We start from the raw sequence: 72,089 nt of genomic DNA on the forward strand, positions 1-72,089 counted from the left end.
ATGGGCTGCAGCTCTCTCTGATCACATTAGTACTAAGTAGCTGATTGATGTGATTCTTTACTGCTTCATAGTCTGACGGTGGTATACGCCAGTAACGCTACTTTACAGGAGTTTCATCAATAAGGGGTATGTCATGACTAATTATATTTGTACACCCCAAGTCACTGTCATTTTCTGCAAAAACAGATGCATAATCCCTAAGAAGGGATAGTTGGGAAAGGTCAATGGCCTCAATTTGGTCCTGCACAGTTGAGACTACAATCTGAGAGGACACCTTATATGAGGGCTCTTCTGTAACACCAGCAGGCAGACTGATAACATTAACAAGATGCAGAGTACCTACTACAGTACGTGGGTAAAGCAAGATGTCTGTAGAGCCTAAATTAAAAACTGGTATGTAGACTGTGCCTCGCACCACACGGACAAGAGTGGGAGAGGCAAGCAAACCCCCCGGCAGACCTGACTCAGGAGGTTCAAATAGTACAGCCTGTGACAGCTGATCAGTGCATGTAGCAGCCACCAGCTTCATAACTCCACCTGGAACCCTACATGCTGCCCGACCCCGCACCTTTACCTTCCCCACATAGTCTGATGCATCCTGCATGCTTGCTTGATGACACTTTTGCAATGCAGGCCAGATTTCATGTGGGGCCTGGGACATTGTCCCGATTAAACAACCCTGCACCGTGCTGCACAAAAAGCTCATTATAGCATTTTAGGATTACATTTATGCCTAAAATACCTGGTGTGGGAGGCACTTTGCCAGGAGAATCTTTTACAATTAAAACCCCGCAGTTTGGGATATCTTTGCCGCAAAGTTCAACACTAAGCTCTATGTAGCCAAGGTAGGGGATATTTAACCCATTTGCTGCCTTAAGCTGCAACCAATAACAAGAGCGTAAACCATCAGGGCCCCCAGACTTAAAATGATCCTTAAAGAAAATTTCTGTAAGGGTTGACACCATAGAACTAGTGTCAATTAGACAGGGCACCCAAACACCTCCCAAACACACATCTATATAAGGACACGATGCAACAAGCTCTGGGGTTTCCCTACCATTATGTGGTGCTGTGACTGAGCCAATAGTAGCCCCACCCAAACTGCGGCTCAACAATTCAGTGGGAACTAGTTTTCCAAGACCGCAGAGTTATGAGGCAAGGAACTAGAGGGCTGCTGGGAGCCTTGAGAGTGAAAACGTGAAGGGACACGTACACCGTCACATTCCCTAGCATAATGACCTGGCTGTTGGCACCATCTACAGACTATAGGGACAGTACGAGGGGGACGACTCTGTTGGTGGGTTTGACTAAGAAAGGCAACGCTCTGAGTAAGTTGATTTAATTGCTCTTGTTGTTGTGCCAACATATCACGCAGTGCCCTCAATTCTGACCCCTGATCCCTTGGACTAATCGGAGAGGTGCCTTGGACAGCATACTGGAATCCTAGTGATGGAACTGAAAGACTTCGAGCCCTACTGCCACCTGACGAGCCCTCCCATTCCCATCTAATAGCTTCAGCCCTGACATCAAGTAAAGTAGCTGCAGGTTTCTTCCATACAAACTGTTTTAATGCATGCCGCAGTGAACCATCTAGAACATGCTCTACAAACTGATCCCTCAACAATACATCAGCATTAACCATGTTAGTGGGTACAGAGGCTTTAGCCTTTTCCATTAAACCCATTAGTGCAAGTGAAAATTCTTGAAGGGTTTCATCCTCCTGCTGTTTTCTAGAAAAGAAAGCCTCTTGCAACAAGACATAGGAATCAGTACAACCACATACCTCTTTTCGCACTCTAATAATGCAAGCTGGATCGGTCCGTTCAGCACAAGAGTGGTATCTGAGCTCCTCTCCCGCCTCACCCTCCACATGATCACACAAATAAAAAGTCTGATCAACAGGTGATAAGTGACGTACCCTCATACAGACCTCAGCCTCCTCCAACCATTCATTTAACCCTATACCTGATCTTTCCCTGAACATCAGACCCTTCCTGTCACGAGGCACAAACACCAACCTCTCTGACACAAGGGTACCCGGTCGGGCAAAGCACTCTGAGATGTGCTTGAAGTAGAAGGGGCAGTAGAAGTACCTGGGGCAGAGGGTGGCTGTTCCTGACGCAATCGTTTGTTGTCTGCTTTCAATTGGGCAATCAAGTCCTGCATTTCTTGAATCTCCTTCTCCTCCATAATCTGGATCCTTTATTAGATGGGCTCGCTGCTGTTTTGCCTGTACACACACAACACAATTATTCTCCAAAGCAAACAAAACACAAGGCCACTACACAAACAGAAAAACAAAACCAAAAAAAAACAACAACAAAATCAAGTTTCCTTTTACACAGCAGTTATCCTGCCAACAACGCCAATTTGTGGCAACCTGGGGGTGGATTTTCTTTTTATTATGAACCCAAATATAAAATATCAAAGGTTACAATGACCAACAACATCACCTGGAATAACTCCAGGCAAATGTAATGTAATAAGGACACAGGTAAGTTCTGCTGGAAATGAGGAGACGAGATTCAGGATGTTCTGCAAAAATGTATTAAACTTCAATATATCTTTTAAATTTCCAATAATCTGAAATTGAATGGTTAAAACAGTGAATGCATTTGACAAGCTTTATTATAATAAAATGTTTCAACTTCAAAGGAAACTGAGGCTTACCAATGGGGGAAGTAGTAAGGGAAGGGGCAACATCCAGTGCAGAAAAAGGGACAACCCTGGACACTACAAAAACACAGCAAACAAAGAAAAATGCGCTCCAACAAAACACACAAGACAAGGCACCGCCATCAGGTGTCACCACCGCCACCACAGAAGCCTCAGTTCCTAAAAAAGACAAACAATGAAAAAATATGAGTAAAAACAGTGGTACAATAGCACTACAATGTTGCACTTTATCCCCTTAGTGCCATCAATGCTCCTGGCAGCAGGGAAGGTTCAGGTTGGTCTTTTAAAACAATTTGTGGGTTGGCAAAACAGCAGCTAGTGTCACTCCAGATGCAATGCAGATTAGAGTCAGAAGGCTAAAAAGAATAGAGCAAATTATTAATACAACTGCTAACAAAAACATAACTTGCAGCAGCTGCTTACCTGTGACCTGATAAATGACTGCACTGCCAAATAACCAGATCCCCAATTCCACCTAGATGCAGTGCAACTGTAAGAAAACGCTATGTGAAGGTTTTGTTTACATGGGGTAGATGTTACCTAGCCACGCTAAGCCCTTACCTTCCTGCCAGCAAACAAATGAACGGACAGATCGGTCCAGATATTGGAGGTGCAGTAGAGGAGACTAAGCAGATAGACCAGTTAGCATTAACTACTATTAAAGCAGACAAAAAAACGATAAAACAGCCACGCTTACCCAGCACGGTGCAAACAAAGGAAGCAGATTGAGTTCACGTCACGACGCAAGCAGCCTCATGACAGGTGAAGGCTTGCTTATATGCAGCAGCCGAAATTGACCTTAAGGTGGCAGCGTACCATTTATGCTGCTACACATTAAAATATATATTACATGTGTGTTAGGAGCACTGAAAAACTTGAAATGATTGAATTGATGATATAAAAGAATATGCATGAATACATACAATAGACTTTTGTGAAACGTGATCTTACTTTGACATTCCTCCCATCTGAAGATTTATCTTGTGATGGGAGGAATTGCACAACTTAATCAAAAATAATAATAAAAAAACATGTTCCAGCGTGGTTCATTGTACATAAAGCATTTTTGTGAATAATATTCAAACTAATGTTAATGTTCACTGATTGCTTTAAATACCCAGAGTCATGCTATATTGGACCCAGAGTCATGCTATATTGGAGTGGTAGTGACACCATTCCACATCACAATGCAGAACTTAAGAAACTACATATGATTTATCAGTATTCAGTTGCTTAACTCTCGAGTTTAAATTGAAGAACAAAATGGTTGAAAGTATGTCATACCTTTTGATAGAGTATAAACATTTGTATTCTTTTTTTAAAGTTTTGTTAGTTAAGCACTAAATATAACACGGATGATGAATCATTATATTCTGTATAAGCTAAAAAGGAGACAGCTCAAAGTAGAATTGAGTAAATAAACATCTACACATTTAAAAACATTATAGCAATTAATTATAATAAAAATAAAATATACTGTCACATAACTTTTGAAAAAATTACTTTTTAGAATGTATTTTTTTTTTCAACTTTCATTTAACACTTCAGTCCAGTTGATGGCAGTAATGCGCTTTCATAGTCGGTCAAGCAGCCGCCATTAAACTCCAGAGGAAGATTTGCACCGGCGCTAACGGGTGCTACTGCTAAACCCAACATGAACGAAAATGCCTGTGCGTTGTGTGAAATGGTGGAAAAAGTACTATTTCATAGTTACTTTTTCAGTATCGTTTTGATATTAAGCAATGTCCCGGCGGAAAACAACAGATGACACCACGGCGGTCCAACAAGACTCTAACTTAGCGGTTCTCAAAGTGGGCGGTACCGCCCCCCAGGGGGCGTTCAGAGGCCGGCAGGGGGCGCTGGCGGACATTTTTACAAAAGGGGGGCGCTGGGATGCCTTTGGGGGGCGTTTGGTCGAAGGTAAACTTTACACCTTAAATCCACAACAATACCAGTTTAGACTTTGAGCAACTTGGCAAAAATGTATTGTGTAACATTAAATCATGTTTGGCTGCAACGGTATCGATGGCAGCTCTTCTATTCAGTGTTTGTAGCTTCATGGCGCAGCTCCGCTCCGCATCAGTTCAGCGTTACACCGGCTGATGAAGCTGCTGTGATTCACTTTGGTATTTATGTAGGCTATGTTTTGGCAGTTCTGTGATCATGTCAAAGCAGCAATTTATATTAAAAAGTGTTTTATTTCCGTTTGAAAGCTGCCTGCTACCATGGAAGAACAACAGAAAATCGCTCTTAATTACTAAAATCACGATACCTTCACTTTGTATCCCTTTGAAAAATTAACCCATTTAAATAAAGAAATCCGTCCATGGGTGATACCACGATAGAGAGCGTTCATTTTATAGCGTTAACACGGTGCTGTAAGTGGTCCGACGTGAAACGGGTGTGATGGAACAACGGTACCACAGCACTTTAAAATTACAATAATCAGAATGCCGTAATTGTTTCCGTTGTTTTAAAAGTTTTATGTCGGTCTGCCTTTTCACCAAAGATATGTTTCCCGACCGCCCTGCATCTTAGGGAGTTAAAAAAAAAAAAAAAGCCACGTACATTGCGCAAAATTCTGAAACGTGAGAAGCGGGCAAAACGTAGCGACAAACTAGATGTGAATTATGGCATAAAAACAGAGAATCCGACGCTGAACCGTGAAAAATCAACACATGATGTGAAAAACATGACGATTAAGTGGTGCAGCAGGTGATGAATAAATATTACTGATGATCAATAAACAATAAAATAAATCTAGCAACAGGAAAGAAACTAAAGTGAACATAGCAATAAACCGAGAGAGGATAATACTAATCAAATGAAACTAAATGGAAATGAATGAAAAACAAAATGCAAGAATAAACTAAGAAACTAAAGTAAATACGGAGGAATAAACTGGTATGGCAAGACCTTTCGAGCAATAATTAATACAGAGACTGTATGGCAAAAATAAACAGACACTATTTCCAGATAAAAGGTAAAATAATATTGTTGAAGTGCCATGGGCAGGGGCGCAACTACACATTATTCAGGTAGATGCGAAAACATAAATCGGCACAACCCCACAAAGGAGCGTAGAAACATACGCTCGCCCCCACCCCAACCCCCCTCCTCCAGACGCCGATACGTTTAGGGCAAAACTCGCTACATTTACCTCGTTATGTGCGCGAGGTGAAGGAGCGTAAGGCGCTCTGAAGTGTACGGAAAAACATAATCGGTGCGCCGATTCAAAACATCTACAATAATGATAGTAACATTAAAAATAAAATAATAGTCAGTGCAAAGTAGCCTACAAATTTTTTGGTGGGGAGCGGTGAGGGACCTGGATAAGGGCTAAGGGGGCGCTGGGCCGAAAAAGGTTGAGAAACACTGCTCTAACTCATGGTAAGAAAGCTTTTATGAATAGCGAGGACGTGCAGCGAGGCAAGTTGCTTTGTTTGTTTCTTACAGAAAGCGGTCTGTCATTTTCATATGTCAAAACAAGTGTAGGGTGAGATTTCGTATTGTATTTTTTATTACATGTCATGTTCTGAACTCTTAAAAATACTCGCATCTTCTTTTATTTTTTTCAGACCTGAAAAATGTTGCCTCAACAGCCAGGCCTCAGACCACGGTGCTGAGGTGCTCTTACGGAGTCCACCAGGATGAAGAGAATTTCAGTAAGTTATGATTTCACATTTAGTGAATAGTGAACACTCGTATATTTGTAAGGAAAACTGATTGTAGTGGCGATTGTTTGTTAAACCAAACATCCAACAAAGTTCCATTAAGCCACTGAGGCACTGGATTCAGTTCTCTTTAACGCAGGCAAAAGAAAGTTCAATATCCAAACGTGTAAGTTGTTCTTCATTATTTATTTCTTGACATCTTTGCAAAAGAAAACAATTACAGAGATAACTTTTCCTTCTACCTCTCTTGCACTGGTAAAAACCATAGGCCCCAAACTCAAATGCCTGTTGGTCCTTTACCAGGCTCCTACACTTATAGAAAGTGGACCAACCCACCTCACTTCCTGTTTGCTTAGAAAAACAAAAAAAAATAATAATAAAACAAAAGATAAATAAAATCAACAATTATTAACCTACAAATAAGTTCTGTAAATAATACAAAAAATATAAATTTAAGGATAAGCTAACAAAATTCAAATGGATAAAGAAAATAAAGAATAAATAGCTCCAACACTGATCTTCCGGTGATTTTATTTATTTTGTTATAACGCAGTACAGCAAGGCAGAGCTGTTTATTTATTAAGACATAAGTGCTATCCAATGGGCACACATCAACCAACCAATCACATGTCAACAATGAACATGATGAACTGTGATGTCATTGTTTTTCATCCAATCACTGAGAATCCACGTGAGTCTGCTGAAGCGCCTTTGCATATGCTAGGTGTAACCCAGGATAAACAACTGCCCTTAGTCCCGCCTTTGCTGCTCTATTGGTTAGAGTGACAGTCAGTCACACAGTGCATTCAGCCTGAAGTAGTTATTCAGGGCTGCTCCAGCTTTCTCAGTCAGGTGTGAGGGGGAGAGTTGGAGACAAAGGAGCTACATGTTTGTGCTTCCAAAAAATCTGTTCCTCTCTTTGTTTATGCACTTCTTAAAACTTTATATAAAAATCATGTAAATCTGAACATCCGGTGGGCTTGGAGCCATGAAGTTGTCATGCACTGACCTATAGATGGAATTGGTGAGTGGTGAACACAATGTTGTTTTGTTTGTTTAGCATGTTGGTGGTGGTAGCCAATGCTAATTGTTGATCATCAACTGTCATATGATCTAACTTTTTAAACTCAACATGTGTTTAAGATGATGAGATAAATTCCGCAATCGACAGATTTCGACTCCCGTGAGTCGTGAGACACTGAAAATGCAGACTGTCGATTGCTGTCAGTATCTGTCGCTCACGAGCTGCATTCGTGTCAGAATGGCAGGAGCTCTTGAATGTTATTGTTAAGGAGCTTCAAGGGCAAACGCTCTCAACTTCTCCACCTAGTGCTGAGGAATATCAGGCTGCTGAACAGGTCATCCTTAGGCGAGCACAACAGCAGTCATTTCCAGAGTGTCGTTTGCTTGCTGAAGCAAAACCTGTTCCATCCAGTAGTCGCTTACTAACCTTGGCACCTGAACTGGATACCTCAGCCGGCCTTATCAGAGTAGGAGGTCGATTATGACATCTAGGAGGTCTTGATGGATCGACCCTGCATCCTATTGTCCTGGACCCTACACCCCTTCACACATCTTCTCATCCAGAAATATGACATTGATCTCCATCATCCAGATCCTGAATGGGTCTTTGCAGAGTTGCTGAGATCTTTCTGGTTACTGCGTGGAAGAGAAGCGACCCATAAATACCAGCGCACCTGTCCTGAGTGCCAGCATTGGAGGGCTCATCCCTCAATTTCAAAGATGGCTGACCATCCTGCCGTTCGGCCCACTGGTTTGAACCGTTTTGGGCCCATGATAGTTAAAATAGGAAGACGGCAGGAGGAACCCTGGGGAATCATTTTCAAGTGTCTGACAACGAGGGCAGTACACTTGGATCTCCTAAGTAGCCTGGATGCAGATTCTTTCCTTATGGCCCGAGGCGATTCATCACCAGGAGAGGAAAGCCTGCAGAGCTGGGGTCTGACTGTGGGACCAATTTTAAGGGAGGGGATCGAGAACTCAGAGAAGCCTTTGCCAATATGTCAGAGATGCTGTAGGGGCAGCTAGCCTCTCAGAAGATTAAGTTTCAGTTTAATCCCCCAGCAGCCGCACATTTTGGCTGAGTGTGGGTGCGAGAGTGTTGTTCAGTGAAGTCAGCTCTCCGAACTTGTGTGGGTTTCCAACCTCTTCAGGAGGAGTTTCTTTTGGAGGTGGAATCAATACTGAACTCTAAGCCTTTGGGCTATGTATCAACTGATGTGGCAGACGTGGACCCTGTGACTCCTAATAGTCTCCTCATGGGGTGACCTGTTGGATCTCTACCTCAAGTGGTCTACCCAGAGATAGAAATCCTTAGTTGAAGACGTTGGCGGCACTCACAGATTCTTGCCAATCACTTCTGGGCCAGGTTCATGAGAGAATATCTTCCCGGCTTACAGACAAGACACAAATGGCAATCAAACCCTCCTGAACTTCTGCAAAATGCAGTCGTTATGGTTGTGGATCCCCAGTTGCCCCAAAACTTATGGTTGATAAATCATGTGATCAAGATTCATCGAAGCGATGATGGACTTATCAGATCTGTGGATGTGAAAGTTAGTGGACATGTCTACACTAGGCCAGTTGCTCGGTTGGTTGTTTTACCAGCCATGCCAGCTGAAGGAAAGGACACTGAGAAGAGCAGCCAGTCGCTCCCCCAAGACTAATTAAGTCTTTTATGTTTAGCAAATGTTTATTCTAGATTCAGTTATATGTGCATTTCGGCTGTATCTGTTATTGCTTTCCATTGAGTTGTCGCGGCAGAGTAATTAAGGGCATGCGCTGCTGCCATTGTGTAGAGATTTTATCTGGCCACATGATGGTGCCAAAGTGCTTCTTATGTTACATAACACATTTATTTTTATACTAGGAACACTGGTCACAGGCAGGGCTTCAATCTGCTTGTCACGCTGGGAGAACTCCAATGACTTCTGAGACGTCCTGGTACACAGGCTAAAGCCAAGGATAAAAGAGAAATTATCCAAAAGTGTAATAGAAAATGCATATATGTTTCCTTCACATTCAGAAAGACATTTTCAGCATGTTGGGTTATAATTCGTAGCATCTTTATAGCTAAAGACATGGTGAAGCTGAGCTGGGAAACAGACTGAAGAACAACAGCTCCAGCTCTGATCCTGACTGATCTTTCCTCATAAAATCCCCTGGTTTTTAATGAACTTCTCTAACAGAGGTTTTTCATCAGCTCTCTCTCTCATTAGAAGACAGTATGAAAATGTTAGCTGCTACACTAACAATCAGCGGTTACTTCGGGCTAATTTAACTACATAGGAAATATTGTTCAGTTGTGTTTAGAAGTGAATTTCTGACAGCAAAGTAAAGTAATTCTGATCTTTCATCCTTACCTGTGAAAGGTAATGCCAACGAATCCAGTTTGTTTCATAAAACATTTGAAACAAGTCCGCACAGAACTTAAGGAGCTCCGATCGCCACGCTGCCACATAGAAGATGGCGGACACTGTTACGTACGACTCAGCGCTCCATGAGGCGTCTGTCTATGGCCCCGTTTACACGACAACGATTTCGGGTGAAAACGGAAGAGTTTTGTTGCGTTTGTAGTGTACATTTACACAAAACCATTGAATGTTTTCTCTGACAACGGCATAGATTGAAAACGGGTTCCAGAGTGTGATGTTTCTGAAATGTACCAATGTCCGTTGTGTAAACGGAGAAAATTTATATTTTCTTCCAGAGAATCCCCAGCTCATGCATAGTATGACGCAAAACATAGCTGCTTCCTACAATCCACAGAAGAAGAAACTAGTCACAATGCTGGTTTTATTACAATTGGTGTTTCCCCATCAGATACGGTTCCCTAAGCATCTCTTCACCGCTCCACACCGCCCAGGTGGCAAAATACACGGCTGCTTGTTCAGCGCTCTTATCTAGAGGACTACAGACCAGCCCCGGCTCCAGACGAGTTTAACAGGGGGGCATAGACTTATTTTGGGGGGGGTAAAATTAATCTACGTAGCTGAACATAGACAACAACATCAATAGCCTACAGGCTACTTGTTAACAAGCTTAAAGTGCTGTATTGATATTAGCTAGTCATTGTTTAGGTACCTGATGGGGAAATGCGAATCCACATGCCTTCAAGTAGAACGTTTTTTAAACACAAGCTCACTTAGTTTCAAAGAACCTAGCATCAGCTAGGTGCAGTAGCGGTACACATTTTCAATGTGTACCGCTACTGTGTAAACTAGCGGTTCTCAACGTTGGCGGTACCACCCCCCAGGGGGCGTTTAGAGGACGGCAGGGGGCGCTGGCGGACATTTTTACAAAAGGGGGGCGCTGGGATGCCTTTGGGGTGCATTTGATCGAAGGTAAACTTTACACCTTAAATGCACAACAATGCCAGTTTAGACTTTGAGCAACTTTGTAAAACTGTATTGTGTAACATTAAATCATGCTTGGCTGCAACTGTATTGATGGCAGCTCTTTTTCTATTCAGTGTTTGTAGCTTCTTGGCGCAGCTCCGCTCCTGCTAGTAGCTCCACCGGTGCATCAGTTCAGCGTTACACCAGTTGCCAGTTCTGTGATCATGTTAAGCAGCAACTTATATTAAAAAGTGTTTTATTTCCGTTTAAAGGCTGCACGCTTCCATGGAAAAACAACAGAAAATCTCTCTTGTAAACATGCAATTACTAAAATCACGATGCCCTGACTTTGTATCCCTCTGAAAAATAAACCCATTCAAACAAAGATATCTCTCAATGGGTGATACCACGATAGAGAGCGTTCATTTAATAGCGTTAACACCCGTGCTGTAAGTGGTCCGGTATGAAACGGGTGTGATAGAACAACGGTATCACAGCACTTTTAAATTTCAATAATCAGAAGACCAAAATTGTTTCTGTTGTTTTAAAAGGTTTATGTCAGTCTGCCTTTTCCTCATCGATAAGCCCTGCACCTTAGGGGCTTAAAAAAAAAGACGCACACATTGCACAAAACTCTGACACAGGAGAAGCGGGACATAAAACGGAACGACGAACTAGATGTGAATTATGGCATAAAAACAGAGAATCCGATGCTGAATAGTGAAAAATCAACACATGATGTGAAACACATGACGATTAGACGGCGCAGCAGGTGATGAGTGAAGAGATTACTGATGGTCAATAAACGATCAAATAAATCTAGCAACAGGAAAGAAACTAAAGTGGACATAGCAATAAACCAAGAGGATAATGCTAATCAAAGGAAACTAAATGGAAATAAATGAACAGAATGCAAGAATAAACTAAGAAACTAAAGTAACAGAGGAATAAACTGGTATGGCAAGACCCAAACAATAATTAATACAGTGGACTGCATGGCAAGAGTAAACAGACACTATTTCCAGATAAAAAGTAAAATAATATTGAAGTGCCATGGGTTTGTTGAGACCATATCTAGTACTGAGAATAAATATATCTTAGAGACCATAACGGTAAATAAATTATTACTTTTTTATGTTTTTAATTAGATTTGATATATTTATTTCTTCAATATTATTTTTCATATCAGTGTTATTGTCATGGATCTGGAACTTTTGTTTCTCCACTGAAAGCTCTGGTTTGCACAATAAATGCCATGTGGGTGAAATTTTATGGATGATACTCTGATGTCCCATTCTCCTGAAGGCAGCACAGAGCTGCACCACCAGAAACTGACAGAAACACTGAAGAGAAGAAGAGTTATGATTAACGTAGTTACAGTTCTATCCATGTTTTAATGTTGTAGAGCTCAGTCGTTTGCAAATAGATCAAAGTTTAAACTGGCATCTTTTATCTGGTCATTTTGTGGAATATTTAACAACTAGAAAATGGCAAAGAACAGAATATTTTTTCCACTCTGATTGGCTGCTGTTAGGCCTACCAATTTTAACTTGAATGTTCATTGCATTTTTCGTAGACGCCTGTGAAAATAATTTCTATTCCCATGGCTTTTTTGTTCTCTGGGAAATTATTTTTGATGATAAATACAGAAACAAGCATAAAAATCAAAACATCTACAATAGTGATAGTAATATTAATGATAAAATAATGGTCAGTGCAAAGTAGCCTGCAAATTCTTTGGTGGGGGGCGGTGAGGGACCTGAATAAAGGCTAGGGGGCCGCTGGCCCAAAAAAGGTTGAGAAACCCTGGTGTAAACAAAGATTGTAATTAAAACGTTTTCATGTAAATGATCCAACAAAAACGGAACAAAAATTCTGTTTTTATTGGATCTTTGTTATGTAAACGCCCCCTTTGTCTACGTATTCATGACTATGGTTCCACCCATGGCATTCTCCGGGGACGGGTGCATCCTCGAAATGCATTCCCATATTTTGTGTCAGGTTATGTCTTTGTGTCAGGTTATGTCTTGGTTTATGATGATTATGATGAGCTGTCTGAATTTATGCATTTGATTGTTTGAATAAATTCTGGATGATTGTTAAAGTTGAACAGTGATCGTTGTGTTGTCTTTGTGGTTCCGCTTATACACACAACATCATGAACTTGGGGAATGAGAGAAGACGACACAAGCACAAAGTTTTAACAATTATTCTCTCAACACATGCCAGCACAGACTGTCCAGCAAAGTCTTCCTCTGGTCTCGAAACAGATGACGCCACACCGACGCAATACTTCTGATTTAGGCCACTTCTTCACCACTGCCGTATAACAATTCTAATGCTGCACCGTCATATACATGCCATCACAAAGAAAAACAACAAGACCCCACTGAAGCCAGGATTAATACAACACACAGGGCTTCAAATAAAAGGGGTTCTTTATTTTCAAAAAAACACTTTTTCCTCTAAGTTACAAAAAATTAAAAGAATGAGGTTCAATATATGTAGAAATGAATGATCCGTATTTTGTCAGTAGAAAGCCTTAGCTTCAGTGAAATGGTGTGCTATCAACGCTGTTAGCACTCAAAAGAGTAGCAATGCAGCTTCACATAAAAGCTGAAATCTAACAACAAACGACCTATAAAAGAAGACAAACAGAAAAACATAACATTAGCATCATCTCTAGGGTTGCCACCTTTCAGAAATTAAAATAAGGGACCAGTCCCTATATATGTAAAACGGAGAGGGGGGGAGAAGGCTGCGGCGGCAGCGTGTCTGTTAGTTTGTATTACCCAGAAAGCAGTTGGCACAATATTGCAACACCAACACCATAAACAATGACTGGGGCAGCCTACTATATAAAGTACTCGGGGACCACCTTTTTTTTTGTTATTACACATACACATTTGTAGAATACGGAACAAATTGTGTCTTGTATCTGTTCAATACAGGACGCTACATTTAACAGCCAATTATGGGACGGTTCCGTATTTTACGGGGCGTGGCCGTAGAGTCGTCTTCTCCAACAGGTCTCGGTTCTAAAAATGTCCTTCTCTTTCATTTTACCAGTTAGAGTAAACATAAACAAGAGATTTGTTCTACTTCTGATCATTTTAGACCTCTCTGTAACAACAGCACCACATCCTGACAAAAACAACAAGTTTATTACAAACAGTTGGTGAAATAAAAGCAAAACATGGTCTACAAAATACATTTGACATGTACCCATTTTTCACCTGGTTACACATGTTTTATAACACTACTCCATTCTTCAGAAATGACCCGCATTCATTTCCTATGAAATTTAATGTGAATCTTTGTTTCTTAAAACTGTCAGGAAGTGTCACCACTGAGTAATAATATTTTACAAAGCAAGTACTCTTACATATAAATTTTATCTTTATTTTTTACCTCACAAATGTGTGTGTGCGTGCGTGTGTGTGTGTAGGCGTGCATGTGCGGGTGTATGCGCGTGTGTGTGTGTGTGTGTGTCAATCATTAGTACTGTGACAGTGTTATTGTCACGAATCAACATATTAGCCTTCTTCAAAGTTAGCTAACACTATACCAACTAGCTAACAATACTGTATATTGTGCATGTGTATTATTTGTGTGTGCGAGTCGGTGTGTCTGACACCTTGGATGAGAAAACCGAGAGAAAATGTGTTGAATTACATGCAAAACCTGTAGCACAATGTGTTCAAGGTTCTTTCTTTTATCATCTCAATAAATAAAATAAAAATTCATAGCTATAGAAATAAATGCATAAATAAATGAGCCAGAAAAGAATAAGCCTTCTCCAGGTCGGGGAGGAAGTCCTGCCCCAAGTAGAGGAGTTCAAGTATATTGAGATCTTCACCAATGAGGGAAAAATGGAGCGGGAGATTAAAAGGCGGATTGTTCCAGCGTCGGCAGTGAAGCCGCATACAAGAGTCAAATCAATGTAATTCACGTCCATCTCACTCACAGAGCAGCACAGGATACAAAAATATGTCGCTAAGCACTCTGGGAAATAGTTCCCACTCCTGTCTTTTTCGTTTCAGTTTTTTAAGTGTTAACCTAAAGACTCTACTTTATTCATTCAACTCTTGGAGGTTTGACAAAATTAATAAAAAGTTAACACAACTTACTCCTGTAAGTTTATCTTTCACAAACTCAGATTTATGTTCAAAATCTAAAAATCTCTAAATTTATTTGACTTAAAGAGTAGAAGCTAGTACATGCAAATAATTGCAGCTGAAATGTTTTACAGTATATATGTAACAGTTGTTAAATGGCTCAATAACTTCACACTGCACCAGTTTCGTCCAATGTATGACAAAGTGTGGGTCACACTCAACCAGCGGGCACGACATGCACGGTCAGATTCCTGCAGCCAGCAGCGCAGTTAGGCAGCTCACTCAGATCTCTGTGAAAGCAAAGAAAAACAAGAGTTGTTTTTTTATATTTTCTGTGGTAAATTTGTTATACTGTTCAACATAAAAAAAAACATTTAAAAACATATTTAATTGTGACTAAAATGTCATCTATAATCACTGAAAAGTATGTGGACTTTCTCCATTTCTTTCAAATATTGCTTTCCAAGTCTAGATGATTTCATCATAATGCTGCAGAATTAGACTGGGCCATGCAATGACAGTGCAATGACTAAAACATCACTTTGAGATCAGTAGTCCTGTATGCTATTTCATGTAAGAGGTGGGAGAGGCAAAATGTTTCTGTTTATGTTTAGCTGAGGAGTTTCCTCACATGTGCATTTGGCTCAGTAGGAAGGAAGAGTTGACTTCAACTGACGCTAAGGCAGGATTCAGTCAGCTTCACACTGACAGCTTCACACATCAGTCATCACGCTTATACAGAGCGTTTTTCTCCATATAAACATAATGTGATTCAATCCAGGCCAGAGTTCATATGTTGTCTCCAGGCACTCCCTCTTCCTCTCACAGTCCAAAAACATAAGTAGATGCGTTTCCATGATGCATTTTCTCAAATATTTATGTATATTCTGTTAATGTAAAAAAAAAAACCACACAATTTTGCAATTGTAGTGTTTCCATAAAATCAGAAATGAAACAAAAATCACACATGAATCAGCTTCTCACGATACGTCATTAAAATCATGGAGGCGATATGAAAACATTCACATGCGATATATTCATATTTCAGCCATGGCGATAGCGCTCATCATTTATTTGCAAATTAGAGAATACATCGGCATCTTATTCAGGCGTTGGAGAGACAAGCACTGCCTACATGTGAGTGGCTACGTATGGAAAACTTTGGGGAAATTGCAGTTAACCCATTTAATCCCAAATTTTTCCCAGACATGAAAATATTAAAATCAGATGTCATTGATAGCCCATTGCACTAATCAAGGGGAAATAATTTCAAAAATTGTGGAAAAATATATGAAAAAGTGTGTTTTATGATCGGCCACAATTGTGACCAGTGGGATAATATGGCGTTCTTATACTAAGATGAGCTAAAAGTGCTTTTTCCAAATAAACATGATCACAATATGTGAACATTGTTTCTTAATTGGAATATATCTTGTCACAGCATTACTTCTGTGCAACATTTGCACTATAAAGTACAAATTTGACTATCAATATATTCTAAACCAAGGTAAATTTGAGTACTTGAGTATACCACACTATAAGGAGCACCTAAAAACCTTCAATTTCCTCAAAAGCCGACAGTGCACCTTATAATCAGGTGCGCCTTATTTATGGACCAATATTGAGCCACAACAGGTCTAGCAACTACGGTAAGCAGCCGCCGATTTCATTTTGCCTGTAGAAGAAGAAGCGTGCGGTGCATGCTGGGATAGTTGTCAGAATTCTGGTTTGTTAATAAAGTTTGACTGACTTGATAATCAGGTCGTCTGCAGATCATTTAGCACCACGTTCTCCACGAACATGCTGTGCGCGAACAGAGGAGGGTGACCATCGTCTGGCCACGCCCCGGCCCAGTCGCGGAAGGCTCTCCTCGCCGACCCCGCACCCCCCGGGGAAAAGAGACAACCGGCACGCTGCGGCGGCAGCGTGCCGGTTGGTCTGTGTCACCCAGAAAACAGTTGGGCTCAAAAAGCAGTTAGGCACAATATCGCAACACCAACACTGTGAGTGAAACAATGACTGGGGCAGTCTACTATATAAAGTACTCGGGGACCATTTCTTTATTATTACACATCCACGTTTATACGGGACGGGTGGCAGCCCTAACTGTAGCATCTATTCTATCCGCCTTATAATCCGGTGCACCTTATAGTGTGAAAAATACGGTATATTGAACCGTATTTTCACAGTAACATAGATCATAAAGATAACATCTGCAATAGAGGCTTTCTGAAAATTATGAGTAAGTAAGACTCAATAGACTTAGTCCAGGAGTCTCCAACTCCAGGGATTGAGGGCTGGTGTCATGCATCTTTTCCATCCGCCTCTGCTTCAACACACCTGAATCAGGTGATTAGCAGGACTCTGGAGAACTGGACTGCCTTTTAAGGAGGTCACCCATTCACACACTAACAGCAGTAAGCTACTAGATTGTAGCTACAGCTTCCCTGGCTCAGTTTGACAGAAGTAAGGCAGGTGTGTTGGGCCAGGGACACACCTGAAAGTTGCAGGATACTGGACCCCAACACCTGGAATCAAAGGAAAGTTGTATGGCTCCTTCTCACCATTTGGTGACTTTGGGATTCTTCAATTTTGGGTCATTTCATTCCCTCCTTACTTTCCATGTTCTTTCTTGAAGCACTCAATGTGCAGTAAAGCCTTGAATTTCTCCAAGGCATGGGTGGTGCAAAAGCAACATCTCAGGAAACGATTCTTTCATTGACTGACCAGTAAGTGTCTTGGTCACATGTTGTCATAACTTGAAGAAAAGTGTCCATTTGAGATTTTTTTCCATGACCTACTGGCCTTGTAAATGGTAAATGGACTGAACTTATATAGTGCTTTATCCGATCATTTTTTTGACCACTCAAAGCGCTTTACACTAGAGCCACATTCACCCATTCGCACTCACAAACGCTCACACATTTATACACTAATATGCAGCTCAGTAGGCAACTTGGGGTTAAGTGCCTTGCCCAGGGGCACATCGACATGTGGCAGGAGGAAGCTGGAATCGAACCTGCAACCTTCCGATCGCAAGACGACTACTCTACCCACACAGCCACAGTTGCCAAACCTTTGCATAAGATAATAAGTCACAACCAATTTGACACATTTGTAAAATAATATCTGAAAGGTAAATGGCCTGTACTTGTATAGTTCTTTATCAAGTCCAAATGACCTGAAATACTTTTCACCACATTTAGTCATTCACCCATTCACACACACATTCACACACTGACAGCAGTAAGCTACTAGATTGTAGCTACAGCTTCCCTGGCTCAGTTTGACAGAAGTAAGGCAGTCATTAACTGGTACCACCAGGTCCTCTGACTACCACCGGCTGGCATGGTGGGTGAATTGTCCTCTTGATCAAGGTCACAATGACTGACAGACAAAGTGGGGGTTCCAGCAGGCAACCGACCAGTTACAAGATAAACTCCAACCTCCTAAACTACAGTCACCCTATTTACAAGTGTGCTTTTGAGATGGGCCACCACCACTTCTTGGACCTGACCATGACACTGTACCTTGAGGGATTTAGGTCTACACCTCTCATGTGCCCATTGATCTATTGACATCAGTATCTGTTTAGTTCTTTCTCATCTCTGTTTCTACTCTGAAAATATTGCTGTTTTTCTAGTGGATAAGCAGTTTCTCATCTTGTGCCAGAACCTCAATTAGGATCCTCTTTATTTTAAAGGGTACATCAGAGAGACAGTTGTCTCTTCATCATAAACTTTTGCAGGTGGTAACAGAGTGCTACATGACTGTTGAAGGGGGAGATCATCCTCTTTTCCCATGAACTGATCATATGCATTCAAAATCAGGCATTTTAAAATGGCCCATCTTCCCCATATAGTAAATGTCGAAGCCACCACTATCAAAATCAGTAAGGATTCCATTTTTCTCATAACTACATTGTTGTATGCTTTATCTGGCCATCACTAATTCCAACAGATCAAGAACCACACTCAAAATTAATCTTAAAAAGGAAGAAGTTAGGAATTGGAAGAATTTGGTATGTATTTAAATAAGTGGACACAGGTCAAACGTATTATCCCACCGGTCACTATTGTGACCGTCAACATGTTTACACATCCTGCTCACACACCAATTTTTTGTTAATGTAAAGGTGTAGATCATAACTAGACACTTTAAAGATGACGTGCACCAAACATCTTTGTTGTATGTTTATTTAAGCATAGATTTCTAGCCTCTTCTTTGGGAGGTTTGTGGCAGTCTTCTTCTCACCAAGGTGCAACCAAGATTTAAACAGCTCTATTCATGTGATAATTTACTCTAAACATGTGATACTGCATAAGTATTATCCAAACACTCTAAACTTTCAATGTTTGCTGAATATTTACTGAAAATTTAACCAGGAAGCTTTTTAGAGTCCTTGAAAGTGAAAAAGATTTCTTGGTCACTATTGTAACCGGTGGGGTGAAATGATTGTACAGAAGAACTATGGAGTCATCACGTTGGAATGACACAACTTTTTATTAGCTTTGTGATGCTGTGAGATCTCTGTTGGGGAAAAAAAAAAAATCATCATCCTCCTACTGCTTCCTGTCATCTTCTTTGTTGTTTTCGCCAGTAGTAACGTTATGTTGTGACTTGTGATGCGAAAAAAAAGTGTTTGCAGTTTTGCAAAATCTATTTTTATATGGCTGGAAAACCATCGTATTGTGAAAGCTTTTCTTTGAAAAATGTTTTTTTTAATTGGCTTGTCTCCATTAAGCAAATTGATTATTGTCATTTCTATTTGTGCAGTTTCATGGTTGACTTAAATGGAGCAAATGCTTCACAAAAGACTCTAATAGTTGTGCTTTCTTTCTTTCAGCTCATTTGTCTCGTCACGAGTCTGTAATAATTCTAAAACTGACCAATAGATGGCAGCATTAATCTTTCCATAAACAGCGTAGGTGGAGGATGTCTATCTTCCTGTGCTGCACCATTCATATTTAATTAGCAGTATAAGCAACCAAAAAATATTAGATTTCAGCAAAAAATTTGAACTGAGCATCAAGACCTGATGTGTGAACATAGTAAGCTAAAAAAGAAATGGTGAGCTATCTTTTGGCACAGTAAGTTGAGAGAAAAAAAATTATTTCCAAAATAAAGAGAATGTTGCACTTTATAGTTCATTTCATTTGTTGTTTCTGTTGTTTTATTTATTCATTTTGGGTCTTTCAAATGTTTTCTAGTTGCAGTGTTAAATATTCTTGAGAATTCTTTGAGAATCTACTCTTGTGTTATTATGCCATTACCATAACAATTCTTGACAATTGTCTCAAAATAACTATATTATTTATTGTCACAATAACTTCTCTGATCATTTATCTTTATCATGACAGGCCTAGCTGCACCTGTTGCTTAAACTGTTAGTAGTTGCTTAGAGAAAAATCATCCTTTGCAACAATTTCTGCCTCTTGCATTGATACACTGATTCTTCCTCAGCACCATTGTGTTCTGGGCAAATGGAAATCTAATTAAAACACCATAGTGTATGTTTACCACTTGTGTGAAAAACAGTCTGAGTGGTGGTTGCATTGTTCACATTGAGGACTCCAGTTTATGCAGCAAATTCTACTGCATCTAATCACACAGGTAAGAATAATGTTACAGAAAAATCTAGTATGTATTTAATTACATTTTGCTAAGGTTCAGGTTTTTGTTAAGGTTCGAGCAAAGAGAGGCTCTGCCTCTGTGTGGCTTTGGGAATCCTGAATGTTTTACTTTTGGCTAAACTCATCGCCATCAGTGTACGCAGCGAGTCTTGTTTTAGTCATCTTAAAGATGAGTAAATTTTATGTTTCTGTAATAAAAAATGTCATTGGCTCTTCTGAAATCAAACTGACCAAATAGCAAGGGTTTGGAAAGCATAATGGATGCATTTACAGCCATTTAGGTTACCATGTCTTTAATATCTTTAATATCACCAGAACTTCTGAGGACCCCATGACCACTTCCTTTCTCTTCCTTTGCTAAGAGGGCTAGTTAGCTCCGGTTAGCTTATGTTTTTCTTTAGTTTTTTCTTCTTTTTATTCCCAAGTTGTTTGTCAAAACCATGATGTGTCAACACCATAACTGACAATTTACAAAACTTTGATGAAATTTTGTGAAATAAAAGCTTAATTTTGGTAAAATGTAAATATTTCATGGACCTGATGAGCTACAATATGGCCTCCTTCAGAATAACATCATATAAATTGAGGTAGTTTGACATTCCGTCAACTCCGTCAGATGACAACTCCATCAGAGTTTTTGTGACTCCTTCAGTGAAATTGTCAAATCTCACTTAAATGTGCAATTAATTCATTTTAATGCATTTTACAAAAATTGCATTACTTCACATGTACCAAGTTTTTCATTTTACTCACTAGTTTGTCACCACCTTCAGTTCTGTGTCAACCCCGACAGATGTACTTTTTGTTGTTTTAAATAACATTTATTTTGTTTCTTGAGAAGCATTTGTCTGTAAAATGAGTGAAATATCACTAATAGGGTCATTAAAAATTATTTTATATTTATTTTTGTCAGATGGTGATGACAACGTTCTGTGTCAGGTCGATTAAAAATGTAATTTAAAAAAAAAATGTTGCAACTGGGAGCCTGCACCTTATCATCTTTACACTTCCAAAACATAATTTGTCATTTTTGCATAATTAAGGTTGAGAAATGAAAAAAAAGGGAAAATTAAAACCCATTTTGTCCCTATTCTCAAGAACCTCTGACATAAAACCTAAAGATAAAATGTATACTTGTTGTGACTTGTTGTGAAAGCAACAATTTTACTGCTTTTCTTTCTTGTTAAAAACTCTGACATGTTAAACAAAAGTTGGAGGATGGTTGTAGGGAGGATCGGTTCAGCATGAGGGGTTCTGATGTGTCTTAATGTGACATTTACTGCGAGACTTTATGGAACTCCAGTTGTGTCCAGTAATACAGACACAAAGAAAGAAGGCAGCAAATATTCCCCTGAAAATATAGATCAAATCAGACATTACAGGGTAAAAGTAATTTGAACAGGGGGAAGCATATAAACAAGTCAAGTCAATAACAAGTCAATGACATGATGCAATCTGCATTTTTAACTCAACTTTTTTTTAAACTGACTTAATACATTTAAATTGCACTGTTAAGTAGAATGGAAATGACTTTTTTGTAAATTGTCTCGAGATTACCTATTGTAAATTAGTGTTATATAAAAACCATTTATTAAATTCTTTTAAAAATGTCTTCTTAAAACCAGTTTCTTTTAAGAATGAAACAAAAGAAATCAAGAAAAATCAAAGAAAATAGAAGAAAGTGCAGTAGCTGAGGTTACCGGCCGGAGGGGTGCTATAGGGTTGGCATCCGCCAAAAACAGCAAACCAAAAAAAAACCTTTAACACACCAGACGCAGTGAGACAACCCAAACTCAAGAATCACAGCACGCAGAAGAGGAAGACACCATCACCACACCAACATCGCCACCGGACCTCAGCAACTGCAAAACAACAAAAGAGAAGCAGTTAACCAAGATAACAATCTTAAACCCAATAAGAAAAACAATATCAGCCCGACTAAATAAAGAACAAAAAGGGCCGTAAACAAAATGAGTAAAGAAATAGAAATCAATCAACAATAGACAATGCAAATTAAAAACATCAGGACCAGGCGTGGCCCGCTTGTCACACCACAACAGGAGGTGAAATGGGTCCGCCGATGCCACACCCCAAACACGCTTCGATGCCGCAGTCCAACTTTAAAACGATTGTGTAGAAGTCAGGGAGACGAACTCAGAGCAGAGCAGAGTAGATCGTAGCAGAACAGAGCAGCAATGGTTCAACTGTGGGGGGGTGGGGAACCTAGGAAAAATTAATTAGCCACCATTTTAAATAAAACTAACAAACTGGAGCTTAGATGAGCCACACAGTGGGAGAGCAAAGACGACACATCCCGAATGAACGCCGCAACTCCTTATATACCACGGCCACCTTAACAACCGAAACTTCTCACCTGACAATCACCTGTGTGGAATTAGGTGTATTTCTATACCACTACATAAGGATGTTGTGATGTTCCTGCTCCTTGTGTCCAGACATAGTTCCTAAAGGGTAATAAATTGTTGGAGCAGATGACTGGTTCTCTCCTTGGGATCATATGGACCCAACAGTTTTACGGGTCTCATTCTGTCCTGATAACTAGTCATAGTCTTTCTCCCAGTAAATACAACTATCATCCTTGTATTTTTATTTCTAAATCCTTGTTTAACCCTATTCCTTGTCTTCTTACTGTCTCACTCCAGTAGCAGAAATACTGACATTAAGAAACAACAATCCCTGAATTGCATTATCAAACTTCTATAACCGCTGGATCAAATAATGATGAAATTGTACGTATTTATTCAGTTTAAAGATATATACTTTTAGGACTGCCGTTTAGTAAAAAGCTGGATGAGTTGTCTACTAGTGTCTAGCCTAATGTCTGTGTATGTTAAAATGTTAAACATTTACCACCCAAAATTCTCACTACTTTCAAATAGTTCACTTTTTATTTTATTCTAGTTGTTGCAGACTCAACTTAAATAGATTCACTTGTAAAGCATCTTTTTTTTAAAATCCAAAAGTTCCTGCCACTTGTTTAAGATGAGTACAAGCAACAAGTTGTTGAGAATTAAGTGAAGTTCACTTGAACTCTTTTATTAAGCAGAATGTTTTATTTTACAATGAGGAAGGTCGGAGTCTAGCTTTAGCAGACGGCTGGAGGCATCTGACCAGTACCTGTTTGCTCTACGGCAAAAATTTGGTAAGATTAAATTTAGTTGGCTAAAGAAAGTCAGACGGTTCAATACGAGTGAAATCTCTTGAGGTAGTCAAGTTTCTTGTTTGTTCAGATCTTGCTAGTCATTTCCATAGTATGATTACTAATTAGCAGTTGATTCTTTTGTGTCTAATTGCAATCTAATTATTCAGTTCACAATTGAAGTTTTATTATCAGGATTCTGCAAATAGAATATTTTCATAGTATATTTCAATCATTATTGTCATACAGTCAAGGCTCCCTAAAAAGGATACATTACCTTTCAGTGAACTATAATTTTGATTCCTTGAGTTACGAAATCTGACTGATATGATATTCTTGAACGCATACTGATGCTTCACATTGATCATTTATAAGCTTATCAATAACAAGAGGTGTACTGTCTGTTAGTGAACATTATTGAACAGATAGCATCATTAGGACCAAGGAAAAAAGTTGTAGATAATTTTAAAGGTAACAAAACAATTTACCATGTTTTGACCAACTCTTGGAGTCTGGTTATGTAGCGAGCAATTTGTATTCTTCAGGTAAGTGTACCAACAGCTTCACTTAGTTAATGTTATTAAAAGCGGGGCGCGGTGTCAGAAGATGTAAGTCTTCGTGAGAGGGGCTAGTTGAGAAAAAAAGCAAAGATTTACTGATTGAATTGTTGGTCGATAGCCAGCATATATTTGAATTTCAGCAACAAGCATTGAATGAAGAGAAAAAAAAACTATATAAAACCTGAATGACCATTCAGTTTGATAAATATTTACACAGACCATCATTCAATAAATCGATAGAAATCCAAATGCTCACATGAAAACATCAAATCTAAATAAAAAATACAAATTGTACTAAATATTTTAATACAGACTGATGGTTCAAATTGATCATTTATAAGTTCTTAGTATTGGAACCTTAACAACTACAGGCGTACTATATTTTGTTAGTGAACACACTTAAGCATGTAAGATAACAGATAGAAGGAAAGAATCATTAGTGTCAAAAAAACAAACAGCGTATAAGTCAGAGACAAAAGCTGTAGATAATTTTAAAGGTAACAAAACTATTTACCATGTTGGAGCAACTCTTGGAGTGTGGTTGTGCACTGTAAAAACTTTAGGGAAAACTGAAAGATAAATATTAGTAACCTAACATGGGCCTGTTTAGTCCCTTTCACATATTCTTAAGAAATAAATTTTACAGATGAGGAACTTTTACTGAAATGTATCACATTAGCAAGTGTTACAGAAAAAAAATCTATAAGTTTCAAATGTATTTAAACCAACCTTTACTATTTTGGAGAAAGCATGAAGCACTGAGAAGATCAGTGTTGATTCAACAGACAACAACAGACTGAAGCAAAGTTGCAATCACATTGATGCGAGGACAAATTCTGGAAAGGGAGTGATGTTAGAGTTTGTCTTTCACTTTAACTGCAGAAAGCTAAAAGTTACATTTGAGTAGCCTCACCTAGATCTGTTTACTTGCTGTCACATATTCTTAAGAAATACATTTACAGATGAGGAACTTTTGCTGAAATGTATCACACTAGCAGGTGTTGAATAAAAAAATCTATGTAGTTCAAAATATTGCAGTAAAACAGTTAAACTGTTGTTTTCATTCAGACGTTTCTACCTGCTCTTATGCAGGGACACACACACACACACACGCACACGCACACACACACACACACAAAGGGTATGGTGTGCTGAGGAGGGCAAAGGTCAGTCCTCTTCCCTTGTGAGATGGTCAAAAGCAGAGAGGTTTTTTTGTTCAACTTTTAAAAAATCACCGGCAGCATTTATTATTATTATTATTTAATCATCCCTCATATGACCATCCCGAGTTGGTCGTGTCAGCTCACACAAATGGTGTGGTGAGTCTATAGGCTGCTTTATGCTCTGGGGACACACGCACACACAAATGCCTTGGTGTGCAGGGCCGGGGTCACTCTGCTTTGAATGTATTCACCATCTCCACCCAACCGGCACACACGCACTTTCACTTCTCAAGCTCAGCAGCCAATATTGTTTGGAATATAATATATTTATTTATTTGCTTTGTTTGGGATATACTATATTTATTTATTCACTGCTAACTTTCAAGTAAATTATTCAGTTTCTATTGGATAATTCAAAGTGTAAATAAAGTCTTTGTTCGGGGAGGGGATTCAATCACAAGATGGTCACGAGGTGGGACATCCGGTCACGAGGGGTGGGGGGACATTCGGTCACGAGGTGGGTGAGGGGTTTGATATCAATTAATATCAATTAATTAAGGCCATCAATCAATCATCCGATTAAAATTTGACTGAAGGGTGCCTATATAGTCTTCTCATGGGGTTCACACTCGTCTCAATTGTTGGAAAGCATTCCTGAGAATGTCCTTCCGGTGACATATATATATATATAATATATATATATATATAAGCAGATCAATATATGCACCACCTGGCATGTAGGATGATTCAGAAGTTTCTTAACGAGTTTTACTTAACATTTCTTTAAAAAAAGTGATCGCTTTTTTTCAGCTCATCAGCTGAATAAATTCCTCACATTTAAGAAGAAGGATATGAAGCAAAAAAAAACAACCCACTGTTATTAACATTAGGTCAATACATTTTGCTCAAGTGGAACTAAAAAGTTGTAATTCAACGAATTACTGTAGTAGCCAGGTTTCCCCCAGAAAACTTGCCAAGTCTGGTGGTCGGGGCATGGGGGCAGTGAACCGGCAGCCCCCTTTCTTTTTGAATAAAAAAATGTTGAAAGTTGTCAGGAAAATAAAATATATAACTAGGTAATTGTGTTATTGGAAGACATTGTTGACAATACAGCTTAGGGCACCCTAGATCTTCAGGGCCCCCCAAAATGCTTAGAGAGTAAAGAAACCACTTTATTGGAATGCACTCATCATTTGTGAGCTTGTGTTTAAATGTAATCTGGTGAAGAGAAGTTGCTGTTTTTTTATTCCATGAATTTGATAAGAATCTATATCATGACTGCTTTCAATCCATGCAGACTGATGACTGCCTGATGTAGTGACTAATTTTCTATATTTTCAATGGAGATAGATTTGGGATTTATCCTAATTTATTCCTCACTAGAAATTTGATGTTAATTGAATTTCATTAATATTTTCAAATCTTAGTTTTGTTTCCTCACAGTGTTTCAATTTCACAAAATTGTTCAAAATTCTATCAAATATTCCTTTGCTCAAATATGTTAGAAGAACCTGAAGGCTGCATTCACACCTGGCACATGTTGGTGTTCCCCATTGGTCCAGACCTTTTCTGCAGGTGTGAAACATTGCAGTGAAAGTGTGGACGAAACATCTGGGGCCTCATGCATAAAGTGTGCGTGCGTACAAAAAATGTGCGGCGCAGTATTTTACACACAAGTCGGCATGTATAAAAATGAACTCTGCGTCAAAGTGTGTGTAAATATACACACACTCTTTCGCTGGCAGTCACGCAAACTTTTTCTGTGAACAATATCAAACTACAATGCGTCAAAACTCACCTAAGCACACTGAACCCTGACTACATTCAGTGTTTTTAGACCAGGAAGCATCAAACCCGATATTTTTTTTCATGATTTTATTTTTTTATTGCTTAAAAGTAAACGAAACTGAATCGCGTTTATCTCGACAATGAATTAACACGAACACAAAATAAAGAAAATAAAAATAAAAGTATGTGAAAACCTCACTCGAATGTAAATAGTACTTTTCCTCCGTTTTTGTATCATAAAGATGTAACGCATTGGTCTGTGCGCCGAAGCGCATGAAATGCATCTATGGGGTAATTACCCTCCTTGTCTATTTAAGTCCACTTGTTGTCTTAGTCTCTTGTCAGATCCTCGTTGTATGTCTTCGCTGTCTGTCAGTAATTGTTCATCTTAGTCGTCACAGATGAACTGTATAGTCCTGTGATGGCGTTGACTCTCGTGTGTCTGTCTTAGTCTCAGTTGCTACTAGTATTGAGCTTTTGCTTAGTTCTCAGCTGTGCCGCCTGTACTGGACTGTCTGAGCTCCTCGTTATTAAATCATTCATCATCTTCATCTTCATCTGGGTCCCAGCGTTCATTCTCACCACCACAAACTCACCACTTCATGACAATTTTATTCTCACTAAAAAAAGAAAACAGGGTTGGATCAGCAGATTAACTAAAAACAGGAATTATTTTTAAGGTGTGTAGACAATCCCATATGTATGTAGCTGCGCAAAAATGTGCCACATTGTGGAGCGTTTTGGCTCTGATGGAGAACATCGCCAATGGAAGGATTCAGTTTGTACAGAGATCATATTTATCTTGTGTTGGTGATGGTTTATTAGTGTTTAGATTAATACAGACTGATTATCCTGGAGTTCTGAGCAAAATTTAAAGAAGGAGCCGTGCGGTACCATTGCAACTGCAGTCATCGAGCATCGAGTTGCCTGCTTTGTGAATGCGCCTTTTCTGGACAGAAAGCATCTTTATTCTGCAAATGTACAACTTATGCACATGATTCTACTATTTAGAATAAAAGTCCACATTCCCCACTCAAAGACTCTCTGAAACGATGTCTGTCTTTAAATCCCAGCTGAAGGCCCTATTGTTCAAACAGGCATTTTCACGATCTTTTTATTTTATTTGGATTTTTTTTTTTTTTTAATGTATTATTTTTATTTTTGTGAGGTGACCTTATGTGCCCTGAAAACGCCTTTTAAATAAAATATATTATTATTATGAATACCGATACTTCTACAAACAAGCACGTTGCCATGGTTACTGCTTCACGTGGTGGCAGACTTCCAGTTATTTATACTTATTTACATATGTATTTATGGGTGGCAACATTGCAGACCAGCAGCTGATCACACACAGAAAAAGAAGTTCTTCGCTTTCCATTCATTTCCTATTGAACATGCACACTCATTCAATAACTGCTTGCACTCTTCTAATCAAGCTAATATTGAAATTAGTTAGAAGCTAATTTCACAGATGAAATTTTGGCAGTCCATCCCAACTGGTACCAACAATTTTGCCACAGCATCCCTTCAATCCAGTTCCTGCTCTTTTCTGAAAGTCAGCTTGATCATCAAGTCTTCTTTGTATGATACATGTGCTAGGTTGCTTTCATGTGACTGCTCTGCTATAGGCCATTGAGCAGGCATTCCTAACAAAGCGAGTATAGCGGCACATAGTTATTTTATAGCTTGAGACAGTTTTTAAAATGTCTTAGTCAAGCTTTGACACCATCTGTTCAGAACCACATAACCTGCAATGGAAATGATGGATTAATGCCACAGATGGCATTAACCAATTGTGATTTGTCAACCCATCAAATTGTATTTAACATTTTCAAGAGAATAACTGTGTGTAAACAGACTGGTTTGTTTACACAGATCAGTCTAACCCTAACTCAATGGGTTGACCCATTGAGTTCATTGACTGCAGTATCAAGACAGAAATAACTGACAATGGAGATTAACTTCAAAGACCCCAAAGATTTTCAAGCAGCGTAATTATTAGAAAAGGGATAATGCCATAAACACTTTTTCTGAATTCTTCTGAATTTGTTTCAGTAAGTAAACGATAAGGAAGCTATTTTGAATGTTATCCAGGTTTAATTAATCTTTTGCTTTGGAATATTTACAGCACAGAAAATGAAGGACTGTAACAGACTAAATTCATAGGCTTTATTTGTGGTTCTGGCCAAGGCTGCTGCGTGATTCCTTAAATTTAAAAGAATAATTTCCATCTGATGAAGGCTGTGCCTCTCACATTTCCATTAGAAATGCTTTATTGGGAGAATTACCTTTCCCCCAGAAACGATCAGCCTGTAGAATATTATAGGGACGTAAGTATTCCAGATAGTAAGAAGACGAGTCTGGGTGCCTTCGGGTATTCAAACACTCTGCTGAGATAAATACTGTTCGGCTACTGAATGGTTATAAAACTGAGATACAGATTTTAGAATGTGAGCACACTCTGTGTACCACATTAAGAAATTAAATTCCCTGCAGTAAGGAATATACTTGTCATCTAAAGTCAAGCCTGAATGATTTAGTTGTAGATCAGTCATTGCTAAACATACAGTCTACATATCGATTGTGTTGTTATCTCTAAAGTTATACCGGGACATGAAATTAATTATAGGGATTCTGATTTGGCATAAATAATTTTCTTTATTTTCCAATTTAAAAAAATTAAATAACATTAATCGGAATAAAGGTTTGCAGAATGTATTTGTCATGGGTTTGATATGCTTCCACAAAAGCCTTCCTTCTAACTTTAAGCCCAAACAGAACTTTTCTTTAAAGAAATTCTTTTTCTTATTTTGCCCTTCTGCTCATCTTTTTTCTTCTGACTCCTGTTGATAGGTTTCAAGATTTCTGTATTCTGATTAAAACTTATTGTAATGACTATTTGTACCCAAAACTTAAATTCAAAAATCAAAAAACTCAAAACTAAAAGTGATCAAAACAAAAAGTGAATTCAACTCAAATAGTCACCTGATGCAACATGGATTCTGGTTTACGCAGCCCAACAAAGATCAAAAGTCAAAATGCAGTTCTTTGGTTGTTTTATTCCATTCAGACAACAAGGTTACAAGCTTCACAGGATTCTGCTTCTTCTGTTTTGATTCCTGCACCTGTTCTCTGGCTGATGACTGATGACTGATAACTGATGAGACTGGTAAAAAAAAAAAAAACCTTGTGACCACACAAGACTCACCTATTTATACCGTGAAATACCCATGTCCCAACCTGAAATTAATTAATCAATTAAGTGAATTACTAACCAAAAAACTTATTCTAAATAACAAATTAAACAAAAATTCTAATGAAAATAAACAAAATAATAAAAAATAAGAATAAACTAAGCAATTTAAATTCTAAGATATAACTGAAAATGGAGAAATAGCTCCTACACTTATGTTTTTTACAAGATATAAAATGCAAATGAACTTAGAGAGTATAGTGAGTAGGGTGTACTTGGTCTTTCTTTGTCCTTTAAGTTTTTACAAGGATTACAATCAAGTGTAGATGAATTCACTGTGATGATGCAGAATACTAACGTAGAATACTAGAAAATTCCTGAGGATATATTACCAGGGCCTGCCAAAGTGTGCCCGTCACAATTTGAACCAAACATTTTAGCTACAGCTTGCACAGCTGGACTGCTCTTTGCTCCTGAAACATATCAGGAGCACACACGTGCAATACTAATAACCTTTACACAGTTCATCACCGAAGTCCAATGACTGATCTGGTTCACTACAACAGTACAATGGCTGAATAATGCTCAATGAAATTCAGTCCCAAACTGACGACTATAAGCTTCGCACATGTGGTTCTCACTTAGTCCGAAATAAAAAAAAATAAAGACAGTCGGTAATTGTTTATTTCTCGAAATTTATCAACATTTATACTAAGAATTTTAATCCACACTCAAAAGTTCAGAGAAATAATAATTTTCTGTAAGCAAAATATGAATAGTCACAGGTAATATTTATTCTTCCGACAATGCATTGTGAGACCTGCCTCTGCGCCAGTTTGTGAGACTACTCACTACCTCTCTCTGGGACCCATCGCTATGGTAATTAATTATCTGGACCTGGGCTCTCTGTCTGACAATATGCTGGAGACAGTTTCTATATTTGTGAGACATCCAGCGTCTGTCTCAAGGACCCTGACAAAAAACCATAAGCCCTAGCAACATTTTGAAATCATTTTAATATTATATCTTCTGTTATCCATCCATCCATCTAGTTTCTTCCGCTTATCCGGGGTCGGGTTGCAGGGGCAGCAGCTTCAGAAGGGAGGCCCAGATTTCCCTCTCCCCAGCCACTTCTTCCAGCTCGTCCGGGGGAACCCCAAGGCATTCTCAGGCCAGCCGAGAGACATAGTCCCTCCAGCGTGTCCTGGGTCTTCCCTGAGGCCTCCTCCCGGTGGGACGTGCCAGGAACACCTCACCAGGGAGGCGTCCAGGAGGCATCCTGACCAGATGCCCGAGCCACCTCAAGTGGCTCCTCTCGACGTGGAGGAGCAGCTGCTCTACTTTGAGTCCCTCCCGGACAACCAAGCTTTTATCTCCCTATCTCTAAGGGAGATCCCAACCACCCTGCGGAGGAAACCCATTTCGGTCACTTGTATCCGTGATCTCGTTCTTTCGGTCATGACCCAAAGCTCATGACCATAGATGAGGGTGGGAACGTAGATCGACCGGTAAATCGAGAGCTTCGCTTTTTGACTTGGCTCTCTTTTCACCACGACGGACCGGTACAGCTCCCGCTTCACGGCAGACGCTGCCCCAATCTGCCTGTCGATCTCCCGCTCCCTTCTTCCCTCATTCGTGAACAAGATCCCCAGATACTTCTCCACTTGAGGCAGGACGACCCCCTGACCCAGAGAAGGCAGTCTACCCTTTTCCGGCTCAAGACCATGGCCTCGGATTTGGAGGCACTGAGCCTCATCCAGGCCGCTTCACACTCGGCCGCGAACCGCTCCAGTGAAAGCTGCAGATCACGATCTGATGAAGCCAACAGGACCACATCATCCGCAAAAAGCAGAGATGCGATCCTAAGGCCACCAAAACGGATCCCCTCAACACCTCGGCTGCACCTAGAAATTCTGTCCATGAAGGTAATGAACAGAATCGGTGACAAAGGGCAGCCTTGGCGGAGTCCAACTCTCACCGGAAACGAGCCCGACTTACTGCCGGCAATGCGGACCAGACTCTGACACCGGTCATACAGGGACCTGACAGCCCGTATCAAAGGGCCCAGTACCCCATACTCCCGGAGTACCCCCCACAGGGCCTCCCGAGGGACACGGTCGATTGCCTTTTTTCAAGTCCACAAAACACATGTAGACTGGTTGAGCGAACTCCCATGCACACTCCAGGACCCTGCTGAGGGTGTAGAGCTGGTCCAGTGTTCCACGACCAGGACGAAAACCACACTGCTCTTCCTGAATCCGAGGTTCGACTATCCGACGGACCCTCCTCTCCAGGACCCCTCAATAGACCTTACCAGGGAGGCTTAAGAGTGTGACCCCCCTGTAATTGGAGCACACCCTCCGGTCCCCCTCTTTAAACAGGGGGACCACTACCACAGTCTGCCAATCCAGGGGAACTGCCCCCGATGTCCATGCGATATTGCAGAGTCGCGTGAGCCAACACAAGCTTACAACATCCAGAGCCTTAAGGAACTCCGGGCGGATCTCATCCACCCCCGGGGCCCTTCCACAGAGGTGCTTTATGACCACCTCAGCGACCTAGTCCCCAGGGACTGGAGAGCCCAACCCAGAGTTCCCAGGCTTCCTCAACAGAAGGCATGTTGGTGGGATTGAGGAGGTCTTTGAAGTATTCCGCCCACCGGCCCACAACGTCCCGAGTTGAGGTCAGCAACACACCATCCCCACTGTAAACAGTGTTGGTGCTGCACTGCTTCCCCCTCCTGAGACGCCGGATGGTGGACCAGAATCGCCTCGAAGCCGTCCGGAAGTCTTTCTCCATGGCCTCTCCAAACTCCTCCCACACCTGTGTTTTTTGCCTCAGCAACCACCCGAGCTGCATGCCGCTTTGCCCGCTGGTACCCATCAGCTGCTTCTGGAGTCCCACAGGCCAAAAAGGCCCAATAGAACTCCTTCTTCAGCTTGACAGCATCCCTCACCGAAGGTGTCCACCAATGGGTTCGAATGTTGCCGCCGCGACAGGCACCAACAACCTTGCGGCCGCAGCTCCGATAAGCCGCCTCGGCAATGGAGGCACGGAACATGGTCCACTCAGACTCAATGTCCCCAACCTCCCCCGGAACGTGTTCGAAGTTCTGCCGGAGATTGGAGTTAAAGCTCCGTCTCACAGGCAACTCCGCCAGACGTTCCCAGCAGACCCTCACTACACGTTTGGGCCTGCCAGGTCTGACCAGCTTCCTCCCCCACCACCGGAGCCAACTCACTACCAGGTAGTGGTCAGTGCAGTGGACAGCTCCTCGCCTCTCTTCACCCGAGTGTCCAAGACATACGGCCACAGATCTGATGAAACGATGACAAAATCGATCATCGAACTGCGGCCTAGGGTGTCCTGGTTCCAAGTGCACATATGGACACCCTTATGCCTGAACATGGTGTTCGTGATGGACAATCCGTTGTCTGTTACTACCCAATAGTAAGTCCCGCCCACTCCTCACAACTCTTCGGACTCACTACGGCCCAGTTCTCTGTCTAACAGGTCCGGAAAACCCCCAGAAACTCGGGTCTTACCCTAGCGATAGTTTGTGGAGAATTATCTGTTTAAACTGGGGTCGGAAAGGACTCGTCTAGCTCTGACTACCTTCGATCCAGAAGTTATGACCTTTTACAGTTGAGGGGCAATCCGCTGAGTAGCCCTCACAGCGACATAACCCCTACAACCACTCCTGTTAACGGTAGCTCCTTTCCTAAAATAACGGCACTTGTTAACGGCTAGATTAAATTTAGTGACTTAGATTTAAGTCCCAAGGTCATTATTTTAGTTTTGGCTAAAAGCAACCTATAAAACATTTCTACTTTTTCCTCCCAGAATCAAACTTCATAGCTATTTTATGACCATCAAAGAACTTTAAGGTGACTCATTAATTGAATGTCCACAACATCTTTTAGATTTTCTTAAATGCTAATTATTTTATTAGTAAGGCAATTTTGCAAGGGTCAGTACAGCTTAATTCAGTAGCAGAAATAATCAAATAAGTAAAATCAATAATCTAGCCTATCTTTCCCTAATGCTGACACTGAGAGCTAAAAAAGGGAAACTTTGAGAGAGACGGACAGAGTTTGGCATTTTGAACCCCAGAACTGGCCTGATGATGAAGAAGGTGTTGCAGCAGCAGGAGGTTCCCAGTACAGGAAGAGTACTGACTTAGAGCAGCAGGACTCGGGCCTCAGGGTGACTTCCTCATGCGCGTAGCGGTCCTCAGCTTGTCTTGCAGCTCTGTAGCTCCCTTCTCCTCGTCTCACGATCTTCCTGGTCCCACGGAAGGAACACACCAGTTCTTCCTCTTTGCCTTTGTTCTTTGCCTTTGTCTTTATCTTTGTCTTTATCTTCATCTTTGCCTTGGTCTTTGTCTTTGGGGGTCTAAACCCAGCTGTTGAGAGAAGTGCGATTTGAAGCCACATGTTGCGGGGCTAACGGGTTGGTCCCCATGTGCAGAACAGTCTCCGGCTCTGTGGCCCCGGCTCTTCTTCAGCTGCAGAGTTCTTTGTCCATCTCCGTCTTGGCTCGAAGCTGCCTGAAGGATCCAACCAAAGATTCCTCTGTTGCACCCACCTTATAAAGGGTTTATCCACCTTTGGGTGCGTTTGCATTGGCTAGCTTTGTTGCTGTGCCTGTCTCATTGGCTGACTGCTTGGACAGATGATCTCATCTCCATCACCCTGGAGACCTTATGACCGGATCTCTGTTCTAATGTCCCCAAGTTGCTCAACAGTTCCTCCTACCTCTGTTTCCTGCCCAACCTTTTCTTAGGCAAGTTGAAGTTTAGCAATAAGGCCTTGTCTTCTCCGTTCTCCTATCAGTTCCCCTTTTCCCCTGACCTTCCACCTACCATCTACCTTCAGCACAACATCAGTGACCTTTAATTACAGTTACATTTTACACCTTTTCAAGTTCAATGTCAAAATCACATTTATAACCTTTTAGTTTTAACATTCATTTATAATGTTATAACCATAACTTATTAGTTACTCTTATTATAATCATAATGTGAGTTATTACAGACACTTCTGACAAGAAACCAAGAATATCCATTATTCTAATTATTTGATACCATGTTACAGTTACTTGTTTCACCTTTAGGTACTTCCACAAGTGTGAGAGTAAGTGTAAATATTCTTATAATCAAATCAACATCAACCACTGGTTAAACCAATATTAATTATTGGCATAATTATAAGTCATTATTTTAAGTATTTTACTCTGGGTTTTATCCAATCTCTCAAAATGTTTAGATTTTATTCTTTAAAAACCTTTAATGCTTTAAAATAAGGAATGGTCTGAATTATTTTTAGCCTGAATTAAGATAGAAACTTCCTCTTTATTAAGGAAATCAGCTTTTCCTGTTTCATGACTTTCTTTCTGCCTGACTATGATTTTTTATGATTAAATAGAAAAAAGTAGAATTAAAGCAAAGTTTGCAGGACACAATAACAACACACACAACCAGATTCATTTTATTACCGTCTGACTCTACTGTTGGGTCTTGATGTCACCTGTGTAATTAATTTTAAGGTAATTTTATTTATTATTACTATTAAACTAAAATCTCCAGCATGGGGAAGTGGGATGAGCTCGACTTTTCTCGACACCGTGACGAGCACAGAAGTCCAACAACAGAACACCACTCGAGTTCAGATTGGGGGGGCCGTTCCTCCCAACCACGGTGACAGTTCTCACCGTCATTGCCCATGTGAGCGTTGAAGTTTCCCAGTAGAACAAGGGAGTCCCCAGGAGGGGCACTCTCCAGTACCCCCTCTAAGGACTCCAAAAAGGGTGGGTAATCTGAACGGTTGTTCGGCCCCTAAGCACAGACAACAGTCAGAACCCAGCCCCCCACCCGTAGGCGGAGGGAGGCTACCCTCTCGTTCACCGGGGTAAACCCCAAAGTACAGGCGCCGAGATGGGGGGCAACACTCCTGCCTGGCGCCTCTCACCATGGGCAACTCCAAAGTGGAAGTATGTCCAGCCCCTCTCAAGGAGACTGGTTCCAGAACCAGAGCCATGCGTCGAGGTGAGGCCAACTATTTCTAGCCGGAACCTCTCAGCCTCGCACACTAGCTCCGGTTCCTTCCCCACCAGAGAGGTGACATTCCACATCCCAAGAGCCAGCTTCTGCAGCCGAGGATAAGACCGCCAGGGTCCCCTTCCTCGGCTGCCGCCCGTTCCACACTGCACCTGACCCCTTTGGCACCTCTGACAGGTGGTGAGCCCATTGGAAGGGGGACCCACGTCTCCTCTTTGGGCTGAGCCCGGCCGGGCTCCGTGGGTAATAGCCCGGCCACCAGGCGCTCGCCATCGTGCCCCACCTCCAGGCCTGGTTCCAGAGTGGGACCCACGTCTGGGCGAGGGAACGCTAGATCCAAGGTTGTTGTGCATCATAAGGGGTCTTCGGGACCCACGTCTCCTCTTTGGGCTGAGCCCGGCCGGGCTCCATGGGTAATAGCCCGGCCACCAGGCGCTCGCCATCGTGCCCCACCTCCAGGCCTGGTTCCAGAGTGGGACCCACGTCCGGGCGAGGGAACGCTAGATCCAAGGTTGTTGTGCATCATAAGGGGTCTTCGGGCTGCGCTTTGTCTGGTTCCTCACCTAGGGCCTGTCTGCCTTGGGTGACCCTACCAGGGGCATAAAGCCCCAGACAGCATAGCTCCTAGGATCATTGGGACACTCAAACCCCTCCACCATGATAAGGTGGCAGCCCGAGGAGAGGATCTTCTGTTATCTTCTAATCTAATATTATAACTAACTCGAGGGAAAAAGATAATAAAAGCTAATATTATCACTTACCTGAGAGGATTATTGAGGTTTTTATTTTGTAATTTTCTTTAAGCTTCATTTGAAATTGCAACACTAATCCCGGGTGTAACAGTGGTTTTGTTAAACCAGTTATCTAATGGCCAAAAGAGCAATTACATAATGTAAAAATTGTCAAGGCTTTTATTTTGACATTTTCAGTAAGCTTCATTTGAAATGGCCACACTAATCCCATGTGTAATAGTAATTGGGTTAAATCAGTTATATAATGCTCAAAACACAAGTAGTTCTGAATACCAGTTAAGTCCTCCTCTTTAGTAAGACAGTTACGCCATGTTGTAGTTCTGACATGCTGCGCAGGCCTCTCTTTTAACTGAATCTTGGCCATAGATAGAACCACAGTTATGGCGTGTTTGTAGTCCTAACTAGCTACTCTGCTCTGCGTTCTGTTGCTATGGTAATTAAACCCCTGGAAAAGTGCAGCTGTGAGTGACAGACAGTTCCGCCATGTTGTAGTTCTGACATTCTGCTCAACCCCCTGTTAATAACCGAGTTAGAACTACAATGATGGCGTGTTTGTAGTCCTAAGGAGCTCCTCTGTTAATCCTAAGCAGCTCCTCTGCTCTGTTGCTATGGTAATTAATGCCCCGCACCTGTTGGTGGCACAGAGAGTGGGAGAATTCTCTGTTTAAGCCAGCCTGTTTCTCACAAAAAAAGCACTTCGAACAACTCCGTGACAGGAACCGTGACACGTATTCGAGAACCATTTGAAGCGTATGAGAGGGCTATTTGTCCTCTCTGATATTCTCGCGATTCATATCTCTACCTCGCTCACAGTATTAACAGCGATGAGAGAAAGATGATGTGCGCTGAGGTCTGACATTTGTCAGAAATATATGGAAAAACATGGGTCTGAGCGCGAGTTTTTTCTGTTGCACCACATCTTTTGGAAGCACCTGGACAGAAAACCGTAAGCCCTAGGGACATTTTGAAAACATTTTACCGGAGCAGGCATGTGTATCTATGTCCTGACCGACGTTGAGGCCAATCCGGCGATATTTGTGGGCATGAGTATGAGTTACTCATGCCCACAATTAATTATTTTGGGTTCAGAAATCCACTCTCTCCCACACTCTAGCGGAGCGTCCCTCACACTTTAAAAAATTTAAAACTTTTGATCTTTTCGAGACAAGCTGTGGACAAACTGTAATTTGTATCGACGTACTGTCTTCACTTTAGAAGAGATTACGGACATATCTACAAACTGAAGTTTGAATGGCAATTCTACTTGAATTCCTGGCGACACAGTAATTTGTCAAAAATAGTGTATTTTTAGGATTTTCTGTCCCCTCGTTCCATTGACTTATATGGGGTTTTTGGGGGTCTTTTGCAATTTATGTTGCCATGGTAACTCCGAATCCCACCAGAAGTAATAGCTCCCCTCCCGTGATAGAGTCGCATTTTTTGATACCACATTTGTGGGGGTGCACGCAGCGGTACGAGCCGCATTAAGGTTGACGGAAGAAAAAATAAATAAACAGACATTCTATTGGGTGAAGAACAATAGGTGCCTGCCATGCAATGCATGGAGGCAGTCAGTCACTGCTCTCTCTATGCATTGCTATGGCAGGCCCCAATTATAGATTTTCCACATGACAGCAAATAATAAAATCAAAGTATTTTGTAGTTGGAAGTGTAGTCTTGTTAGTATCTGTTTTTTTAATTTTATTTATGCAAATTCATTCAAGCTTCCATTTAAGAGCAAAATGAACAGTTCTGGATGCAAAACGTCCATATTAGAAGAAAATATGCTCCTGGAAAGTAATAAAACTTGCAAAACCTGCAGAACGTTTTCAAATTTTAAAGAAGCATATTCACAAACCTGTGGCCAACTGATTGACTGCAGGACCATCTGTAATTGTAGAAATAGAAATGGCTCCAAACGATCACAGAGTCTATCAAAAATATGATCCAGCAAAAGTTCCTTGAAAAGAAAAAAAGAAAAATGTCAAAAACATTGTCAGCAAAATAAAACTATTTTGAAATCAGTAGGTCAGTATTGAGAAATCAAATTAAATAATGATATTTAATCTAAAATAAGTTAACAGCTGTACTTGCAAGCATATATTTTCTTCAAAATGAGTTAAAATCAAATGGAAAAAACAAAGGAGGTCGCTTCTAATGTTGCTAGGTAACAGAACGACGTTTTGTGCCGCAAAGTAAAAAGAATGTAAATTAATATATATCAACACTTGTCAGATAAGAGAAGCAGTAGTTTGGATGACGCTATAATGACCATAAATATATTAATTTATTCATAAATGAAGTCACATGAACAGTACAACAGAATGGGGTTGTGGTTATAATTAATGTCGGAAGAGTTCACAGCCCCTCCTTGAAGCATACAAGGCAGCCATATTAGCTTGCTACATTAGCGGTAGCATGTCCTGGAAAATTACGACTTTTACTAAGACTGCCCATCTCAGTCTCACCTAAGACAACATACAAACAACCCGGAAAGTCGCCACCCATCAGTTATCTTTAAAGATTCTAGACTTGGCGCAAGTGATATTCATTTTTTAAATAAAACAGGGGAAAATTGGGTGTAGGACAGCCAAGAGAAGGGGGTGGAGGTCTAGCGGGTAGCGAGAACTAATATGCCAGCTTTACATGGCATAAGATTAACAACGGCCCTAACCCGTGTTTTAAATCAAGCTTTAATATCATGTATCAAAGTTCATGCGCAAAATAAAATATTCTACAGAAAAATGAAAGCATAGACTCACCGTTGGGTTTGCGTTCGCCTCCATGGTCGCTGACCTCAGTGATGCTGGTATTTCTTCAATATGACGCTTGGGTCATGTGATTGGCTGGGTGTTGAAATCAGACAACGATTGCTAATGTCTGTGACCTGAAGTGACCTTGCCATTTTTGTACAGCGAATTTTTAGATGTTGAATTTGAGACAGCGAATTTGAGCAAGTTGAATTTTTAGGACACTGAAAATATTGCATTTGAATTTTTAAAAGTTGAATTTTTTTATCACTGAAAAATATATATATTGAAAATTTCATCACTTTGAAATAGGAATGTGAATTTTTTTAACAAATGAAAATTGCAAACATGTACAAATAATGACACTGAATTTTTTTTTTTTTTTAGGTCTAAATTGTATTCTGAATTAATTTTGAAATTGAAAAAGTAAGCGCAAATATACAACATTTAAGTTTCAGATGCATTTTTTATTCAAATTCTGATGGCACATATTTACTTCTATAGATTACCGTAACACAGTCAATTATGGTATGTGACTTACATAACCATTCCTGGAGAATGGATCACTGAAGTAGGGGAATAAGCTCAAAATTCCTCTGGTACACATTTCCTTAACCTCTCTGGGTGGTGATGTCCTGCAAAATTAAAATGGTTAAGGTATATTATCCACGGTATGCACTGGATTTAATAAAACTTTAATTTCATCTAGACAGCTAATGTTGAGAAAAATTATTATTTTGAGTGTTTAACACAGTTTAAACTTTTTAGAACGAATTTCTTAAGTTTGAACAGGTTTGTGTTAGTGATTTAAAACCCGAAGAACTAGAGGATCTGCAAGAGAATTTCGGCTCAGACCCCTGGAGTCTTATCATTAAAGACAGGAGGTCATAAATTAACATATGCAGGAAGGTGGAGGACAGTATCACTTGAATTACTCTGAGAAAGGGAACTTTGGTCGGTTCACGTAACCAGGATGATAAGTCTTCCAGAACTAACATCTGACATGGTGCAAAAAACTGAATATAACAAAATGTTTTAAATCACTAACATTTAATTTGTAAGACATTTTTCTTAGTTATTAATAACATGTTTTGACTAAAAATTCTATTATCTAGTTTTAGAATTAATTTAGTTAATGATGAATGTATTTGAAATTGTATTATTTCTGACTATATTAGAATCACATGAAAATGTTTTGTTTAGTATTAGAAAATACTTAGGTTTATGGTGAATGAATGTCTTAATTCTTATTTGTTTCTAATTCCTAATTAGAAACAGGAATTGTACTTCATTATTTTCTGTTTATTATCTATTGCTTTTGGTTTGATATCAGGACTAAACTTTGGAGATGCTGAGTGCAGAAGAACAAATTGGGTTTTTGGAGAACTTTTCATTGAATTAAAAGTACAGTATTAAAGGTTTGTTCCTGGCAGAGCAGAAGAGAAACCAGAATTTCACAGCTACCTGTGAGGTTTCTGCATTTGTTTCTTTTTGCCCAGATGGCTGTAGAGCCACAGGAGGCCAGATACTGTTAAGAAAATAAATTTAAAATAAGTTAGTTTTAGAATTTATCATGACTTGATTGAAATACCATAATTATAGTTTTAAAATTTATAACATATTCTGACCTATTGATATATTTTACTGTAGTTAAAGCAGATTGTTTGCCAAGATCTTCTGATCTGCTCTTTGTCTGTTGGGAAACAATCAGTAGGAAGTTCTAGCTTTTCACACTGATCTGTGAAAGCCATAAACCACCATGAATTCGGAGAGTCTGCTTCTACCTTATTTAACAAAAGGTGTTTGATCTTGCGACCAAACTGCGGGACTTTTTCTAAATTTAAAAGGGCCAGAGATGTCTTCCAATTGGTCAAGTAGAGATACGCCTTATTTGAATACATTAAAGAGGTAAACACACCTACAGGTATAAAAGTTTGTGCACAAGGGAAACAATTCAGAAAAAAAGCTGATTTATTTTACTTCTCCACCAGCTCTTTCTCCAAGGACGTCCTTGATATTTCTTTGTCTTCTTGTCTCGGGTAACAATGTTTGTATCTGTGTTTCTTCAGTTTCCTGTACTATCTTATATTTTCTTCTGATTGGATTAAATTCTGTAATTCTGTGACGTCAACACGCATTGTTGTGTTTTTGTCCCCGCACGTGGCCACGCGAGAAAACCCGGGATCAAAAGGAAGTATCAGAGCCAGAGTTTTGCTAAATTTACCAGTAATATAAAAATTCTTCCTTAACACTAACTAAAGCCCATTTACAAAATTACCCTTTCTTCTCTGTCATATCAGCTGCCAGTATGTCAACCATTTTCCTTCTGGATTTATCTGTAAGGCACTTGCTTCGATTGTATTCCTTCATGATCCGTTCGCCACCAGGTTGGTTGTTAAGAATGGATTCCACCAACTTCAAACAACAAAACATTTCAGCTTTTATTAAATACATATCAAAACAGTAATTGTTAGTAAAACAAAAAACATTCTCTTCTCAAATATAAGCAATAATAAAGCAGCGTGTATTATAAGACTGGTGGATCACCAAGATTTGTTTGTTCATTTTAAGTAGGGTTTTTTTTTTTATGAACTACTAACAGTAACAACGAATAAAGCTAGGTTTGATGCACTCAACTTGGCGCGAGGATGTGCAAACCAATTGCCAAATCTCTGCACCTATCCCTTGGCCTAATAAACTGTTATTGCACCTCTGATTTTTTGTAACTTTTAACATTTAACACAAAAACTGTTCTAGCACCCCTACTGAGCATAGCAGGTTTTCTGGGGGGGACAGTGATAAAGGCTTTTATAACAAAATACTTTTTGTTTTGCGTAAGTTTTTGAGAGTCAATTCTTACATGCTTAGCTTCTATGTCCAGGCGCTGGTGTTTAGCGGAAGGACTCTCTGAAAGAATGAGTGTCTCTTGAGAATCAGAGGAGCTTGGCTGAGATTCCTCAGGCGATTCCACCATGGAGACAAATTCTGAACATAAGAGAAGCAGATGAAAGACAAAAACATTAACCACAGTGAAATAGCAAGCTTATTAAATACTAACATAAATTACTAATATAACAAACCAGTTTCTTATTTGATGGTTAGGACTCCAGCAGAAGGATCCTTAACAACATCCTCAAATACATCTTCATCCAACTCAATCCCAGAACTGTCAACAACCTTCACGCTCTCTGTTATAGTTGGCATGCCAAATTTTGTGAATGCTAGAGACAAAGACAAATGCTTGTCTAAACCACAATTATGAGGTTATGTTGCTCTAATATTCACATGTGCATAGATTCTGGAACATTACTTTTTAATAAACAATGTGAAGTAACATTACAAGCACCTCATAGCTTCCTGTGTAAAGCTACCAGTGTCTTACCTGCTATCCAAAACTCCTTCAGATTCGGCTCTGTTAGTCGGACAAATTTTTGCAGCTCACCAAGTCTTGTTTTAATCAACATGTTTCCTGCAGGACATAATTCCTCAGTCATTCATCTTTAGTACTGGAATGCTTTCAATTTGTGAAATGTGCCAACTGCTTCACAAACCAATAAAGCTTACATTACATGGTTTTCATAGAACACAATAATTAAATGTAGTGGTATAGAAATATACATAATTCTACATAAATAATTTCCAGGTGATAAGTTCCCGTCCTTAAAGTGGGCTTGGTGTATATAAGGAGCTACGGCGTTCATTCAGGCATGTGTCGTCTTTGTTCTCCCACTGTGTGGCTTGCGTCCTGTGGGCTCTGGCAGCGAAAGGCAACAAATCGCCGGCTGGTGCATGTTGCGCTGATATCCTGGTGGTAAAACGCCACAGCGCTGCGCTCCTTCTCTTCCTCCCTTTGCGAGAGTGTGTGTGCGTGTTTGTGGATCGGCAGTTGGACCATTGCTGCTCTGCTCTGTCGGAGTTCGTCTCCCGGATCTCTGTCTGTCTGCCTCTGTTGTCTCCCGGATTTCTGCACAATCGTTTTAAAGTTGGACTGCAGCGGTGTTATCCACCTTCATCGAAGCTTGGGGTGTGGCATCGGCGCGCCCATTTCACCTCCTGCTGTGGCGTGGCAAGAGGGCCATGCCTGGTCCTAATGTTTTTCATTCGTATTTTCTATTGTTAATTAGTTTCTATTTCTTTACTTATTTTGTTTACGGCACTTTTTGTAATTTATTTAGTCGGGCTGATATTGTTTTTCTTTTATTAGCTTTAAGATTGTTATATTGGTTAACTGTTTTTCTTTTGTTGTTTTGCAGTTGCTGAGGTCCGGTGGCGGTGTCCTCCTCTTCTGCGTGCTGTGATTCTTGAGTTTGGGTTGTCTCACTGCGTCTGGTGTGTTAAAGGTTTTTTTTTTGGCTTGATGGGTTTGGCGGATGCCGTCCCTATAGCGACCCCTCCGGCCGGTAACCTCAGCTACTGTCCTTTCTTTGATTTCCTTTGTTTTCCTATGTGTTTCATTCTAAAAAAGAAACTGGTTTTAAAAAGCACATTTTAAAAAGAATTTAATAAATGTTTCTTGTAAACTTTAAACTCTCAGATGTTTCAATCCATGCATAACTGAACCTGTGTGCCTTAAACAAAAGGTAATATTCCCAGGGTGGCGTTGTTGAGCAATTTAGTAAAACTAAAATTCCACAAAATCTGAGTTTCCATCTACCGTCACCACATAAAGTTTACACATTAATGGCTTGGGCGCAAAGTAACTTGACTTCGTTTGACTCTTATCTAGGTTAGACAGTTACTAAACACCCTGTCCTTTACTAACAACTAGAGCAGTTAGTTAAATTGCCTCGCTTCTTTTTCGGCTTTCCCTTTAGCATTAGCAACGGTTAATGGAGGAGACAAGCAAGGTTTACAGTAGAAGTATTATGCTGGGCACGAGGGAGAGCACGCAAATCATCACTTGCGCCAAATTCAGTATTAACTATGGAACCGTAGCCCCCGCTTACGGTTCCAACAATTCGGAGTTGTGAGGCCTAATTAAAAATGAACCAAACTGTGTTAAGACATACTCAACCCGAATAAAATATGGACTAAAGTAAAAAAGGAGCAGAGCAGCTAATAGCTAGTTTTGTACACTCGTGGCACCAACGAAAGGCACCAACGATGTAATTTACTTAGCAAAAAAATAAATAGCTGGACGGTTAGCATTACTGTTGACCTGAAAAGCCATACAGCCAACGTGACTTATTTTGTCTCAACCCACACATCTTTTGCTGAATTTATATTACATTTTGAGTAATATACATACATACACATAGTCGAGTTGGACAGGCAAACATTTCAAGCTAGCCATTCACTCTGTCAGGTTAGCCATATTAAACTCAGTATTAAGATATTAAAACTAACTCGGATAATGGGGCTTACAAAAAATATTCTTATAAAACAATTCAAATTGTACTATCTTATAAAAAGAAACTTACCGCAGTCTTTCAAGCAGGAGAAAAATGGCGTCCACGCAACAGTTTGACTTGTTGTTTTGAGAGGAGGAGGTGGGCGGAGCTTGTTGTAGTTAAATTGACACGACCTGGAAATTTTCACCAACACTAGGTGGCAATATACTCAATCTGTTGTTGTATGAGCTCTGAAAGAGTCAATGAATTGTGACACCGCATATTTAACACTGCAAAATTTACCGTTTATTTCTAGCAAATCTCAGCTAAATGTAGATGTCAGAAGTCTAAAACTCAGTTTGAATATGGACTACATTTTCAAGTTTTTAACATAATTAGTCTGATCTTAGCTTAGCTGTCTGAGGACATTTTCCTGTAGATGATGTTTCATTAGGTTATCGATCAAACCAGAGAGCCAGTCGATACTTACACAACTTTCACTTAAAGACAGTTAATATGACTGGACGTCTGTCCCACAGAAACAAGAATCTGTCTTTTACAGTGCAGACACTGGACAACTCAGCAGAGATTGCGCTGAGGTGAAAGCCTATTGGAACCTGAGAAGAAAGGTTGTGTGCCCCTTAAGTGACTGATAAATAAGATTTCTCAGGATTCATGACCGCCTAAAGCCATCTATGTAAAGGCAGCCCAGAAGTAACAGCAAAGTGTTTCACAAACCCTTTTCCTTTTCTTTTTTACTACCATTGATGCCGAAGCTAGTAAATGGTAGCATTAAGTGATTAAATACATAAGTGAGCATAGAGAAATTATTCACAGAGAAGAAGGTAGGGAGATATTAACTTGAGCGATGTAGGTCAAACTGAAACAGAGGGGCATTTTAAGAAGCGGCTGGACTGAACAAGTGGCTGTTCAAGGGCTGAAATTAGTGGCCTTTTGTACCCTGCAATTACACACTCCATCACACATACTTAGTTCCCCTTGATTCATCACCCAGACACATGGAGCTGCATATGAACATGAACTCTGTGCTGTCCCAGGTGAAGGAAGAATTGGGAATCATGTGGCATGTGACGGTGCAACGCATCTTTCAACCAACCGAGATCCTGAGGTGGCTTCTGCTTCAATCCAGAGCCCAGAGGGGGGCTTGACAAGCGAGACTGACCTTGTCTTTTGAAACAGGTCGAGTAGAATAAACGACAGAAAGGTGAACATTGCTCTTTAAGGCAGTGGCAGGTTAGGAGTGATGATTTCCCCACTCCCCACCCAGAGCAGAAAGCCTCCCTGCTTGCTTTTCTCTGTTTTAAAGTTTAGAATCTGTTAAATTCTTACTTAGGCAAGTCAGACTTCTCTTGGCTGTGCTTTCACCTGCAGGATCATTCATCAAAAACTCAGCTCATCTGTCTTGCTAAGGCATGAGGCCAACGGCAATGCAGTAGATGTACCACAGGGATGGGAGATTTGGATAAGTAAGGAGGAGAGGAGAATTGGACAAAAGGAAACTGAAAGTAAGTTGTTTTTTCTTTATTTTTAACATTCTAAAACAAGAAACTCAACGGAAACTGAATCCTTTCTGACAGCTCTAGTTTTTACTTATGTTCTAAACGTTTCACCAGTAGGGACAAGTGAATGTGCAAGAGTCAGACTTTTCAGTATATGGAGCTTGACCAGAGATCTACAGAAAGTTTTTTTCACAAATCTAAATTTGTCCGCCCATCTCTCCAAAATCGTTTATTGTGAAAGAAAGTCTTTTGTTGTGACGTTGAATTACTGTTCTGTTATTGTACTGGTCTGGTCATTCAATCCAGCTAATGCACCAACCACCGATTCATCAGTCCTTAGGCCAAAGATAGCCCAGGTCAAATATTTCATTGCTTTACATAAATTACTTTCACATCACACTTGTACACAGTGTCATATTCAAATTCTGTGTAATGTACAGCATGTTTGCTCCTGCACTGCTTATTGAAATGGTCCAACTACTTCTTCACCATGTCAATGTTCTGCAGAGGCCTGCTAACAAACCTTCATTTGATTCAAGTGTGCTACACCAAGGAAGGAGCTGCTACATGGAGCATACTGGCTCTTGAGAACTAACTTATAACACCACTGAGCACACCAATAATCAAAGTCAAGTACCCCTCTCATCACAAACCACACAGAGACGGACAAAACAGGAAACGGTTGTAACCACAGACTGTTGAAGATTTAACGATCATAATTTTAGTTAACTATTTAGATTGTAGCAGATAAACCAACAGTACAAGTTCATAAGCAAACATTTGTATTAAGTTCAGTGCTATTTCATAATATTCTCTACCTGACAAATGGATGGCTTAAGACTTGGCATGGAAGGTACACAAGCATGATTGACAGCACTACGACCCTCGTTCTGACTCTGGTTGTTTCTGACTGGGAGTGGCTAATTTCTACAGATGGCAATAGGACCATATTGAAAAGGAGCTTGTTTTCTTGTTTTTTTTTTAAACAAATTATCTGTCTCATACTGTGACAGTTTTAGCAAATATGTGAAATGTATTCCCTTCTAACAATCCGCATGTGGTCTCTCTCATCCTCTGAGCTCAGGTCCTCTACCAAAGGCCTGGGAGCTCTGTGCAGTATGTTGGCTGTGCCTAGAAATGCACATTTCTGGACTGAGATGTCTGATGTTGTTCCTGGGATCTGTTTTAGCCACTGCTCAAGTTTGGGGGTGACTGCTCCGATGACCACAGGCACCACTGTGGTCTTCACCTTCCAGGCCTTTTCCAGTTCCTCTCTGAGGCCCTGGTGAAAAATCCTGTGAAAAATGCTGAGTGAATCGTGTCAAATGAGCTTACCACAGCCCTTTTATAGGCAAAGAAAAAAACAAAAAGAACTGTCATCAGCATTACTTCTGTCAGACTCAAATGAAGAACAACAGCTTCACAGGGTGCTAATGTACTCTAACTCATACTCCAAACAATCATAAAACTGACAGGCAGCATAGAGGCCAGCCTTTATTACTCTATGCGAACTCGGCCTCTAATAAACTGAGGGAATTTGAATTAGAGAGATACAATTAGACCCAGCGCAAGAGTGGATAAAGATGTATTATCCTCCAGCCGGTGTGGGAGCAGCTCGGGATAATGATGTAAAAATATAATAGTAATTACAAATGATGGCATCGGGATGGAAATAAATCAATCAAGGTGTCCTTGTTGTACACACTGGAGTGTACAGGACCAGACTCCTGTAGGACACATCCATCAACGCAGACATCATCTAACCTACAATGATGGTAAACAAAGCACCGCAGAGTGCTCAGAGATATCATAAAAAACAAACTGATCAGCAGAGGAAGGAGAAGAGAAGGGGCATGCAGAGGATACACATCATCAGACAGATAATGTCTGAAACGTTTCAACAAAGTTTCTTTATAGTCATATAGACCTCAAGCGAATTAGAGTGAAACCAACTGAATTCAAAACACAGGAAGCACATAAAATAGCATTAGCTGTAAAAAGTATTCTACCCCTTTATGTTTTATCTATTTTATTACTTTTATAAATCACAACAAAACCTGACTTTTCTGACAAAAACAAATATACAATAGAGTCCTTTAACATAAAACTAAAGCTACACAGAGATGATTTGAAGACAAGGTGGATGTCCTGAAGTTGCCAAGTCAAAGCCCAGACTTGTTTACAGCTTATCCCCCAGCAACCTGACAGATCTGGAAGAGTTTAGCAGGAAAACTGTGCAAAAACATGACATTAACTAAGCACACCTACAAATGAAGAAAACACAATGACTTTAACCAAACGGAAGACGTAGATCCCAGTGGGAAACATGAGACATTGCTTACTGGATTATTCGACTTTTGGCTTTAGAACTGGAAAATATTCTGGGTTTAGTGCAGTTGTTGAAAATTTTAAACAACTTCTAAACTTATATACTTTTGGGAGCTGCAAACATAGCTATCAAAAGTATTACTTATTTATATTTGTGATACAAAATTAAAAGACATAATTTAATGGATGTGAGTTAATGCTTCCACACACTTGATGCTGTGTAGGTGGCAGCACCTTAAAGTTGTTTGCAATCTGCCATAGTTGAAAAGAAGAATAAGAACATAGCCATCCAAGAATATTTTGAGTTGAAGCTCAGCTTTGATCTTTTTCACAGACTGGGTAAAACATAGCGCTGTGACTGTCTGCCTGTCTCAACATATTCATCATTATCCCAGACATTATCTTTAGCCTGAGTAAACCAATCATCTTACACTCAGGAAATACAGCATCAATTAAGGTCCATCTAGGTAAATAAGATAACTTAGTCATCTTTGTTTTATATGTTTAAGGCATGTTTAGCAATATTTTAAATCTAGATGCTTTTTGCTTAAAATTTGTTGATATGCTGGAATATTCTCATGATGTTTTGTTGCTGTGCTGGTTTAACGCATCCGTGTGTTTGAGATGTTTGGATTCAGGATACAGCTTTGAATTTGGCTTTCCTCTCTTCCTTCTCCCTCTCTCTTTTCTTTTTCATTCCTTTTGTCTTAGTCACTTTCACTTTGATTTTATGCAGTCCTAGTAACTCCAATGTTATTTCCTCCACCTCCTCTGTCACACCACAGGTGTTTTTACATGTATTTGAGTTTTATGCTAATCCTTTTTTTCGTCATGTTTAATTAGTTTAAGTTAGTTGAAGTTACTTTCCACTATTCCATTTCTTTCCATTTTATTTCTTTCATTAATTTGATCCTTCATTTATCATTCAGTACATACATATATTCCTTTTGTCTTTTCTATCAGTAACTGCACTGCATGTCATAAGTTAGAGAAAAATGGTATTTATTGGATAATTCAGCTGTAAAGTTGGACTATTTTATTTGTAATTTCTTAGACTTAATAGTAAGTGTGCCAGTGATCATTCCATATTGTGTGAAGAATTTCTTCTCTCTGGTAGTTTCAAATTCATTCCGTCACCAGGTTTGAACCCCCACAGCAGTTATCAAACCACTGATAAAAAAATAACAATCTGGACAAATCACTACTGCAAAATTACAGGCCGATCTACAACCTCCCATTCATCAGTAAAGTTATTGAAAAAGCTGTTTTTAAACAAATAACTTCCTGACAATAACCAATCCCTTTGACTCCTTCCAGCCTCACCACAGCACGGAGACCGCACTTGTACAAGTGTCCAGTGATATCCACATAAATACGGACTGTGGGAGAACCACAGTGCTGGTTCTGTTGGACCTCAGTGCAGCTTTCGACACTGTTGACCATGACATTTTACTGAATCGACTGGAGAGTTGGGTTGGACTCTCTGGTCCTGTGCTCAACTGGTTTGAATCTTACATAAAAAACAGGGATTTCTTTGTTTCAATCGGAAACTTCTCATCAGAGAGGTCACAGGTCACATGTGGGGTACCCCGAGGTTCAATCCTAGAACCCCTCCTATTCAATATTTATATGCTCCCACTAGCTCAGGCAATAAGAGAAATAAGATTAGCTACCACACCTATGCAGATGATACACAGCTCCACATTACAATGTCACCAGGTGACTGTGAACCCATCCAAATCACTGAATAGATGTTTAGAACAGATAAATGTGTGGGTGTGCCAAAACTTTCTCCAGCTGAACAGAAACAAAACTGAAGTTATTATCTTTGGACCTAGAGTCAATGCACAGCTTCAGTCAGTGTTGTAGCACTCGAGATCGGTCTTGGTCTCGAGACAGGTTTCGAGACCATTTTTTGATGGTCTCGGTCTCGTCTCGGACTCGACCACATTTGGTCTCGGTCTTGTCTCGGTCTCGGGCGCTGAGGACTCGGCATTTTATTTCAAGACCGGTCGAGACCGCAACTGTGAAAATATCACTAAACATGCAGTGACAATGACGTTATTGTTTCAAAAGGGGTGTGGGTTGGAGTCCCCCCTTGTTTTAAAAGGGGTACGGTTTTTTTCCCCTGCCGATTTGAAGGGCAGAACTTCGACTTGTTTATTCAGTGTTGAATGATGTAAAGCACTTTTTGCTGCTGAAATGTGCTATGCAAATAAAATTTGATTGATTGATTGATTGATGGTTATTGATGAAAATCTTGAAGTTTTTGTAACATTTTGAAGCGTTTATAATTGACGTAGGAATGTCCATGAGAAGAAATTTAAACCAAACTATTGGCAGCACAATAGTTTGTTCACCAGTCCATTGGTCCAATGTTTGCTTCTAGCTGAGAATGTGCTTACCAAACCATTCTTTACATTTGGCTTTGACACATATTCTCCAATTTGCTCAGTTTGCATTCTCTTTAAGCCCTACATTAAGCCAGCACTTGGATAGAGTTATAAAATGCTTTCATACTTTAGTTCCTGGGGAAAAGGGAAGGAAATATAAAAGTCATTTCATGAGGGCACTTATAATAGCAATCTGTGACTCGCTGTGCCTCATAATTCCATTAGTAAATTCAAAGTCTGTGTGGCTTCCCCAGCAGCTTGGGAACATCCTAGAAAAGGTCAAAGTGAATGTAAAAAGGAGCAAACAAATGTTGGATTAGAAAGTTTAATAAGAATAAGACTATGTCTACGTGGATATTCGCTTTGAAATGTGACTTTGTTTTACTCAGAGGGTTTCAGTCTCTACAAATGCATTTGAATTGGTTTCCCACCACTTTTCTGACCCAGTTTAAATGACGTGTGGAGAAGAGTGAGTGGGGAGCATTTAAATGCAAGAGATGACAACATGTTCGCCCCCGCATGTGTAGACTATGTGACTTCTCTTGCTCGCTTTCACACTATGGCTCCTTCCCTCTCTTCCTCTCTCTCTCTCTCTCTCTCTGTCTCTCTCTCTCTCTCTTTTCCGCCCAATTTTTTTCTGGTCGTTACATTAGCATAATGCATGCCTTGCCTGCCAGTGTAGAGGAGCAAATCCGCCCCACACTTCCCTCAGCCTCGCCGAGGCAGCCACGGCAATGCTGTTAAGGCACCCGGCAACGGGAGTATCCCTCACTTCTCAAATTTGGGACATTGCTGGCAGGATTATAATTAATGGAAACACAAGGGACCCACAGTGAACTCTCATCAAGTTAACTTTGCAGCGCCGCATTTAGAGGCGGGTCTGGTGAAGGCCAGGGACTCTGCCTAAAGTGCTTCATTTGCATAAACTCTCAGTCTGCTAGCTTGCATGTTATAGTAATACCAACTGGGAATACCAGGCACATAAACACAACACACTGACAGGCTGTCAACTTCAAATTAGATTAGACTCTTTTCCCTGTGCTGTCCATTAAGCCAAGCAGGGAGATGAATATAGATAACTCCAGTCACAGAAAGATGAAAATATTTTAGAAGGAAGGTTATATTATGAAGTCCATTATGTAGTTTGTTTGTGCTGTGAAAATACAATTATTATGGTCGGAATGTACAGTTCCACCATACAATCTAATCATCAGCACAGTATACTTCTCTTGATGTTTAATTATAATTAATTGCAGTGTTTAGCTATTTTGAATTTGCTTCTACAATCAGATTCTTGTTGATTCAAATTTAGCTCCATCCAGACAAAATCATTTGTTTTGTTAGCTAGATAAATATAAACTATTGCATAATATGTAATAATCAACTGTATGTGTGTGTGTGTGCCAGTAATTAAGTCTGTACTTACGGTTGTGTATTGTGATTAGAAATGAACTTGTAGTGCTATATTTTTTGTTGTATTTCATTATTGTAATGTATATCCATTTGTATAATCTTTAAGGTTGCAGATGTGAATAAGTTCATGGTATAATCTGGTATAATGTATTAAATGGTGACATTTATCTTTGAATTGTACATCGTTCCTTTCTAAATAAAGTTTATTATTATTATTTGAAGAGAAATACTAAATTTAAACTAAAAAAATAGGTAACAAAATAAAAATTTTGTTAAAATGGAATAGTGTGTACATGTTAGCATTTATACACTTTAGTACAACAATTACACACTGATTTCTAGTCAGTGTGGCACAATATGGAAGCTATTGAAGAAAACATATTATTACATCTTAAAATTATTTAAAATATTGAATATGACTTGAAATTTTAATAGAGGGTAGTGTGTCTCATGTAAAAGCATGAATTACGACTTTTTTGCCAGTTGGTCACAAGGCAAGGCATTTATTTACATTTGTTTGACAGGAGTGTTTGGTTTGGAAATTTGTTGACAGTCCCTAAGTGAACCTCCAAGCGCTGAGGAGGGAACTACAGAACGGCTGGCCGAAATTAGCGTTCATAAATTGGACCGACCTTGAGCTAATCGCCGCTTGCTCGGCGGATATTGGAATATCCAATATCCAACTCGAAACTAATTTAACTGCAGTGAGTAACACAATAAAATCACCGGGATAAAATTTGTTTTGGTCTGTGGCCTGGTAAGATGGCACCGAGCGACTGTGCGAGACGTAAACGCCCCACAACATCTGACGCAGTGACGTTGGTTCCAAAGCTCTATTGACCAATAGCAGAGGAGCTGGACATAAAAGGCAGCTCTCCTCATTAACATAAAGATCCACACGGAAAAGTAAAAAATGGAGAGGAGGCAATGACCAGTGGTGGAGAAAGTACTCAAAAAATTTACTTAAGTAAAAGTACAAATACACAGACAAAACTGTACTCAAGTAAAAGAAAAAGGAACACATTAACATTTTACTTAAGTAAAAGTAAAAAAGTACTGGCTTTTAAAAATACTTAAGTATTAAAAGTAAAAGTACTTGCTGAATGAATTAGGTAATCACTAATATTGTGGCAACCTGGGGGTGGATTTTCTTTTTTTTAATTATGAACCCAAATGTTATAAAGGTTATAATGACCAACAAGGCCACCTGGAATAACTCCAGGAAAATATAATGAAATAAGGACACAGGTATGTTCTGCTGGAAAATGAGGAGACGAGATTCAGGAAGTTCTATAAAATGTATTAATTTATTATCTCTTTCTAAAACAATAATCTGAAATTGAATGGTTAAAACAGTGAATACAGTTGACAAGATTTATTATAAAATATCAAAGGAAACTGAGGCTTACCTCAATAGTGAGGGAAGGGGGCAACATCCAGTGCAGAAAAAGGGACCACCCTAGGCACTACAAAAACACAGCAAACAAAGAAAGAAAAAGGATGCTCCAACACAACACACAAGACAAGACACCACCACCAGGGGTCACCACCGCCACCACAGAAGCCTCAGCCCCTAAAAGAAAGACAAAAAAAATTAAACGATATGAATAAAACAGTGGTACAATAGCACTACAATGTTGCAGTTCATCCCTTCAGTAGCGCCATCAATGCTCCTGGAAGCCAGGAAATTTCAAGTTGGTCTTTTAAAACAATTTGTAATTAGACAAAACAGCAGCGAGTATCACTCCAGGTGCAACGTCGTTGAGTCATCAGAAGGCTAAAAGAATATAGCAAATTAATACAACTGCTACAAAGAAATATATAACTTGCAGCAGCTGCTTACCTGTGACCTGATAAAGGCCAAATGATCAGATCCTCAATATCACCTAGATGCAGTACAACTGTAAGAAACGCTATGTGAAGGTTCTGTTTACATAAAACAGATGTTACCTAGCCACGCTAGCTCTTACCTTCCTGTCAGCAAAGAAATGAATGGACAGATCGGTCCAGATATTGGAGGTGCAGCAAAGGAGGCCAGAATGGTGCAAACAAAGGAGGCAGATAGAGTTGACGTCACGATGCAAGCAGCCTCATGACAGGTGAAGGCTTGCTTATATGCAGCAGCCGAAATTGGCCTTATAGTGGCAGCGTATCATTTATGCTGCTACAATATCATTAAGTGAACCGATCGTATTTAATTTTAATACATCAGAAATGTGCCATTTTAATGAACAATGCCACAGATAAAGCATGTTGTGTTTACTCTGTAACATAGACTTAGATATGTGATTCTATGCATCATAGTTTCAGGGATGGAAACATCTTGTCTCCTGTCCTAACATAGCATAAACTTCACTTTTTTTGCCACGAGTGGCATTTATTTTTAAAGAAATTCAACTGGCAGGGGAGGACATGGAATCAAGGAGCCATGTAGCAGAGTTGTAGTCTAGACCAGACCACCGAACCCGAGACCAAATCTCGGCACCCCGCGCTACGTGACACAATAAAATTAAGTGCACCTATCAAAATTGCTTCTCAAATTGATCTGAATGATCCACATTTCCATAAAAACACCTAGATATTAAATACGTAGGGCTGAAATAAATTTAACCAGTATGAATTCAAACTCTTCATTTGTCATGATGGGTTTAACGGATCTTACCCACATGCAAGAACACCATAGGAGACAGAGTTATAAAAAATGAAAAGTTTATTTACAGAAGTCAAGCAACAGAAAGTGAAGCTGGTCCAGGAACTGCTCGGCTGCTCTCAGAGCACTGAGAAGACAAGGGGAGTGTGGTGAGTTCAAGTGCTGGGAAACGGGAGTTTGTGAATGAGTAATGGGTAAACTTACTGGCTCTGTGCGTTCAAAACGGCTTGGAGGGGACTGGTAGGTTCAGGGGTTCAAACTAATGAGTCGTCTCCACGTGAGGCCTGGTGGATCGGAAGGTGGCGTTGGAGGGCGGACAGGACGCCCTCTTTGAAGGTGGCGGGGTGTAGGTAGAACGGCCGGTCGGAAACTTCTGAATTGCAGGTGAATTTACGGAAAAGGATGAAACTTGGCTTTCAGGCATCTAGGGGAAGGTACCCAAGACGTCATGGCTGGGTAACCAGAAAACAGGCAACCAGATCTGGATGGATCCTGTGGAAAGCAGAAAAAGATCACAATGAAGCACGATCCAAGCTACGGGGATAACTGGCAGATCTCGAGACAAGGAAAAAACTTGGAGCAAAATCTCTGAGGAGCTGGCGGTACCATCTACGGTTGACACTCTGGCGTCGAACTATAGGCGTTCCACCCTTCTTATGCTGGCGTCAATTAGATGATCAGCCTCTGGTGTGAGGATGACGTCATCAATGAAACCACAGCCCGCCACCTCTCGGACTCCATCTCGTGGGGAGACAACTCAGCAAACCAAAGCTAAAAACCCCAGAACCTAACATCATTCTGTTTTGCTTTCATCTCTGTGCCACAATCCACAAAGGTCTCCTGCGATTCCTAAAAAAAAAATGCCCTGGGTGGTTGCCCATATTGCCAATGGTGCAGACAACTGTCTGCGCCATTAAATATAGCAATTAACGGTAAACAACGCTTAACTATGAACACTGTCCAAGGCGCAATAAGCAAGAAGTAACCAAGCAGAAGGAACACTGTGACTGTTTTCATCCTCCCTCCCGCTGCAATGTTTACCACCATGACAGGTGACAAAAACAAAGAGGAATGAGCATGCTCTGTGTTCTTACGTTCTTGTTTTATTTATTCGCCAATTAAATATATATATGAAATAAAAGAACTGCAGTGTGTACGCACGCAGTGCGGCTTCAGTCTTACCAACCTTAGTAAAGATCCGTCCAAAAGAATCGGATCGTTCCTGAATGTCATATCACTATATTGCAGACTTTGGTCACAGCACTGTCCCATATATGCAACACCTCAGTCAACACCTCCACACAATAATTCAGCGCATGAGTGACAACTTTTTTTGCGACATGTGTCTCAGTCAATACAGCTAGCTTTGCTAGCATCACGTCCACGGAGCTTACCTGTTTTTAAGCTTTCCTTCCAAGTGACGCTAAAAGTTGGAAGTCCCAACCATCTGTGAAAGCGAAGCGCTGCTGATTTTACATGTCACCATATCTTAAGATTTATGCAGCGCTCTTATATTACTGACGATTAGACAGACATCTTCTCCCGCTCAGAGGAAACCACTGCGCATTTCTTGGAGCTCCGTGTGCGAGTACAGGGGGAGGCGATGGGTGACAACAGACACGTAAGTCACGTTTTATTGCTTGGATTTTACGGCACCATCTTAAGTCCCTGAACTTCACATTTGAATGGACAAAAAGCGCAACACGACTTGGATGTAACGAGTAACGCGACAGTTTTGTAGAAATGTAGTGAAGTAAAAAGTACAGATACTTACTGTAAAATGTAGTGGAGTAAAAGTAGAAAGTATCCATTATTAAATCTACTTAAGTAAAGTACAGATACACGAAAATTGTACTTAAGTACAGTAACTAAGTACTTGTACTTCATTACTTCCCACCACTGGCAATGACAAAAGAACGAGGGCTTGTATAAGGAAAAGACAAAACAAAATATTTACTCTTCTTGACAAAACGCATGTTTAGGGGAAATGAAAAAGAAAATACACTGCTCAAAAAAATAAAGGGAACACTTAAACAACACAATATAACTCCAAGTAAATCAAACTTCTGTGAAATCAAACTGTCCACTTAGGAAGCAACACTGATTGACCTGATGAGGGTCCCCGTTGTCGATTTCACAGAAGTTTGATTTACTTGGAGTTATATTGTGCTGTTTAAGTGTTCCCTTTATTTTTTTGAGCAGTATATATACATTTCTTGATGGAAACTCATGCGTAAGGACAAGGAAAACCTAAATATATATTTATGCTTTTATTTCTTATTATGTCAGTTTTGGTCCTCCATACCTTGCAAGCTGTACAATCAATGCAGCATTTGTTTTGTGTAGAAGGACATTTTCTGCCTGGCTAAGGTGAAAATAGCCTGAAAATTAACATGTTTTCCAGTCGTGAGAGAGGAACTTTAGCCAGGAGGTCAGTGTGGCTAACAGGATTATCATGCATGACTTGAATTGCATCTGAGCAGTAATATTGTTGTGACATCCTGTGTAATAGACCCAACCGCAATTTCACAAAAGTCAAGGTTGACTGTCCAAACAAGGCCTAAAAGGTCATTTAAAGGGTTAAAAATATTTTATGCAATATAATTATGCAACCAAAATCCATATCTGTGACTTGAACACCATAAAACTTTGCTCTGAATTGCAGCTTGATTCAGAGCAAAGTTTTATCACTATTAATGATAAAAAAGTAAAAAAAATATATTTTATAGAGGCAGCAAGGAGTACATTATATGAATCTATTCATCTGAAGGTCATTCCACAGCAGCTCTGTAACAACCTCTTGAGTTTATGAATGCAGTGTTTTGGAGAATTCTTGCAGGGTTTGCTTTGACCTCAGCGAGAACATATAAATTCAACAGAAAACTTGCAAATAAAAAAAAATGTATAATGAAAATGAATAAAATAAGTTGCACTGTGAGGCAACAAACGGTACAGAATAAAATGTATTATCTACCTCTGATCGTGTCAGCTGTTGACTCCACTGAAGGTCATTCTAAAGACTTTAACAATCGAACATCAATGAGGGATTGTTCAACTGTCAAGCTTTACAATCTCAACATTGGGTACAGTTCCCAGCAAAAGTATTAAAACTACAAACTTTTAATACATTCTGTAATTTTCTGAGATGGACCAACATGGTTGTGGTTGTGAAACTGAACTTAACTGATACATTTTTAAAGATTTTTACCAACAAAAATCTAAATTGAGGTCTATTCATTTTTAATCAACTTACTTTACTCCGATACCTTTAGAAAAATTGAATAGACCAATTCCTATAGGAGTCCATTAGGTAAATAAGGGCTGAATTCAAAAAGCACCTTCCTCTTCACAATTTTCTTACGTTAATCATCTAAAATCTTACCTATTTGAAATGAAATTTGGACTGGTTTGGGTGCTTGCCAATCTTTTCTCAGTGGATAAAACTTTACTGCACTTTTTCACTGCTAAACATTTGCATTAGAATATTGTGTTATTTTTCTTCCCTTTTGTCAGAATTAAATATAGGCTAATAACTAAGCAACTAAAACGTTTTTAAAATGGGACATGGTGCATCAAATCTATCATTGGAATGCAGAATGGTGGCAACTGACATCCACAGGTAAATTGACCATATTGTATAAAGATGTTAGACACCACCGCTAATTTTATCTTCATCTTTTATTAACTATTAGTCTATTAGTTTTAACAGACTAATCCAACATATTAGTCATATGTTAGTCCATATGCATATGTAAGAATATGTTAACATATGCATATGTTAGCATATGTTGGAGCTAATATATGCATTTCTGTGCATATGTTAGCTCCAGCATATGCACAGAAATTTATTTTTTCATTCTTTCAAGTAATTCTCAGATCATGTTACAGGGCTATTCTTTCAGTTTAGTTAAAACCATCTTGACATTTTTGTTTAGTTTAAATGCATATTAGTTAGTCCAGCAAACTAAAGCAAAAGCCCATCTCAGGGCAGCCAACACCAAAGCTGACCTCTACTGCTTATAGATAAATTTACATTAGCATGCAAAGCATTTCTAATCACCTAACAGTGAAGTAAAGTTTTGTAAAAAATTAATTATAATAGGCAGCAAACAGGCAGAAAGAGAATTGGGGAAGACTTAAAGTGAATCAAACCCTGGAGACCAGTAGCCTCCTCATATGGAGAAAGGAGATTATTTTAAAAAAACTGATGGCTGAACATAAACTGGAGCTGAAAAAAAAACTTACAATACATTAAAGAGTAACTAATTAAATTTTTAGTAAGTAATGGAGTCTTGACAAAAGTTCAGTCTGGAAGACTCTAGTCACACCTGCCTCATCAATCAGCGCCTCCCTTCTTCTTCTTCTGATTTTACTGGCGGGTGACATCTAACATTAAGATGTAATATCTCCATCTACTATGCTGGAGTGTGGACCAGAGTATCTCCCTTTGACCTTAATTCTTATAAATAATCCTGTTTCCTTCAAAAATTTAATAACTGCTTCATTTATTTTATGTTTAATTAATATCTTATTAAGTTTTAATGTCTCTATATCCATCCATCCATTTTCTATACACCCTTGTCCCTTAGTGGGGTCGGGAGGGTTGCCGGTGCCTATCTCCAGCTAACGTTCCGGGCAAGAGGCGGGGTCGCCCTGGACAGGTCGCCAGTCTGTCGCAGGGCAACACAGAGACAAACAACCATGCACACACACACTCACATGGAGAGGCCAATTAACCTGACAGTCATGGACGGTTTTGAACTGTGGGAGGAAACCAGAGTACCCGGAGAAAACCCACACATGCACAGGGAGAACATGCAAACTCCATGCAGAAAGACCGGGGTCGGGAATCAAACCCAGAACCTTCTTGCTGCAACAGCTCTACCAACTGCGCCACTGTGCAAAAAATTATCATATTTCATAATTTCTTGTTTTAGCTTCTCTCTACTTACTGCATAATTTTCCCAATGAATTATTACATGTTCTACTGTTTCCATAGCCATACCACACTCACAACTACCTGTTAGATGTTTACCTGTCAAATGTAATGTTTTATTTAATCCGGTATGTTCGATCCTCAATCTTGTCATTACTACTTGTTCTTTTCGATTTTCTCCAATTATTTCCATATTTCCTACTTTCCTACTTAAATAAATGACGACCTTTAGTTCCTTCCTCCCATAATTGTTGCCATTCAGATTAAATTTTTCTCTTAATAATTGATTTTATTTCAGATTTACAATACGCTATTTCCATATTTCCATTTTGTTTTAAAGACTCTTAAGCTAAATTATCTACCATGTCATTCCCTTCTATGTATTTATGAGCAGGTACCCACATAAACCTAATCTTTATTTGAATTTGTGTCATTCTAAATATTATTTGATAAATTTCATATACCATTTCCATACGACTTTCAGATGAGATATTTGAAAAGGACATTAATGATGATGATGAATCTGAACATAAAAGAACATTTTCGATTCTATTTTGTTCTATCCACTTTAAGGACATCAGAATTGCTAACATTTCCACTTTATAAACAGATAAATAATCAGATGTTCTTTGCTTCTTAAATATACCTAGTTCAGGAAAGACATAAGCAAATCCTGTTTTATTTGAAACTAAATCTTTTGAGCCATCTGTATATATAACTGTAAAGAATGTATACATATTCTTAATTCTATTATTTACAAACATTTCCCAGTTATTATCTTTATTAACCTGCATTTCTTTATAAACTTCTAAATCTACATTTACATATGGAAATAACCAATAAGGTGTAATTGGATATGGCACCGCAGCACAGTATGTCTTTCCCTGTATACCTATTTCCCTAATGCATTTATCTGCTGCCCAGGCAAAACAGTCTATTTTAGCTTTTCCACTCTCCCAGCAAGGTCTCAGTATTCTTAATGCTGTATTGTCCTCCTCCTTATGTCTCTGCAAACTCACCCAATAATTCAGCATAATTTACTTTTGTCTTAAATATAAAGGAATCTCCCCCATTTCTGCCTGCACTGCCAAAGATGGAGATGTCTTCAAAGCTCCACAACATAATCTCAAAGCTTGATTCTGAATAACTTCTAATTTACTAATCACTGTTGTTGCAGCTTGCCTGTAAACTACACATCCGTAGTCCAAAACTGCTTTCTGATGAAAGCAACATAAATCTTTTTTAAATGAATTTTGTTTGCACCCCAATCTAATCTTGTTAAACACCTCATTATATTTATAACTTTTTTACATTTCCCTTCAATATACTTTATATGGTCACCCCATAAAAGTTTGGAATCAAACATGATACCTAAAAAACAAAATTTATTCACTTTTTCAATTCTTCTAATTTTAAATCTATTTCCTCAATTTTCTTCCTACCAAATACAACAGTCTTTGTTTTACCTACTGAGAATTTAACTCCCCATTTATAAGCCCAATTTTCAACAGATTTAATAGCTTTTTGTATTTTCTCATACACTAATCTTACATTTTTCCCTTTCCTCCACAAGGCTCCATCATCAGCAATTAATGACTGCATGACATCCTGATCTACTTCTGTAAAAACATCATTAATCATGATTGAAAATAATAAAGGACTGATGATACTTCCCTGTGGAGTTCCATTATCAATTTTATATTTATTGGATCTTTTTACTCCCAACTGTACCTGTATAACTCTATTCAACAAAAAATCTTTAATCCAATTATAAGCCCTTCCTGTAATCCCCATTTTATATAATTTTATAAGCAACCCATCCTTCCATATCATGTCATATGCTTTCTCAATATCAAAAAATATTGCTACCACTACTTCCCTATTAATTTGAGCTCTTCTAATATCTGATTCTAAACACACAACTGGATCCATTGCACTCCTTTCTTTTCTGAATCCACTTTGACATGAAGACAAAAGTCCTTTACTTTCTACATAATATGTAATCCTTTCTGCTATCATTCTTTCCATAATCTTTCCTAAACATCAAGCAAGTGCAATTGGTCTATAGCTTAAAGGGTTTGTTGGATCTTTTCCCGGTTTAATAATTGGCACAATAATTGGTTCCTTCCAATTAGAAGGTAATCTTCCTTCTTTCCATATCTTATTATATAAACCTGGAAGTTTTTCTTCAGCCTGATTCCCTAAGTGTTTTAACATAATATAGCATATCTGATCTTTTCCTGGTGCTGTTAGTCCTGATCTCAGTATTGCTTTCTTCATTTCTTGCATAGAAAAATAAACATCCATTCCATTACCTGGAGTTGTTTCGCCTTCTAAAATAAAATTATTTGCCCTTCTTGTCTGTTCCCTCCTAAATTTCCCGTGTTCTGTTAAATTATCTGAACTTTGAATCTTTGCAAATGCTCTTGCCATTACTTCTACTTTCTCTTCATTTGTTACTGCTGTTTCTTCTTCATGTTTTAGAATTGGATATGTACTCTCCTGTCTATTCCCCTTCATTTTCTTAATCATTCCCCATACATTAATTATAGGAGTTGTTCTGCCAATTGAATCACAAAAAACTCTCCATTTTGTCTTCTTTGCCTTCTTAATAACTTTATTTGCTTCTGCTTGATATTTTTTAAATTCAATAAAATTTTTAAAATTGTGTGTTCTCTTCAATATTCTGAAAGCTCTATTTCTTTTCCTTATTGTTTCACTGCACTCTTTTGTCCACAAAGGTACCTCTTTCTTTTTGCTCTTACCTTTACTTACAGGAATTGTTATTTTTGCTGCTTTCAATATAACTTCCCTAATCTTTCCTTCTTTACTTTCTATATCTAGATTTAAATTGACTTCATCCATATATTTCTCACGTATATTTAAATATATTCCATTTTGCCTTACCAAATATCCATCTTTCCTGCCTTTCTACCATCCCTTTCTCTTTAGAAATAAGGATTTTACCAAAAATTGGAAAATGATCACTACCTATTGTTGTTTCTTGCTCTATTTCCCACTCACATAATCCCGCTAAATCTCTGGACACCAAAGTTAAATCTATAGCTAAGTAATTTCCTGCATGCACATCTATTCTTGTTCCCCTCCCATCATTCATACATGCTAATTGATTATCTTCCAACAGCTATTCTATATCTCCATTTGTATCTGTTCCCTGCCCTCCCCATAAATTGCTATGGGCATTAAAATCTGCACACCAAATAACTTTATTTCTATTTTGTCCCTGAATTTCTTTTAATTTATCCAAGTCTAATCTTCTACATGGATTGTAATAATTTATTATAATAAATGGGTCTGCATTAATCCAAATTTCCACAATTACAAACTCATCTTCTTTTCCTCTCTTAATCACTCTAAACGGCAACTTCTTAAAAAAACTCTATTCAACTCTATTCACTCTAAACGGCAACCCTTCCCTAATAAATATGGCACATCCCCCACCATTACCTTCAATCCTATCAAATCTAACAGCAGAATATTTTAATATTTTAAATTCTAATTGGGGTTTTAACCAAGTTTCTTGTACACAAACAATCTCTGGAGCTTCTTCTAATTTATCAATAAAATGCTTTAATTCTTGTCCATTTGATATTTGATATATGATAACTTCTTGCATTCCATTGAAGAAGCAATACCATATTGTTATTATCCTATCCAAGCTGTCTCCTGACTGGCCTGAGCACTGAGGTCATCCCTCACTTCCTCCCATGTCAATTCATTAATGTTAAGATGATTTGCTGCTGCTTTCACAATTACTTCAATTCTTTCTGTTTTTGACTTAATTTCCATTGTTCCATTTATAACCCCTGCAATAAATGTCACTAGCTTTTTTTAAATCCACATACACTTTATTTTCTTTTGTTTGGTTTAACCCTGTATTCTTCCTGTTTTCCATCCCAACCTCAGTTCTTTGCTTTACCACTTTAACAGCCTCTGCATAGGATACTTTGTTTCTAACTCTAACTTGTTGGACCTACACTTCCTTCTTTATTACTTCACAGCCCCCATATGCCACACTATGGCTGCCACCACAATTGCAGCATTTTGGCTGCCTGCTCTTATTGCATTCTTCATATTCATGATCTTCTCCACATTGTGCACGTATCCTCTTTCCTTTACATGTCTGAGCTGTATGGCCAAATCTTTGACATTTAAAACATCTAATTGGTCGTGGGACATACTCTCTTACATTATAGGTCAAATATCCTAAATAGACTCTTTCTGGGAGTCTTTCTTCATTAAACTCTATCAAGACATTTTCACTGTTGATTTTCTCTCCATTTGTAAAGGTCTGAAGCCTTCTTACATCTTTAATTCTTCCTCCTCTGAGATTTGATTTTATATCCTCATTTGAAACCTCAATTGGGAGCCCCCAAATCACTCCCTTCCTCTATTTAATTCCTTCTTGTACTAGACTCACACTTGTCACTTTATATTTTCCTATTTCTTTCAACTTACATGCTCTGTCTTCTTGTTCCTCTGTATTACAACTTATCAATAAGTTTCCATCTCTTAGTACTTTTGCATTAGTGATGTCCCCCACTTGATTCTTCAGAATCATGTATAATTTAACTGGACTGATCGTTTGCAACGCCTTCTCCTTGTTAACTCTAACAATCACTTTAAACTCCCTTACTTCCCTCTGCATTTCTTCTTCAGACTCATCCCGGCTTTTCACCACTCTTCCCTTCTTTTCTACACCTGCCGTTGCTGAAGAATTTCCTCTTTTTGTACTCATCCTTTCACTACTCGATGTTTCAGAACTCCCGTCACTTTCACTATCTGTACTATCTCCCCACTCTGGTCCATTCACAGCACAGCTGTGTCTACCCGCCGTAGTCTTTGTCAAAAGTTCTTTCACCAGTCCACGGGATTTCCCGATATAATCTTGAGCATTTCCTCGACGCCGACATCCAGAAGTCCGAGGTACTCTTATTTCTTCATGTTATAACATGTAATATTATGATTTTTATATTATATTGTTTCATTTCTATAGTGGGCTCTTGTATCAGATATCTAAGTCAATGTTAGAAAATAATTGAAACTTTTTAAGATAATCTCGGTTAGCTTTCAGAGCAGGGGCTGAACACCAAGCACTATCGCACTATACCAGCTAGCATTAGCTGGTATTTCGCCGGTGGACATAAATACAGTAAAGTAATATTCTAATCACCAAATATACACAATAATATGTCCATCTTACTTGCGAAACGTTGTCTGTCTAGCCCTCACGTCAATAGTCAGTCGATCAGAACAACAATATCCTGCAGTGCTGAGGCATCTTCTGCTGTTTTGGTCGAGCAAAGCAGGAGGGTCTTTTGTTTGCGTTTCTTTTTTTGTTTGCTTCATTTGCTTTTTGTTTGCGTCTCTTTTTATGTTTGCTGCATTTTGCTTTTTGTTTGCGTCTCTTTTTTGTTTTCTGCATTTTATTTGCTTTTTGTTTGCGTCTCTTTTTTGTTTGCTGCATTTTATTTGCTTTTTGTTTGCGTCTCTTTTTTGTTTACTGCATTTTATTTGCTTTTTGTTTGCGTCTCTTTTTTTGTTTGCATCATCTCTTCTTGTTAGCTGCATTTCATTTGTTTGCGTCTCTTTTTTGTTTGCATGTTTTCTCTGTTGCTGCACATTTGCACCTGTCGGCCACCGTAGCTTTAAGACGAGTCCCAGTTGACATTGTCTTTTTTCTTTAGCTTTGTATTCTAACACTGTATTTAAAACTAGTTTAATCTCTCTGTCCACACCAATGAACCTGCTGGGCCATATAACTCATTACAGTAATTCATGGTTGTTTTGAAGGACTGTTATAATACTTTTTGTATTATAGTTGGTGGTTTTATTCTTATTTTTTTGTTTTTCAATTGTACAGTTCGTCTAATAGCACCCTCTAGTGATCAGAAGCTAAAATACAGGTCACCGAGATAGCTTTGGGAGGTGTTGTACCCACAGACATAATATAAGAGTAGACCCCGCATTGGCTGCTCCGGTGCAGGAAATTTGTTGGCCATCTTGGAGAGGTCGTCTTCCTACTTTGCTCAACCAAAACAACAGAAGATACCTCAGCACTGAGGGATATTGTTGTTCTGATCGATGGACTATTGATGTGAGGGCTCCACAGACAACATTTCACGAGTAAGATGGACATATTATTGTATATATTTTGTGATTATAATATTACTTTACTGTATTTATGTCCACCAGCGAGATACCAGCTAATATTAGCTACAGTGCACGAAGCTGAAGTTAGTTCCGATTTCTAGCTTCCAATAGCTAAAGGGCGATTCCACTTAATTTTTCACTACCTTCCGCATCATTAATCGGCTGTAGTTCAAAATCTACTATACCTAGACACTTCAAACCTGGACAAGATTATTCTGCTCTAATAGCAGAATATTTAAAACCATGTTTGGGATTTGTGAAACCTTTTTCTGATTTGTGAAAAATCAAGAAAGTTAGATTTTCAACACTTGTTTTGGATCATGAGCACTTCTTTAAAACTTATCATTTTGCTGTTAAATTAACTTTTAGCAGTTAATTTCCTCTCCTGTAATTCAATCTTCATATAGATTTGTTATTGCATTCGTTTCATCTCCAGTACCTTCCGTAAGTGGAGCATGAAGTGGGTGATTACTTAAAACAACTGAATGTTTTCTTTATTGTGGTATTGCCTTTTTTTAAATCTATATCCAGCTACGAAAGTAGTAGTGCATAAGTACTCTTTTTGTTTTGCATATGCTTTATCCCCCAGTTGTTTGTGGTACTTCGCTGCTTTATCTGAGCCAGCATCTGTGAGAAGGTGCCTCCAGGTTAAAGGAACTGCTTGCACTCATTTTTGCTCCATGCTTGCATGTTTACTATAAGGGTTTGCTGTAAGTGAAGGACAGACGAAAATTATGTTCACTGTGGATCAATTCTGAACAAAAATGTAACGTTGCATGCAAAAAACTGGTTAAATAATCTCAACTTTTGATGTAATTTTATGTGTTTAATTGACTTTTCCAAGTTTGAAGTTTGACATTTGTTATTTTTTAAGCAAGGACATTTCATAACAATAGTGAATAGCCTGTTTTCAATTTTTGTTTCATTCTGGTCAAAATCTAAAGCCAGGTAAATTCAAATAATCCACTCCAGGATTGTAGTTTTCAGTATCATTTCTAGTGTGATCCAGATGCCAAAAATGTTTTGAAAATCTAACTTTCTGATCTATTATTGTGCCTGCTACACATATAACGCTGAGTGGAGTGGTGGACTGCTCCAAGATGGGCGCCCTCAATCATGAGGCATCTATTCTTATATTATGTCTATGGTTGTACCTACCTGTTCATTCTAAATAAGAGCTAGTTTGAATTGAATTTCTTCCAGGTTAAAATTAAATTATTCATGTTCATAGGTTAGCAACTTATAATTTAAATGAAATTCCCAGTTTCAACATGAACAGGTAATCATTGACCTCTGATGACCTCTAGAAACTTTTGTTTTAATATCTTCAAAGCCAAAGCAGCACAAACGAAAATTTTTGCTGCACAAACCAGCACAAACGTAGCCGAGTTGATTGACACCAATTTTGTCTGATTTGAAGAAGGTGGGGGGGGCTGGTTGACCTTTTGACCTTTACCTTTTCATTAATATCTTCAAAGCCAAAGCAGCACAAACGAAAATTTTTGCTGCACAAACCAGCACAAACGTAGCCGAGTTGATTGACACCCATTTTGTCTGGTTTGAAGAAGGTGGGTGGAGGGTTGACCTTGGATGACCTCTAGAAACATTTCTTTATATCTTTAAAATGATAGCGGCACAAACGAAAATTTTTGCTGCACAAACCAGCACAAACGTAGCACAAACGTTTGACACCAATTTTGTCTGATTTGAAGAAGGTGGGGGGGCCAACTTCACTCAGGTGGGTTACCACCTTTCAGAAATGAAAATAAGGGACACCACCACAGTACGTCGCCCTACTCTCATGGGTTGGGATGGCCACTGCAGTGATAGACAATATTTTATGGCAATGTTTTTGTTATTAAAAAAGTAATCCATAGAGCAATCGTTCATACATAGAGTACTCCAAAATTGTTCTCCAATCAGAGCATACCTTAAACAAGTTTAATTAAGCAAGTGTAAAATGTATTTGGTAAACTGCTCAAGTACTGAGTAACTGATCGTAACACCTGATTTAATAATCACAATGTGTCTTCAGACAGGGCTCCAAAAGCATAAGTTATGTGAAAATTCTGGTATTGTAAAGAGAATACTTTTTACAATAGCAGAATATTGACCAAATTTACCACGGGGGTCAGGATAGTCAGTGTTTTTCCATTGTGACACTTAAAAAAAAGAAAGAAATAAAAAACAGAGCAATATTTCATCATTTGATATAATAAGTGAGCCAAAGAGCCACTTTTGTCCCCAGATATTCAGGTTGCAGAACCCTGGCAGATGGAAAGTATGATCCTATCTCAATACAGCAGCTAAAAGTGCAGCACTATAATTTTTAATTTATTGTTAAAGTAAAATTGTGAAGGTTAAAAAAATCCACCACTGAGCATTAACAAAAGACATTTATTTAGCATAATTTCTTCTGTACCCCTGTTGGCCCCCATTTAGAACCGCCCCTGGGCAGCAGGGGTGGTTCAGTGGTCTGACATTAATGACCACTGAACACTGAATTCATAGAAGATATCAACATTTCTTAATAAAACAAATAGAAAGCCCTAACAAACCTTTTTAAAGTAGGAAATATTTATGTATGATTTTTTCTTTAAATGGCCATTTGTATTATTTTGGCTGATACAACTATATATTAAATAAGCTAATAATTGATAATTTAATAATCAAATAACAGTCTACTGAAACCACAATAAGAAACTTAATCAATAAAAAAATGTTCTGTACCATATCAGCCTCAGGAGATGATTGAGGGATGAAGAGGCTCATGTCTGGTTCTGTAGATTCTGATGAGTCTGGAGTTTCTCTCCTGATCCATTCGGTCTATCATACAGCAGCACACCGTGCCAGGACGAACACATTTGTTTAAATTGGCTGTGTTCATCCTTGCTGACATTATTCAGCCTGGGATTTGCGTCTTCCCTCGCATGTCTGTATCTTTACGAGAGGTTTTACTTATAAGGACGGTGAAGTATCAGGTCGAGGACGTTTTAAAAAGACATGGGTCGATTGCAGCTCACCGGGCTGCGTAGTGTCCGTCTCTAGGCAACCGTGACAACAGCGTCGATCCGTAGCGTTCAGGGGTCCTTCAGCTCCCGCCATGAGAATTTAGCTGTCCTTAATATACCCTGTGTTTTATTTAAGTCATTATTGTTACACTTAGTGTTGATATGTGTGTGTTAGGCGTGTCTATCGGACATTTATAGAATACGGAACAAATCGTGTCCCGTATCGCAACATTAACAGCCAAATAAGGGACGATTCTGTATTTTAAGGGACGGGTAGCAACCCTACGTAATACGGATAATCTCCCCTCACTGGACTAGAACCAAACCGAATCACATATTAACCTGTCATAAAGAGCAACTTGCCACTGGAAAGTGTCGTAAGATGCCCCTGTGAAGCTCAGGTAACTGTTGTGCTATTCATACCTGTACTCTAATAATCAGACCAAGTTTAATTTGTGGCTGCATATAGTGTGTTATGAACGTGCTCCCAAAACAAAAAGGCAGTTTCTGTGATAAGCAGTAGTTTTCCTCACCTACCGACAGATAAGGAAACAAAAAAATTTGACATAAAACTCTAAACTTGAAGAGAGAAACCAAAATGCTTTATGTGTGCTCACTGTATTGTGTGGACAACAAGCCAGTGGAGAAAAACCCGAATCTGAAACCAAAGCAACTGAGTCAGTGAAGTAGCTAGATATACTAGTGCAGGTTATTTGCGGCCATTTCTTCAAGTCACCATCCCTCCGCAATAGCTGTAGGTAGCGATAAAACAATATTGCCACATTTAAGCTGAAATTCCCACATATTTTATAGCCTAAAACCCTCTGTGGAAAGCCGGTTAGGGAGTTGCTAACATGTAAACAAAGGCGGTTGCTGGATGCAGCGGAAGTCGAACCCATAAATCACACAAAGCCTCATGGGGGCTAGGAATAAGGTGGATATGCCACGAGTAGTGACGTACTTCCGTTAAAAATTTCGCCACATAGATTGTTTCTGGTCCGCTTGCTCCTATTGTTTTTAACCATAGCAAGAGCTGTACCATGAACAAGTTAAAATATCTGCGAGCTACTAGTACAACGACTGAGTTTTGTTGTATCCCGTTGTGTCCAGCAATTAGCCTGTTCCACTCAGTGCTTAGTTTTTTTATTTTCCTGCTGATATGAAGGCGACAACAGACCGTAGCCAAAACCACTAAAGCTAACACACGGCTTGTAGCTGCCTGGTATTTAAAACTTGAGGATATTGAAGATCCAGCGTCAGAAATAGGAAGACGGAGGTTAAAAGGGAGCTGTACGTGCTTCGTTCAGTAGAATAATTTGTTGGAGGAAAATAATAGGGGAGGAAATCCACTGCTACAGGAACAGGCTGAGAACAGAGACAGCGATTTTGCACAAGGTAAGTCAATGTGTGTGTGTTGCGTTTGTGTTATACGGAGTATGAAATAATTTTTAGGTAACTCTTTAGTTTTTGTTTATATTACAATTATATGAAATACACTTAACTATGGAGGACCAAAACTGACATAATAATAAATAAAATAATAAATATATAAATAAAATAATAAATATATATCCGACATATATAAATAAAAGAATAAATATATCAATAAAATAATAAAAATATATTCAACGTAATAATAAATAAAATAATCAATATAAAAATAAACGTAGAAATATATAAATAAAATAATAAATACTGTATATATCCAACATAATAATAAATGAAAGAATCAATATAAAAATAAAAGTAGAAATATATAAATAAAAGAATAAATATATATATTTTGCTAATAAATAAAAGCATAAATATATACTTTGCTTTGATTTTTTTGCTTCTCCCTTTTCCGTTTGTTGTATTTCCATTTGCTGTATTTATTTCTGAATTCATTTCTGTATTATTTGCTTGCTGTATTTCTGCTCTGTTTTTCCGTTTGCTGTATTTCCGTTTGCTGTATTTATTTCTGTAGTTTTCTCGCTGTATTTCTGCTGCATCGTTATGTTAATGAGGTAGGCTGCCTTCTACGTCCAGCTCTTCTACTATTGGTCAATAAACAGGAAAGAGAACAATCAGTGTGCAGATCGATTGTGAATGCTTGCGCTGTGGTCCTCTTCGGAGAGAGTCTTAGGATGTTAGGATGTTAAACAACATCCGTTTAACATCCTTACATCCACTATCTGTACATAATCTAAACTGAACAAATTCCTCGCTGATTGACACCAGTTTGACTACGAAGGTACTTTTTTTTGTTTTTTTCTAGCTGTTATTTGATATGCTAGGCTAGCAATAGTAATTTGTTAGCTGGCTAACATTACGTAGCCTTTCTGTTTTGGAAATAGAACGTATTTAGGCTCTAATCTTGATCATATTTTTATAGTATAGACTGGGGTTGCCACCCGTCATGTAAAATGCGTGATCGTATTAAACCCTCCTCACTTATGCTAGTTTCAC

At 39.2% G+C, this 72,089-nt stretch overlaps 1 protein-coding gene and 1 long non-coding RNA gene across 4 annotated transcripts; both read right to left on the reverse strand.

Moving 5' to 3' along the window:
• Positions 1-14,883: 14,883 nt before the first annotated feature.
• On the reverse strand, positions 14,884-46,740 carry LOC145549389 (uncharacterized). 3 transcript variants are annotated; one of them, XR_014085348.1, is made up of 7 exons: positions 45,307-46,720; positions 43,269-43,355; positions 42,967-43,107; positions 42,747-42,871; positions 42,165-42,301; positions 40,428-40,521; positions 14,884-15,116 (listed from the first exon to the last, which is right to left on the reverse strand). XR_014085348.1 is itself a non-coding variant. In XM_081601657.1 (6 exons), the coding sequence occupies exons 2-6, from the start codon at positions 43,348-43,350 to the stop codon at positions 15,105-15,107; spliced, it is 450 nt and encodes a 149-aa protein (XP_081457783.1). In that variant the 5' UTR covers positions 43,351-43,355; positions 45,307-46,740; the 3' UTR covers positions 14,884-15,104. The 3 variants fall into 3 exon arrangements, 1 of the variants encoding a protein (XP_081457783.1); XR_014085349.1 differs by lacking the exon at positions 42,165-42,301; XM_081601657.1 differs by lacking the exon at positions 42,967-43,107 and having other exon boundaries at positions 45,307-46,740.
• An 8,817-nt stretch (positions 46,741-55,557) lies between these two features.
• LOC103482377 (uncharacterized) lies at positions 55,558-71,212 on the reverse strand. Its single transcript, XR_536450.3, has 3 exons — positions 69,361-71,212; positions 55,725-56,012; positions 55,558-55,647 (listed from the first exon to the last, which is right to left on the reverse strand). It is a non-coding gene; the product is annotated as an uncharacterized LOC103482377 (long non-coding RNA).
• Between the last annotated feature and the right edge of the window lie 877 nt (positions 71,213-72,089).

Source organism: Poecilia reticulata, chromosome 20 (assembly GCF_904066995.2).
Source record: "Poecilia reticulata chromosome 20, P_reticulata-male-v2, whole genome shotgun sequence".
Taxonomy (NCBI): Eukaryota; Metazoa; Chordata; class Actinopteri; order Cyprinodontiformes; family Poeciliidae; genus Poecilia; species Poecilia reticulata.

Bases quoted from the DNA above. Each gene is read 5' to 3' on its own strand.
- LOC145549389 (XM_081601657.1), bottom strand. From the start codon at position 43,350: ATGTTGATTAAAACAAGACTTGGTGAGCTGCAAAAATTTGTCCGACTA. The intron at 42,872-43,268 runs GTAAGACACTGG...TCTTATGTTCAG, and splicing joins GAAGGAGTTTTGGATAGCAG to AATTTGTCTCCATGGTGGAA. The intron at 42,302-42,746 runs GTAAGAATTGAC...TGTTGTTTGAAG, and splicing joins TGGACATAGAAGCTAAGCAT to TTGGTGGAATCCATTCTTAA.